Genomic DNA, 62,351 nt, shown 5'->3' on the forward strand with positions numbered 1-62,351 from the left:
GTCAATTTGGTATGGAGTAAATGAAGGTGATTTCCGGCGACTTCAACGACTTACCATTGACCGGTGCCCAAGGCTAACTGCTCTTCCGGTCGTGGAATGGATCAACTCTCTACCTTATTTTCAAATTCGCAAATCTGGCCGCCTGGAGGAATGGAAGGAAGAACAGTTAAGGCAGCACTCCAATTTGCTGGAAGAGAGTGGTCCAGAACACTCAGATTCAGAAGCGACTAATCACAGAACACAATACTCAGATTTCGAAGTTCGCGACCAAAACATTCTGCCAATTACCGTCACCGTAAGGAAGAAAATATTTGAAATGTTATTAGCGTTAACGTTCGGAATGATTGTGGCTGTTTATTTATGGGTGAGTTATGATAATTTTTCTTCCATGAATCACTTGCTTGTTGAATTTATAAGAAAGTATTAGTTGTTCAGATCTGGCTTGGCGTTTCTTCGTCCTAAAAGTTCCAATTTTCCCATGAATTTCAAAGAAATTATTGGGATCCGATCATTTTCCAATCATAATTGTTTGTATTAATTTATCGCTGCTTTAGGTTTTAGGTCATGATTTTATTTTATTTTTTTTTCGCTTTTGTTTCTTTGTGTGAATGGATTTTCAATAAACCTGCGCAAATATGCATTTGGTTTCACAGTTGCGTGAACGATTCTTTTTCCAGGTGTTTACAATAGACTGATTCGATCTTCCTTATTCAGGTTTCACAGTTGCAGAAGTAATATGGTGAGTAAGATACAGAAAGGGCTCGAAACGTTTGGTTAACCCAGAAAACTTGACCAACGACTGTCCATTCTGTTGGGGACGACGAAGAACATAGAGACCATCTAACGGCTTGCCGTCATCTTCGTTCAGGGAATCAAATCTTGCGGCCTGGAGTAGTTGGATAAATGTTGGAATCGACGTATGAATAGTTGAAGAAAACCCCACAAAGGAATAAGAGGTGCAAGGATGAATTTTAATTTGTTGAAATGGACTCTTATGATATAGAATTTTTTGCCTCTTTGTCTTCAGTCTTATGGACTTAAATGATGCAGCTGCATTTTATTCTTATGTATTTTTTATGTTATAAAATAAAGTGGCCAGACCCAAGAAAAAATTCTACATTGTGGGTAAGGAGGATGTAAATTCATTTCCTCTTTATTTTCCTTTTGTCCTCTTCTTGCTTTAGGTTGTTGGATACTAGTGCTTACGGAGGGAGGGAGAGAGAGAGAGAGAGAGCGCCAACTCAATTAACCAAGTAAGGTTCCATTTTGATTAGATTAAGAATTTGTTATTATTTCCTTTTACACGGATCGAGCATTTAGTCCTTTTAAATTCAGTCATTTTCTAGTTTAGCAATGATCCTTCTTGCTCCCACCAATGTCCTTTTTAAAATAAAATAACTTTTGCTCTCTCTCTCTCTCTCTAATTAGTTTCTTTTAGGAACTTGCTAGGCCATCCAAATCAATAGCTAATCAATCTCTTTTTATCACATGCATTAGGATTAGTTCAAATTAGATTGTTCGTTTCTTATTAATTTTAAATTAGTTTTTTGTAGTTTTCTACCTTAGGACTCGCTCATGCACCAAATTTGTGGTTTGAATTTCTTTAGCCAATTACCAATTTGTTCTTTCATTGTTTAGTATTTGTTAATTATTATTCACCTATTAATTGTTAAATTATAGTTAGCTTTTCTCTCTTGGTTAATTTATTGTGATGTAGTTATTTTTTCTTTCTTAGTTAATTTAGTGTGATATTCATGACTTTATTTTAAGCCTAATTATGAAAATTTATCCTTGGAATTTTGGTAAAGTAGAGACCGGTTTAACCGGGCATATGTGGGGTGCCTAACACCTTCCCACACCATACCTTTGTCCCCGTACCCTAAGAATCTCTAATTTCATTGAGCAATTAGTCACCAAAAAAAACTTAATTTTATTTTTTTTGAAAAATCTCAGAATTTCCTAAATTCTCAATTTCCAAAAATTTAGGTGACGACTCCACTCCATCAACTCTATTTCACTCCACACACCATATTTCACTGCCCCCTCCCCCGGTCGGGCAGCCACATGATGGGCAGGATTGGGACCAATGAAAAAAAGACAATCTCGACGGTTGAAACTTAATTTCAAATCAAAAGCAAAATAGGCATGATTCATTTACCTCTATTGCGATGCTAATGCAATGATTCAAATCAAATGCAAACAATAAAATGATTCTACGTATGCAACATAATTAATTAGAGATGTAAACACGATTTTGGATCGGCCAGCATGAAGACCCATTAACCATCACAGGCCCAACACGAAGGTCCATGCCATGCTGGGCTGGGGGTTCGAGGTCCACGGGCCGGCACAGCCATATCTTGTATGCCAGTACAGCCCGCAGCACGGCCCCTCATGGGTTGAGTGCAGCCCACTCAGAATGTAGCCATTGTACCACCCCCCCCCCCCCCCCCGCCCCTGAGAAGAGGCCCCAACAGCTACAAACAGCCATATTAGGGGGGTATTTGTGTATTTTGTTTATGTGGGGTTAAAAATAACATAAATGCCCTCCAACAGCTATATAACAACTAATTTAGGGGGGTGGGTAAAGTAATAAATTTTACAATAACCAAAATACCCCTCCCAACAACTAAACAGCAACTAGTTTTTTTGTGTATTTTGGGCAATTAAGTTATGTTCAATTCGACAATCGACTATTCCTATAAATAGCCCTATCCTCCACCATTCTCATCACACCAATCCAACAATCAGCATTCAACAATTCTTTTATTAAGTTATTCTCTTAATCTCTTCAACCTTTCCTCTTTCAGTCTCTCACTCTCTTTGTCTCTCAGACTCTCAATCTCTCATACATTCTTTACAATCTGAGTGAATTCTGATAGTCTCATAGTCTAATTGACTGATCTCTAAGTTAGCAATTTAGGAGGCTTGGAGCCTTAGATGTTGTCACGTTGAAAGGCTTTGACCATTGAAATCAATGTGGGATTCTGAATCAGCAATCCGAGGTAAGTCCAATTAAATTAATTTTATTTTTTTAGAATTTGAAAAAAAAATGGCCAGCTCTTCCCAAAACCCTAAGTTTAGTAGCCCTATTTGGAGAATATTTAAAATAGAGGATTTTAAGGGGACGGGGAAAAGAGTTGTTTGTCAAAAATGTAAAAAAGACTTTAGTTATTGTAGCAAGGGTAGTACTGGCCATTTAACTAGACATTTTCTCACACATGAGAAGGAAGAAGAAATAACCCATAATTTAAATGAATTTTTGAAATAATAGAAAATAAATTTTAAAAATACTAGGAAAAGTTGGAGTCTCGGAGAACATTTCTCGCCACCAATCCCGCCATGGCACGTGATCCGTGATCTATTAACCCCTCCGGTGTCTACAGGCTACAGTTCCATCGGAGTCTTGTTTAGTTGTTTAAGTGGAGGACCTGTAGGTACCACACTACCACTGTACCAGGGTTGGGTAAATGCAGTCATGAATCATGATGCAAAATATAGATTACAATTTTACAATTACAAGACAAAGGAAGGCATGATACTGTAGAGCGAAAATGAGATATCTACATTGATCAAATACAAAAAATAAATAAAGAATCTATATATAATCAAATCTCATCGTATTTCAATTTATACGACCCATACCTCCACCTTGCCTCATTTTTGTTGTAGGCAAACCATTTGAAGACCAATTGATCTTACTTCTTGGAGATTGTACAAACAATAAGATTTTACTACTTACTTGAGTAGAGGTAATTTGATGAATGTAAACACTTTTTGATTGGTTCATTTTTTCTCCAATTCTGAAGCAAAATTGACCCAAACATAAGGGTCGGTTTGGGTCAGTTTATCGGTTTAACCGGTTTTTATATATATATTTTAAACTAAAATATCTATTTTTATTTTTTATTTCCGTTTAGTTTTTATGAACAACAAACTATATATTTAAATCGATTAGTTTTTTTATGCAAAACTGATTTTTTGTTAACATATATTTAAATTTGTACAAAACTGAATTAAATATTGTACTATTGTATTATATTTGTATTGGTTTTACATTTTAAGTTTTTATCATAAATAACCAATTTTTTCAAAGTTCAAACAAAACATAAATAAAATATGTCAACATTTAACATGTATGGTAGGGACTAATTAATAATTACTTAAACATATAGGATTGGTTCAATTTGGTTTGGTTTCAGTTTTCACATATAAAAACCAAAACCGAACCGAGTTGTCGATTTATCTTCTAATACAAACTGAAACTGATCGGTGGCTTTGAAAAACTGACCAACTCGGGTTAAGTCAGGTCAGTTTGACATTTAATATGAACATCCCTAATAAACGGATCGAATTCGAATTGGATCAGGCAATATCCAAATTCGAATCCAATTAGAAAATTCGATTCAATATCTAACGAATATTGAAAATTAATATTCGAATTCGAATCCGATTAAATATTTGAATATTCGATTCGGTTCAAATTCAATTAATTATTTATTTTAGGTCATTAGTAAATATATAAAATAAATTTTTTATTTATATAAAGTATCTATATAATTAATTATTATATATTATATAAAATATCTATATATAAGAGTTAAATAATCAATCAAATCTAGATACTTATCTAATCGAATAAGGTTATATCCAAATGTGAAGTCAATTAACTATTCGATATAAATAAAATATCCGAATTCGACCAATTAAATATTTGAATTATCTAAATTTGAGTCCATTATATCGAATCTCGAATTCAAAATTCAAAATTGAAATTTCGAATAACATAGACACCCTAATCAAACGAATAAAAAAAAAGGAAAATAGTTAAATCTGATAACTATGTTTCATGTAAATAGAGAAAGCTCCCCTCATCTTTTTTAAATTGGACAAATACCTTATTTATTGGCTGATGTCATCAAGAAAGTCCAATCGTGGGTTAACAACCCGTCCAAATCTGTATGAATATGACATCAATTTTTTTTAAAAACTGACTTTGCCCATTCATGATTCTTTTTCTCTTGGCCACGACAAACGGTAGAGATATCTAAACAAACAACAGAGTGATGCAATAGCTCAATAATGGCTAATTTTCAAGATTTTTTATTGTTTGTTGGCAGGAGCCATCAAGATTTTCTTATTTCATTTTGGATACATTTTAGAGAAGTTAAATTTTGATGGATTCCCATTAAGGTTTTAGAAAGCCAGATAAGGTATAAGTGTCAAAATTCAAGAATAAAATTAATTAAAGTTTATAAATTGATAAATGTAAGTTAAAATTATATAAGGTACAAAAGATCAAGCATTAACTAAAATAATAAAAAATTAACTAATAATTATAAATATTTTGCATTTCAAAATTTAAAATGCAAAGTTTTCAAATAATTCAAATGATCAATTTAGAAGAAAGGAAACATATGAAAAATCACCCATATAATTAGATATATTATAATTGGACATCAGATTTATGGTCATTTAATAGTTTAGACAAAAGAAAATAACTTAGTTAATTTGATCTATGTAAAAAAAATAAAAGAAAATAAAAAGAAAATAAATCCATTATGAAAAATGAGAAAAATAATACACATAGATATTAGAATTAAAATAATAAAAAATATTACTTGATATATCCAAAAGAAACTAAAAATTTGATTGGCCCCTTCTATGCATTTGGTAAAAAAGCGTAATCATTATTGGTTCACTTTTGTACACGTTTAGTAAAAAAGTGTAATCATTATAGATATAAAACTACACTCCAGTTCAGTTTTGCGTGGATTGTAGTTTTACACCAATGATAGATGTAAAACCCCATCACATTTAGAGTTTTACATTGATAATCGATTTATAAACTACATCGATTTTCTTGATGTAAAACTTAAACAAATTTTTACATCGATTTCAAAATACAACGATTATATATATTTAAGGTTCGGTGTAAAACGTCATAATACAATGATAACATTTTACAGCTCTTCCAAATGTAACCTAAGCTCAGTTTGTAAGGAATACAAATATAAATATATACAGTAAATACATACAAAATAATACAAAATATACATATTTACATTTTTACTCCTTCCAAACTCAGCCTTATAGAAACTAATATAATTTGGTTTCTCCTTTCTGCTATACTTTTTATTTATTTGACTTATTATTAAATTACTTGTGCCTCAGCTAAGTGTTGGAGCAAGTGAGAGAGAGAGAGAGAGAGAGGAGGTTATCGTATTTACGGGAAATACCAAAAAACAGAGGAACTTCTGAGTTTGACTTCTCTTCCGAGTTCAACAAGAAACACAGAGGTCTGAACTGAGAAACACCACCACGACGGTACTCAGATCGCCCTCAAAACGTACCAATGGCAACCAGATACACTTACGATGATTCAGCAGCAACAGTAGCAGCTGCGCCTGGTATATCTACTGTACCAAGCTCAGACGCGTCAATAAACGACCAGGATCGTTGCCGGCCTACCCACCATGTCACATATTCAGACGATGAAGACTACCAATATGCGTATTCCGACAATTACGATACAGCATCTTCACATGGTGAGAAATACTATGAAGTGGCATATCCTGATGACCAAGATTATATGGATGCATATTCAGACGATGAAGATGATGAACATGAACATGAAAATTTCCAGGAATTATGCTCGGATGATAACGATTACGACACAGCAGATGATGAATATGATGAGGAAAATCCAGATGATGATTACCCAAAAACCAAGGTTTCCAGCTGCCTTCATCAACCTTCTCTCACAAGGGAATCTGAACCGTATGCACCCTTAACAGATAGCATGGAGGTACTCATTAGAAAACTGAACTCTCCTCTCTTTGGAAAGATCTCGAGTATGGCGACCGATTTGGGAGTTGAAGAAGGAAATATCACCAGGTGTTCTTATATTGAAACTCTAGTGAGATTGAAGAAAGCAGTTTTGGGTGTTCGGTTTGAGCTCAGTGATGCACAAAATAGGAATTTGGGGGAATTTGAATTCTGTGGAAAACTCGGAGATGTGGCTTGCAACATTGATAAGATACTGGACGACATTGCGTGCTCTGTTTCGCGCTCAAATCTGACAAAATTGGGGCCAGAGCAAGAATCCAGGATGGTGGAAATTCTCGATATTACCATTGATGCTTACAAGATGAAAATGAATGCAAGCATCTCCGAATTGGAAGACGCAGTAGAAAATTTGAAAGGGAAAGCTGAAAATGAATCACGAAGACGCCGGATATTTGAAGCTTTACCGGAAAAGTTGAAGAGGTGTGTTTTTTATGCTTGTCTGTTCCCCAAAAATTATATATTTGAGAAGGATACGTTGGTCCAGTTATGGGTGACAGCAGGGTTAATTGAGCCCGGAATAGAACGAATGGAGGATCCTGGTAACAAGTATTTAAGGGAATCATTGTACCCTTATTTCTTCGAGGAGTCATCACTTGATCATGGTTACAGAGTACACGATGATGTCTATGATCTACTACATCTACATCCTGGCCATGAATTTGCTAGAGTGGAGCATGACAGATTCGATTGTATCACTGAAAACACTCGATTTTCGTCTTTTCTTTGCGGGGATTTTGGTCCTGAAACTCTTGAATCCTTGTCGAAAGCCAAGATACTACAGACACTTCTGTTACTACATGACCAGAGAAGATGCATGGAGCAAATTCCATCTGAAACGTTTTCAAAATTGAGATTCCTCCGCGTTTTAGATTTAAGTGGGACTCACATCTTGAAGCTTCCAAGTTCTATCAAAGAATCAAAAGATCTGCGTTACCTCGATCTCTCCAATACTCCCATCAATAAACTCTCGAAATCAGTGGGTGACCTACAAAATCTACAAGTACTGAAACTCAGGCATTGTAAGAAGCTTGTCGAGTTACCCAATACCTTTAGAAAACTCACCAGCCTTCGGTATCTCGATTTCGATGTGATTCACCAGTTGACTTCTATGCCTCCAGGAATGAGGAGTCTGATAAATCTGGAAAAGATGAGCGGGTTTATTGTTGGAAGAGGGAACGAATTTCAAATCCAGGAATTGAAGAAAATGAAAAGGCTTCGAGGATCAATTTGCATTTCCAAGCTCGAGAATGTGAGAGGCCGCGGCGGAGCTCTGAAGGCAAACCTGAGGGGAAAGCGACAACTTCTAAACCTAGAGTTCCGATGGAGTAAGTTAGAGGATTCATCTGAGGAGGTCCTTGAAGGCCTCGAACCCAACGAAAACCTCAGAGTGTTGAAGATTATAAGCTACGGTGGAGTGAATTTCCCAACTTGGCTAGGGGATTCAAAATTCTCTAAACTTGAGAAAATCTCTCTGAGTAATTGTAGGAACTGTACCCGTCTCCCTCCTCTAGGACAACTCCCATCGCTGAAGTCGTTGTCCATGTCGGAAATGCATGCAGTTAAACAAATCGATCATCAGTTTTGTGGAGATGAATTGATGAAAGCATTCCCAAAATTACAGACATTAGAATTTGATGGCATGTCGTGTTTGGAGGAGTGGACAGTAATCAAAGCTGGTGAAGTGCCTCTTCTCAGTAAACTTACCGTTGTTGACTGCCCCAACCTGGTCACTCTTTCAGTGCTTTCATGCTTCAAATCCCTTGAACATTTAGAAATAATTTTTTGCCCTAAGCTTCAATCCTTACCAGAGGGAGGACTTCCAGAAATTAAAACATTGGTTATTATAGGGTGTCCAGTACTTGCAGAATGGTTTACCAAACAAGGCAAAGATAGGAGCAAAATAGCAGGCACCCCAGATATATGGATTGATTACAAACAGGTCTCCACAATAAACACTACCGAGGAGCCTACAGGTATGGCTGCTTCATTCTAGTCTTGTCATGCTGAGCAAATAACTAAGCTTTTCATTTTTTTTTTTTTTTTGATTGAGTATACCACCACCAGTCCTGCAAAACAGGAAAAGGTCCAAGTACGCTGCAATACCAGAACCTCATTATGGTGGGATGCAGTTTTTGGTTTAGAGTAAGTCCTAATAAAGTTCCCTCTTTCTGAGTGCTTGTATGGCACAACCAGACCAAATATCTACAATCTTCCAATTGCCATGTTGGCTGCAATGTTTTGAGTTTTGGTATGTCTATACTGCATCAAGTATTGGTTTAACAATGTGGTCTAAATGGTCAAAGAATTCAGATCAACTCAAACATCTCTAGTCATAGGAAAATGGAGCCCAGTAGACCTTTCCATAAAGGATGCTACGTTTAAAAAATGCACCTTTGCTCTAGCAGGGTTGAACAATAGATTCATCTTTCCACATTATAGATGGATACATGGGAGGCAATTAGAAATTGGGATAATATATTCTTTGCATACAGGGAATACCATCTATAGGAATGCTAAATCTGTTTGTCCATCTTTGGTGGACTATATGTTACTCCAGTTGTGAAGTAAATGAACTTGGAAACTGTAATTACAGTTGGAAATTAAAAGCATAGTTGAAGGGGAAATATATCTGAAAACACGGGTTTTTGTCATAGGCCTGCTAAATTACTAAAATGCCTTATCATAGTTGTCTCTTGTATCAAAATTTGTTGTTGTAAGGTTCATCTTGTATTAAGATTATCTCAGACAAGAAAAGTAAGGTACCGGAGGGCCAAACTTGGAATTCCTTGAACAAATAAAGTAAAACAATAGCATTTCAAAAAGTTTGATAGCACTACTGGCTTATTCATGGATCCATGGGACAAAATCCTATATATGCCATTCTCCATCTCTATTTTGCAGTGAGATCTTTGCATAAGGGGTTACTTGCTTAATGGGAATTAAAGGATGAATCCTTTTCTGCATGATTGATTTCCCTACCCTTCTATCCTGTTCAGTACAGAAGAATGTGGGATGTCAGTGTAACCCTATTTTGAAATCATTTTAGTTACAAATATTACTGTAATTAACCTCGACACTTTAATCCTTATAAGCATTATCATACTTCCATGGCATGGTATTGATCTTTCTCTTGAACCTATTTTTTGTGGATTTAGTAAAGCATACCTGAGGCCTAGGACCCAAGAATTCTTTTGATAATGATAAGAACAACAACAACAACAATAGTTATAATAATAGTAGTACTACTACCTGTAGTGCTAGTTTATTTTTTTCAGTTGGTTATTCTTCTGAATAGAGATATAATTATTGATGCTGCAGATGAAAGAACCAAAGCAGAAGATGTGGCAATTGGTCAGACTGAAGGGGATTTTCACAACTTGACATCTCTACTTTGTACGGAACAAAGGGACTTCCTCGTGCGGAACAACGGAAAGCAAGTTAGAGTTCAGGAATTTATGGGAAAATTTGTGGGGTTGTACTTTGCAGGCTGGTGGCACAGTGTAGTTCATTGGTTCACCCAAATTTTAGTAGAGACCTACAATGATCTCTACCATAAAAATGATTTTGAAGTCATCTTTGTCTCATCAGACAAAGACAATGAATCATTCATTCAGCATTTCTCCAAAATGCCATGGTTTGCTGTTCCATTTTCTGATGCCATGACCCGTGATCGACTCCATGAAGTGTTCAAAGTTAACAACATCCCAAGCCTTGTGATACTTGATAAGAAGGGAAGGGTTTCTAGTTATAATGGTGCTTGGATTGTCAGGGTACATGGAGTACAAGGCTATCCATTCACACCAGAATGGATAGAAAAGCTACAAGAGGATGAAAAGGTAGTGAAAAAGGACAAGTCCTTACTCTCTATCATGGCTTCCATTTCTGATCACTTGATTTCAAATGAGAGAAACAAGGTTCCCATCTCAGAGCTTCAACAGAAGGTGGTGGGCATGTATTTCACAACTACTTCTGAGGTGGAATGCCTTGATTTTACTACAAAACTCGTGGAAGTTTATAAGGAACTAAAGAATAAAGGAGAAAGTTTTGAGGTCATTTGGATCTCCCTAGGTAACAGTCAAGAATCCTATGAAAATGGCTTTAGAAATATGCCTTGGCTTGCCTTTCCCTTTGAAGACAAGATTTACAAGAAGTTGTATCCATATCTTGAACTTACAACCCTTCCAACTTTAGTTGTGCTAGGGCCTAATGGGGAAACACTCAATTCCAATGTTGTTGATCTGGTCAGAGAATATGGTGCTCTGGCCTACCCATTTTCACAGAAAAACTTAATTGAACTTGAAGAGATGGGGAACTCAAATCCCAATCAACAGTCACTTGAGTCAATTTTGGTTTCTGGAGAAAAAGATTTTGTGATCAGAAATGATGATGCTAGGATTCATATGTCTGAACTTGTTGGAAAAAGTATTCTGTTCTATTTTTCTGCACAGTGGTTCCCTCCTTGCCGTGTTTCCCTACAAAAGCTGATTAAGGCATACCACGAAATTAAGCACAAGGATGATGAATTTGAAGTGATATACATATCATATGATACTGATCTTGCATCATTCAAGGAATTCTTTTCTGGTATGCCATGGTTGGCACTCCCCTATGGTGATGACAGAGAGAAATTACTTAGTCGCAAATTCAAAATTGAATGCATCCCTACAGTTGTAGCAATAGGACAAACTGGAAGGACCATCACAAAAAATGCCTGGGATCATCTTATGGTTCATGGTGCTAATGCTTACCCCTTCACAAGTGAGCACTTGAAGGAGATGGAACAATAGGCACTTGGAACATTTGACATCTAAGTGTAGATGGTAAAGCACAGTCTTCATGTGGAGCAAAATTCATTCCTACTAAAGGATAGATCTGTCTTGGTTACAGGAGGGAGATTTATGATTCTACTACATCGAACCTTGAAAAAGCTCTCTGCTTACGAGTCACCCAAGGACCTGGAGTCGGTTGGAAATGCAAAACCAAGGGCTGGTTGATAATCTCAAGGATAGAAGAATCTGGACCAAGAAATTGAAAAAATTACAGAAAGTACGGACAGGCCTAATGCAGATTTCAGATTCCCACTGCAAAGCTATAAACATTCAGAAGGTCCAAAAACTACACTTTATGCACCCATACCTGCCCGTGAATTGGCATCAATTCCAAGCTGGCACCTACCCCAACCATAATTATATTTTAGCTGAAGTTAGGGTGGTTATTTGTAAGACAGCCCATTGGCTTGCTCAGTGTCATGCTTTTGAATGTGTTATGGATACCAATACGATCAATTAAACAATAAAAAATGTCCTTACACAGAGTCAAAATACCATTAGTGCACAACCAATTTCTCAAAATACTGGATCAACTTGTCATGGAGTATATAAGATTTATGAGGTACACATCATCTGTGTGAATTACTAAGCCCAATAAACATGTAAATGTGAATTGGAATCTCTTTTAAGAGTTATTAACGAATCCTTTCTGGCCAATCTGAACTTATTTTGGATTTGAAAAAGAGACACCCAATGTTCCCGGATAAACAATGTCTCATATTGGTGCATAATGAAACTCTCAAATTTTAAAACTCACCATGACTTTTCAAAACCTCTAGAGAATCTTTGTCAATGACTTCTCAAAACTCACCTTTCATCAAATCACCCTATACAAGGTTTGTAAAGGTTTTTCCACATTTTTCTTCCTTTCCTTATTTTTTCCTTCAAACTAAACACAGCCATCATTAATAGAAGTTGTCCAAACCACCCCGAATCAATCTTATTAATATATTTTTACAAAAAGAAAATAAAATATTTGATACAGAGATAAATTTAAAAAATATTTTGAGGCTTAAGCATAACTATGGAGATGTGCATGTGGGTCGTTTGTGGGGCACCGTTTGTGGGGTGCAGATCTGATCTCTAGAGCTGCTTACTTTGCAAGTGGAATGGGCCTCCTAAAGGCTAAAGCCCAAAGCCTCCTCTCACTATACAACCCAGTACTGAATGACCTTGAAACCATTGCAGCACAAGTTTCTCATTATCAATAATAATTTTCAGTTTTGTGCTTCTCATGGCATTTATTTCGTGAAAGACTTTCTTGTTCATGACCTCTACTTATTAGTTACTTCTAAAAATGTCTTCATCAAAAGAATTGAGGGAGGATTGATATGGTTTATGTTGAGGATCCTATGCTTAGTAGTTGACTACTATGTCCCGGTAATCAACTACTACCAATAAACTGCTCCTAGTAGTCCACTGCATCGCAAAGAGATTTTGAAATAGTTGACTACTACCCTAGCAAAACCCTGAATAACAACAAGATAATGCAAGAAATAACCTAAAAACAACAGCAATGAAACCAAGCAAAAGGCAAACAAATGAGCACCACCAAGAATACAAAGGATTTATCGCCTACATCCATAAGAGTGACAAAACTTATTCTCCACTGTGAAAGAAACAAGGAGAAACAATACAAGTACCTTGTGGCTTGCAACTCAAACCAATCCTTAACCCTTGTATACCCATTCTCCCTTCCTCTCTCAACTTGAAGAACAAAACAAGAGAAAAAAAAAATCCACTCTTGCACCAAGAGCACCTTCTTTTTCTCTACCCCTAACACACTCTCTCAAGTCTATATACACAAATAACCTTCTTTAACTTGAAGGGGGGCCAAACCAACCGTTACATTAAAATAATCTAATGGCTGTAAAATAAGACACAACCCCAAAAATCTCCACCTTTGCTTATTTTTCAACTACTTTGGAGATCTACCATTTGTGCCTCCACTTGCTTACAACTACTATAAACCTTCATTGGCCTTGTAAAACACCAACAGCTACACATAACCTGAATAACTTGGTCCTGACTCTACCTTATTCAAAATAAGATGGCCAATGCACCTCTGTAATTGTACTCGAGCTAAGAGTCCTAACTCCAGAGAGAGACATCGATCATTCCTTTCTCCTAGAGGAAATTTTTTTCTCAGCATCATCTGTACCTAGGAAACATATAGCATTTGTCTTTGTCCTATCTATGAAAGAGACTCTATGTGGCCACACTACCTTGCACACTCTATTTCAAACATCCCATTGAGGTCTTGGGAACCATTGTACTCTCAAACAAATGATACAAACATTTACATTTTTCTCCCTTCATCAGGACTACACCATTGTGTGTGATTTTCATGGCCCCACCTGCAACAAAGACCTTGCAACCCTTTGAATCCAATCAGCTTACTAATATTAAATTCTCCTACATCTTTGGAACATACGCCACACAACACAAAATGTGAACCACACTATAAAACATTTTGATTTTCATTGTCCGAACACCAGTGATGTTACGCACAAATCCATCACTCAAGGAGACAACACCCATCTTCTTCACTTAGAACGTATCAAAATATTCCTTCCTAGAGTATAAATGAATAAAAGACCTAGAATCTAAAACCTACTCATTTAGAGAAAAATTGCACATAGAACGTCTCTATCATCATGCTATGCAATTGCCATGCTTCCATATTCATCCCCACCAATTTTTCATGCAAGATAATCTCTCTTTATGTAACCAAATTCCTTTCAACCATAACACTGTACTTTGCCCTTTTTCCTATTCTTGGATCTAAACCTACTACTCTTAGATCTCCTGTTAGACGACCTTCCTTTCTGATCCGCTCCCTATGTAACCAATGCAAAATCCTACCCACTCTCATACTTGGCTTTCTCCTGACCTCATTGAACAGAACATATGTAGTGACTTCTTCCAACTTCATTGTATCCTTCTCATATAACAACACTATTACCAAGTTTTCAACAAATTAGGAAGTGAGGTAAAAAGTAAAAGGGCCTTGTCTTCTTCCTTCACCTTGACATCAACTTCCCTAGTTGATCCAAAATACTATTGAACACATCAAGGGGCCTCTTTGCTCTCTCCCTTTTATTATTCATTTCTGTGGTGGAATGAATAAAATGACTAGAAGAGATATGGCTACATGGGTCATTGAAGGCTTCTAAGTGTCTATTTGTGGAACTGAAGTCTCTTGCTTTAATATGCGAGTGACACATTGTATTTTGTTTAGGTAGAGAAGAAACAGTTGAGCAATCTTGAAAATATTCTAGTTTGGTTTGAAGTGGTTTCAAGGCTACGAGTCAATCTTCAAAATAAAAGAAAAAAAGTGAAATGTTCCTAGTAGGAGAGGTCCAAAAAATCCATAAGCTTGCACTGAAGCACAGATGTAAAGTTAGGAATCTTCCTTTTACTTTCTTAGGCTTACCAGTTGGTGCAAAATGCTACTCTAAAACCATTTGGGACTCAGTGGTTGAAAGGATAGAAAAGATACTAGGGGATTGGCAATCTAGGTACCTTTCAAAGGGAGCTAAAGTAACTCTTTTAAAGAACTCACTAGCAAACTTGCCCATCATTTTTTATCTTTGTTTCCAATCCCAACCAATGTGGCTAAGAGATTGGAGAAGTTAAAAAGGGATTTCCTTTGGTGTGGGAAAGAAGGGTGAGCAAAGGATTCATGAGGTAAAATAAGAAACTATATGTAAGCCTTTAAATGAAGGAGGCCTACGTCTAAGAAGGCTAAAATAGGTCAATATTGCCCTTTTAAAGAGGTGGTTCTGGTTATTCAACTCCTAGCCTCATAGCTTGTTGAGGCAGTTGATTGTGGAAAAATATGGTATAAAGAATAATGGTTGGGATCCAGGGGCCACTTCCTCCTTTGGTTGCTTAATCTAGAAGGGAATTGAGAAAGTGTATCCTAGTTTTATTCAAGGGGTGAGGCTAAAAGTAAGGGATGCTAAAAAGGTCTGCTTCCAACAAGACCCTTGGTGTAATGATTTTGTATTAAAGGAGGTCTTTCCCTCTCAGTTTCTTATAGTTGAGGACAAGAATGTGATGGTGGAAAATCAATTTGAATGTTTTGGGAGCTCAGGGACTTGGTGTCCAAAATTTAAGAGACAACTCGATGATTGGGAATTTACAAACTTTTTAACTCTATTTTAACAACTCCAATCAAAACATTTAGATCTAATCAACAAGACTCAAGAGCTTGGAGATGGACCAATGGTGAAAGTTTTTTGTGAAGTCTTTCCAAAGAAGTTGTCTACTGGTGGTACCATAGCAATTCCGGGGAAAGAGGTATGGCTCCCGCATGTTCCAACCAAGGTATCCTTGACTTGGACTAAAGTTCATGGTAAATGCCTTCCAAAGGCCCAACTAGGCAAAAGAGGATTGGCACTAGACTCTATGACTTTTGTGGTGTGTGACAAGGAAGCTGAATTTGCCAATCATATCTTCATACATTTCGTGGGTACATATAAATGATTCACTTAATTTTGATCCCTAATGAATGTTAAGTAGTGCTTGCCATGTTCGTTGCCTTTATTGCTTCATACCTAAAAAAGGTGAGCTTGAATAGAAGGGGTAAGGTGCTTTGGAGTGCCATTCTTCATGTTGTGTGTTATGGTGTTGGGTTCTTGGAAAGAAAAGAATGGGGAAATTGTTGAAGGAAAGATCATCCCCTTGAATGATGTGGCAGCTAGGATTGTAATTACTTCACACTCTTGGTTATCTGCCAACAATTTAATTGAAAACATCCCACATCATCAATTTTTTTAGTATAGTACCCGTTTTATTTGATTTTATAATCTGATTATCTTTTTCTATTTATTCTGAGAGCCTAATTGTTGGGTGGCTTCTCTTTATAGTTGCTAGTGTAAATGAAATATACTTGTCAAATACTTGTACCTTTCTATAACAAGTGGGGAAAGATGGACATATATAACCCAACTTGAGGGGGAATGTTGTAATATAATGTTAGTGTTTCGTGACACATGGGCACAAATGTCTTTTTACACCACCCTAAAGTTCTCTTATATAAATAGTATATGTGGTGCCACCACACTATTCTTTTTGGCGCCAAATTTGTTTACTTCTCTTCTTTCTGCTCTTGTTTTCTTCTAATAACTATTCTATCTAAGATCAAACAGAGAGAGAGAGAAAGAAAAAGAGGAATCTTACTAAAGATGAGATATCATTAGCGACAACCAGGTTTGAATATCTTTGATGAAGAAATGTGTTATCACAATAGAAAACTCCCTAAAAGAATGAGACTTGAAAATTTTGCTCATGGCACGAATATTTTTAGTGCCATAGGCTTGCCTTACTTTTTGTCAATGGCCCATTTATCATTCTAAAAGAATGAGGCCACAAAAAAAATGTAACCAAATACTTTGTATCAATTCATTCTTGCCCACAATGAGCAAGAAGTCAAAAATGAGGCCCACCAAAGTGAATCAAACATGTTATAAATACAATAAGAACCAGCAAAAGGTCATTGAAGCCAAACTATAAGGTTAATAACCTAAATATCAACAGGTCAAAATCAAAGAGAAAATCCATAAAATACAACAAGAGTATCCAATTTAAGAATTTGAGGTCACAAGGAATAAGATAGATGATGTCTAGCCATCCCTGGTTTCAAAATAAGATCAAGCATTGCTCTAGGTTAAGATCAAACACACTGAGACTCACATCAATCTTCATCAGAAAGAAACTAAAAGGAAACTTGGATTTCAAGTGAATGAGAATTTTATGTCGAATTGTAGAACTCAGATACTATCCTTACAAAGTGGTGGTCACACCATATTCACAGCTACTTGGAATCCTATATTGGGAAGAGTTTGCATCTTGTGAACTCGTGGATTCACGGGAAATGTGAACCCGCCAACAAGAGGTGACCACGTCGGCAATTCGAAAAAACACTAACTTTAACAAGAGTTCAGCCATTATTTGAACAAACCCGATTGAAACACCCACAAAAAGACAAAACTCAAAAAAAAAGGTTTCCTTCAAAGTTTAAGGTCATTCAAACTCCCCCCCCCCCCCCCCCTCACTTGTCCTCATCTCCTCTGAGCCCTAACTTGAACATTCCACCAGCAACTCACCACACATTGGCATCCTTGACTATGGAACGACAGCAAGAAATCCAACATTCTGGTATGTACTCTCCCTTCTTCTTTTTCTTCTTCTTCTTCTTCTTCTTCTTCTTCTTCTAATGTTATTTTTGCCCTTCTCTTTTCAACAAATCAAAGATCCCTCACACCAGCAACTAATAGTCACTAGAACAAAGGTAATCCCTATGACTATTTAATGCTCTCTATGTCAAATTTCAGTTCCCCCAAAATTGTGGGTTTCATTGAGGAAGAGAAAGACAAACATTTTTATGTCAAATTTTAGTTCCCCTGGAATTGTTGTCTTATGGCATTTAGTGGAAACTAGGGTTTTGAATTGATTATGCTTATGTGCAATATTACAGACATCCTACAATGAATTTGTAAAAAAGAATGCATGAAGTTTTTTCTGGTCAATCCTATTTTCCAATATTATATAAATCTACTAATGTGCATGGTATTTAAAAGGCTGCTAAATGATCTCCAACCACGTTGAAGAATCATATGACCAATCTGAATTGCCCATTAAATATGTAATACTGTAGACTTTTTTGAAGTCAGTAAATACTCTAAACTTGCCACTTGTTCAATTCCTTATGTACATACTATACCTTCTATTTGAGCTTCACTTATTATAGAAAAATGAGAAGAAAATATGCTCTCTATGTCCAAATTAGTCTCATAATGAGATGAGAAGGAAAAAAGATACATAGAAAGGAATAGATCAAAGAAAATATGATCCCTTGAATTTTAAGAAAGGAATAGATCAAAAAAAAATATGTAGTTTAGTGTAATCCTCCAAGCTTCAAACCAACTCTCAACTTGATATCCTCCATAAGAGAACTGCAATTTGTAAACCAACTATAATTTAATTTATAGATTGATTTTAAATCTTTTGTCATGTTGTCACCAATTGGGTCTACTTCTATAACACACTTTTTTCTAATGCAATTAACTTTTAGCCTTCTCATTCATCCACCTTAGCATTCCCAACTCAATTATTTTTTATTTGTTGTACTTGTTTGTTGGTGGCCCAGTACTTTTATGTATACAACATTATCATAGTCATCTTATAGAATTTTCCTTTTTTAATCTCACTATTGTATACCAATTTTCTTTTCTTATTGTATGCTTCTAATAATATAAAGTGAATTGCTACAAGAAGGTTATTGTTAGAATATAGAATTTTAAATGAATATATTATGAATAGGAAGATGAATTTCTCATAGCATGGGAAAAAAAGCTTTATCATTATGATTTAAAAGAAAATACATGGTTGAAATGGTTGTTTTAAGTAAAAGAGAAGTGGGCATTGGTTTATTTTATATCTGCTAACAAGAAAAGCACACAAAAGAGTGAAAACATGAATAGTTTCATAGGGGTTATTTGAAATCATCGTTGAATATATATTAATTTCTGAACCATTTTGAAAGGATTGTGAAAGATAGATGCCAAAAAGAATTGGAGATGGATTTCAAGATGACCCAAATCAAACCCTATCTGAGCATACAAATGTTGATTCTTGAATAAGTTGAAAAAGTGTATACTCCTATGGTTTTAAGAGAATTTGAGGAGTACCACAATTCCATGATCTATTCTGTAGAAAGTAAATTTGAGGTTGATGGAGGTTGATGAATAGATCAAAACTACTATAAGCATGTATGGAAAAAAATGTATATGTTTTATTATTCTTACTATTGGATTTGTTAGTCTCATGTAGTTGTAGAAGTTTTGAGTTCATTAGGCCGCTTCGTCATCATGCATTGAAAGTGCTTTATGAAAATAGGATAATTCAAATTCTATCCCAGTATATTTTAAAACAATGGACAAGGGATGCAAAAGATGTAAACACAATGCTACTATAATTGTGCAATTAAACTTGATCCTAACCATGGGTATACTATGAGGTTAACTAAACTAGTGAGAATTTCATGAAACATATCTAATTGGGTTGTAGAAAATAAATAAAAAAATAAACTTATCAATATGCATTGAATGGGTTTCAAAAGATTCATATTAGAGTTGAGAAAAATAACAAGAGCGGAGGTTTTAGATGATGCATAAATTGCTCATTCTCTTAATATTAAAGATGATCTGCATGCATATCTATAACATGGCAGTCAACTAGGATCTTGTCAATTTGCTTATGCTAATAATTTAAAAAGAAATGAGATAAAAACGGAGTCGGTAATGCAATATCATTTCATGATACCAAACAGGGGATGAGATTTGCAAAGAAGCACAAGAATGGCAAGACTAGTCGTGGTGGTGGTAGAATAAAACAATCATTTGAGAAAAAAAGAAAAGTTAACAAAATCCCAACTCCAGCCACATAATAAAGTTACTTCGGACAATGGAAGCTCAGCCTTCAACTCATCTTGCTTTAATATTATATCATATATGCATTATTTAGTTACTTTTACTAATACATCTTTAGTTGTAGATTTATTTAGGGTAAATTTCTTAAACTACCCTTATAATTTAGCTAATTGACTAAGCGTCCCTTCGCAAAAATTGACTAATGCTACCCTTATTGTTTTAACAATTGATTAATACTTCCCTTACCATTAGGAGCTATTAACAAAGACTAAAAAGACTATTTTACCCTTTACTATTTTTCAAATTTTTAAAATAATACCAAAAATATTTACTAAACCAAGCAATTTGTGCTGGTCCACTGGTTTACTTGAATCAAAATGAATTTGTGGGAAGGTGGTATGTGATTAAGGGACGAACACCTTGGTTGAGAAGGGTGCAGTTGTACGTGATGGGTGTGGATTAGGAATGGTATTGGTGAACATGGTAGTGTGTGGGGAGGAGATGGTGGCCGACAAACCAGAGAATTATACTAAAAGCAAGGTTTTTAAAATCAAACCAGAGAATGAAGCAATCAGGGGTCCGATTCTTGAGTTGAATGGTCCAACCATTTGAACTGAACAGACAGCTCGTTTTGACAAAAAATAAAATAAAAAAAAAAAACAGCCAAAATCATTGGATGGTTCGAACGGTTCGACCGCTCGAGTCAACAATTTACTAACCTAATCAACGGTTTTTGGCGAAATAACTGTTCTGGGGTAAAACGGAACCGATCACCTGACCAGTTCTCAGTTTTTTCGGTCCAACTGCCTGGGCCAGTCTAGTTTTGAAAACAATGTTAAAAAGAAATTTGTGCCACTATCACAATAATAGCCTATAATTTATTAGCATGGATCTAACTTAAATAGATCACCTATGTAAAATTTGTGCACCGATGCATGGATCTCACTTAAACAAATAATCTATATAAAATATTAGCATGAACTTGTCTTCAGCAACCATATGATCTATATGGGGCATAGAGTCAAAGATTTGCATAGTCCTAATAAAAGGCAAAAGTAGATAGTTATGCCCATAAGTTCTTGCTGATTCTTAATGGTATTTACAATTCTTGGATTATTTTCACAATCTGTCTTATGGAACAGTAAATTTCAGTTCATCTTATATTGGATTGTTTTCATTACTAATTTGCTTCTAAACTAAGTTTCTTGTAGGATCAAATACAAATATGTAGAGTGCAAAATATTGTATTTTGTATTATTTTGTATGTATTTGTATTTGTATTCCAGCGGCCACTTCCTCCTTTGGTTGCTTAATCTAGAAGGGAATTGAGAAAGTGTATCCTAGCTTTATTCGAGGGGTGAGGCTAAAAGTAGGGGATGTTAGAAAAGTCCACTTCCAACAAGACCCTTGGTGAAATGATTTTGTATTAAAGGATGTATTTCCCTCTCAGTTTTTTATAGTTGAAGACAAGAATGTGATGGTGGAAAATCAATTTCAATGTTCTGGGAGCTCAGGGACTTGGTGTCCAAAATTTAAGAGACAACTTGATGATTGGGAATTTATAGACTTGTTAGCTCTGTTTTAACAACTCTAATCAAAACTTTTAGATCTTATCAACAAGACTCAAGAGCTTGGAAATGGACCAATGATGGAAGTTTTTTTGTGAAGTCTTTCTAAAGAAGTTGTCTATTAGTAGTAACCTAGCAATTCCGTGGAAAGAGGTATGGCCCCCGCATATTCCAACCAAGGTATCCTTGACTTGGACTGAAGTTCATGGTAAATGCCTTCCAAAGGCTCAACTAGACAAGAGAGGATTGGCACTAGACTCTCCGACTTGTGTGGTGTGTGACAAGGAAGCTGAATTTGCTGATCATATCTTCATACATTTCATGGTTACATATAAACGATTCACTTAATTTTGGTCCCGGGTGAATTTTAAGTAGTACTTGCCATGTTCTATGCCTTTATTGCTTCATACCTAAAAGTAGGTGAGCTTGAATAGAAGGGGAAAGGTGCTTTGGAGTGCCATTCTTCATGTTGTGTGTTACGGTGTTAGGTTCTTGGAAAAAAAAAGAATGGAGAAATTTTTTAAGAAAATATCACCCCCTTAAATGATGTGGCAGCTAGGGTTGTAACTACTTCACACTCTTGGTTATCTGCCAACAACTTAATTGAAAACATCCCACATCATCAATTTTTTTAGTATAGTACCCGTTTTATTTGATTTTATAGTCTGATTATCTTTTTGTATTTATTCTGTGAGCCTAATTTTTGGGTGGCTTCTCTTTATAGTTGCTAGTGTAAATGAAAATACTTGACAAATACTTGTTCTTTTCTATAACAAGTGGGGAAAGATGGACATATATAACCCAACTTGAGGGGGAGTGTTGTAATGTAATGTTTGTGTTTCATGACACATGGGCACAATTGTCTTTTTACACCACCCTAAAGTTCTCTTATATAAATAGTATATGTGGTGCCACCACACTATTCTTTTTGGCTCCAAATTTGTTTTTTTCTCTTCTTTCGGCTCTTGTTTTCTTCTAATAACTATTTTACCTAATATGAAACAGAGAAAGAGAGAGAAAGAAAAAGAGGAATCTTACAAAAGATCAGAGGTCATTAGCAACAGTAAGGTTTGAATATCTTTGACGAAGAGATGTGTTGTCACGATAGAAAACTCCCTAAAAGAATGAGACTTGAAAATTTTGCTCATGACACGAATATTTTTAGTGCCATAGGCTTGCCTTACTTTTTGTCAATGGCCCATTTATCATTCTAAAAGAATGAGGCCACAAAAAAATGTAACCAAATACTTTGTATCAATTCATTCTTGCCCACAATGAGCAAGAAGTCAAAAAAGAGGCCCACAAAAGTGAATCAAACATGCTATCAATACAACAAGAACCAGCAAAAGGTCATTGAAGCCAAACTATAAGGTTAATAACCTAAATGTCAACAGGTCAAAATCAAAGAGAAAATCCATAAAATACAACAAGAGTATCAATTTTTAGAATTTGAGGCCACAAGGAATAAGTTTGATGATGTCTAGCCATCCCTGGTTTCAAAATAAGATCAAGCATTGCTCTAGGTTAAGATCAAACGCACTGAGACTCACATCAATCTTCATCAAAAAGAAATTAAAAGTAAACTTGGATTTCTAGAGTATGAGAATTTGATGTCGAATTGTAGAACTCAGATACTATCCTTACAAAGTGGTGCTCACACCATATTCACAGCTACTTGCAATTCTGTATTGGGAAGAGTTTGCATCTTGTAAACCCATGGATTCACAGGAAATGTGAACCGGCCAACAAGAGGCGACCACGTTGGCAATTCAAAAAAACACTAACTTTAACAAGAGTTCAGCCATTAGCTGAACAAACCCGATTGAAACACCCACAAAAAGACAAAACTCAAAAACAATGTTTCTTTCAAAGTTTAAGGTCATTCAAACTCTCCCCCCTCCCCCCCATTCTCTTGTCCTCATCTCCTCCGATCCCTAACCTGAGCATCCCACCAGGCACTCACCACACATTAGCATCCTTGATAGTGGAACGACAACAAAAATATCCAACATTTTGGCATGTACTCTCCCTTCTTCTTCTTCTTCTTCTTCTTCTTCTTCTTCTTCTTCTTCTTCTTCTAATGTTATTTTTGCCCTTCTCTTTTCAAAAAATCAAAGATCCCTCACACCAGCAACCAATAGTCACTAGAACAAAGGTAATCCTTATGACTATTTAATGCTCTCTATGTTAACTTTCAGTTCCCCCAAAATTGTGGGTTTCATTGAGGAAGAGAAAGACAAATATTTTTATGTCAAATTTCAGTTCCCCTGAAATTGTTGCCTTATGCATTTAGTGGAAGCTAGGGTTTTGAATTGATTATACTTATGTGCAATATTACAGACATCCTGAAATGAATTTGTAATAAAGAATGAATGAAGTTTTTTCTTGTCAATCCCATTTTCCAGTATTATATAGATCTACTAATGTGCATGGTGTTTAAAAGGCTGCTAGATGTTCTCCAACCACATTGAAGAATCATACGACCAATCTGAATTGCCCATTAAATATGTAATACTGTAGACTTTTTTGAAGTCAGAAAATACTCTAAACTGGCCACTTGTTCAATTCCCTATGTACATACTATACCTTCTATTTGAGCTTCACTTACTATAGAAAAATGAGAAGAAAATATGCTCTCTTTGTGCAAACTAGTCTCATGATGAGATGAGAAGGAAAATAGATACATAGAAAGGAATAGATCAAAGAATATGTGATCCCATGAATTTTAAGAAAGGAATAGATCATAAAAAAATATGTAGTTTAGTGTAATCCTCCAAATTTCAAACCAACTCTCAACTTGATATCCTCCATAAGAGAACTGCAATTTGTAAACCAACTATAATTTAATTTATAAATTGATTTTAAACCTTCTGTCATGTTGTCACCAATTGGGTCTACTTCTATAACACACTTTTTTTCTAATTCAATTAACTTTACGCCTTGTCATCCATCCACCTTAGCATTCCCATCTCAATTATTTTTTATTTGTTGTACTTTGTTGGTGGCCCAGTATTTTTATGTATACAACATTATCATAGTCATCTTGTAGAATTTTCCTTTTTTTAGTCTCATTATTGTACACCAATTTGCTTTTCTTATTGTATGCTTCTAATAATATAAAGTGAATTGCTACAAGAAGGTTATTGTTAGAATATAGAATTTTAAATGGAAATATTATGAATAGGAAGATGAATTTCTCATAGCATGGGAAGAAAATCTTTATCATTGTGATTTAAAAGAAAATACGTGGTTGTAGGGGTTGTTTGAAGTAAAAGAGAAGTGGGCATTGGTTTATTTTATATCTACTAACAAGAAAAGAACACAAAAGAGTGAAAACATGAATAGCTTGTTAAGGGGTTATTTGAAATTATCGTTGAATATATCTCAATTTCTGAAACATTTTGAAAGGATTATGAAAGATAGATGCCAAAAAGAATTGGAGATGGATTTCAAGATGATGCAAAGCAAACCCTATCTAAGCATACAAGTGTTAATACTTGAATAAGTTGAAAAGGTGTATACTCCTATGGTTTTAAGAGAATTTGAGGAGTACCACAATTCCATGATCTATTTTGTAGAAAGTAAATTTGAGGTTGATGACGAAATCAAAATTTGAGGTTGATGAAGAGATCAGGACCACTATAAGCATGTATGGAAAAAAAAAAAGTGTAATGTTGTATTATTCTCACTATTGGATTTGTTAGTCTCATGTAATTGTAGAAGTTTTGGATTCATTGGGTTGCTTCGTGGTCATGCATTGAAAGTGCTTTATGAAAATAGGATAATTCATATTCCATCCCAGTATATTTTAAAACAATGGACAATGATGCAAAAGATGTAATTGCAATGCTACTATAATTGTGCAACTAAGCTTGATCCTAACCATGGGTATACTATGAGGTTAATTGAACTAAGAATTTCATGAAACATATCTAATTGGGTTGTAGAAAATAAAAATAAATAAAAAAATAAACTTATCAATATGCATTGAATGGGTTTCAAAAGATTCATATTAGAGTTGAGAAAAATAACAAGAGCGGAGGTTTTAGATGATGCATAAATTGCTCATTCTCTTAATATTAAAGATGATCTGCATGCATATCTATAACATGGCAGTCAACTAGGATCTTGTCAATTTGCTTATGCTAATAATTTACAAAGGAATGAGATAAAACGGAGTCGGTAATGCAATATCATTTCATGATACCACATAGGGGATGGGATTTGCAAAGAAGCCCAAGAGTGGCAAGACTAGTCGTGGTGGTGGTAGAATAAAGCAATCATTTGAGAAAAAAAGAAAAGTTAAAAATATCCCAACTCCAGCCACAGAATCTAGTTATTTCGAACAATGGAAGCTCAGCCTTCAACTCATCTTGCTTTAATATTATATCATATATGCATTATTTAGTTACTTATACTAATACATCTTTAGTTGTAGATTTATTTAGGGTAAATTTCTTAAACTACCCTTATAATTTAGTTAATTGACTAACCGTACCCTTACTGTGTAAAAATTGACTAATGCTACCCCTATTGTTTCTAACAATTGATTAATACTTCCCTTACCATTAGGAGCTATTAACAAAGACTAAAAAGACTATTTTACCCTTTACTCTTTTTCAAATTTTCAAAATAATACCAAAAATATTTACTAAATCAAGCAATTTGTGTTGGTCCACTGGTTTACTTGAATCAAAATGAATCTGTGGGAAGGTGGTATGTGATTAAGGGACGAACACCTTGGTTGAGAAGGGTGCAGTTGTACGTGATGGGTGTGGATTAGGAATGGTATGGTGAACATGGTAGTGTGTGGGGAGGAGATGGTGGCCGACAACCATTTGCTCCTTGGTGGTGGCGGTGGTAGTGGGAAGGAAGATAGGAGATCTAATCAGGGAATACACCTGATCTAATCTGAATCCAACGACATAACTGAGTGAAACCATATCAACAAAGCATGCGATATGTGGCGTAGGTGGTGGAGGAGAGTTTCAGGTTTTTCGAAGGCAAATTCTTTACGTACAAAGGGACCTAAATGTTTGGCGTTGTAGATGGCAGAGGAGGTGAGGAGTTTATCAGTGGCATACTAAGATCTCTGACGGCGAGTACCTGGTCGGTGGCGATTTGGGTATGAATATTCCAAACCTACTTCTGAGAATGTTGTGGGGATGCCCATGTTCTGGTTCTATATACTAGGTAGAAATCAAAAGATATTGCTATCAAGATCTTCATCTCCATCAAGTGTGAGAGAGGTTTGGGAAACCTAAACCCAATCAACATTCCCAATGGTGCCAATTCGCAAGGATTGAACTTGAATTATCAAGACCATCCACTCAAGCCAATCAATGATGGCCTTTCAAAGAAATCTCTTGAAATGAACTCTTAAAGCAAATAAGAAGTTCTGGCATATCTTGCTCTATAGCAAGGGAGTTATAGCAAATAAAGTTCTTGAAAAGCAGAAGAAGTTTCTAGGGATTTCTCTATTTAATTACTATTAGAAGCGTGTAAGAAGTTTCGGCATATCTTGCACTGTAGCAAGGGACCTATAGCAGATAAAGTTTTTGAAAAGTGGAAGAAGTTTCTAGGGTCTTCTCTATTCTATATTACATTGGTTTATGCAATTTTCTGCAATTAACAAAGTCATCGGTGTTAGGCTTTCTAGATCATATTTTTATTTGGTTTAATGTTTTATATGCTTAGAAGTTGTTCATATTACGGTTTTTGATTGAAAAATGACAAGGTTGATTTGGTTTAATTAAAGGATGAACATTGTTCCACGCGCCGGACATGAAGATGTTAGTGCTGGAAATTGTGTTGCCAGACTTCTAAATGTGGGTTCCGGTTCTCTTGCTCACCGCATACTAACGAGTATGATTCTCTTCGTTGCAATGCCATTAATTTGTCCTGTTCCCAGTGCGGTGATCAATCCCAACAGAGTTTCTACGTCTTTTTTCTAGACAAGTATTCTTCTCTGAAGCAAGTCGATCTCGGTCACCACATACTAATCAGCGATCTCGGTCTTTCAATCTTTAAGGTTAAATCTTTTGTTGAAAGAGGTGGAGGGTAAAATTGGATTTTAAAAGAAAATCATATATCACATGCAAATGAATTTTGACAAAATATTAACGGACCTTAACGGTAAGGGTAGAGTTAGTCAATTGTCATAAACAGTAAGGGGAGGGTTAGTCAATTTTCAAACAGTAAGGGTACACTTAGTCAATTAATTAAATCATAAGGGTAGTTTAAGGAATTTACCCATTTATTTATTTGTGTCTATTGCATTTCTTGCTTGATTGAAATCACATGGTGTTGGTTCAAGAATGACAAATATTCTTAATCTTAATTAGTTAGATACCACATGTCAACCACATACAATAAATTATGGGACCAATGAGTTACTAAATACCCAAGATCTTAATCAGTTTGCTACTCAGAGTCCCATTAGCATGGCATAATTGTTGCAAGTTTTGATAGATTCAGGTACATTTGGAAATCAAACAAGTCAAATATGGAGTTCAACATAAAAAGACAATAAAATAAAACGAGTGATTTGATTTTTTAATGCACCCCAATGGTATTTCGATATAAATTTGGATCACAAATGCCATCCAACATCTCAAGATAGACAATAAGACCATGACATCTCAAGATAGACAATAAGACCATGTTGGTGAGTAATTCTTCAACAATACGTTATTTGTTTCATTATAGCATCTTTGTTCTGGAAATTATACTAAAAGCAAGGTTTTTAAAATCGAACAAGAGAATGAACCAATCAGGGGTCCGATTCTTGAGTTGAATGGTCAAACCGTTTGAACTGAATGGGTAGCTCGTTTTGACAATAAAATAAAATAAAAAAAAAAACAGCCAAAATCATTGGATGGTTCGAATAGTTCGACCGCTCGAGTCAACAATTTACTAACCTAATCAACGGTTTTTGGCAAAATAACGATTCTGGGGTAAAACAGAACTGGTCACCTGACCGGTTCTCGGTTTTTTTGGTCCAACTGCCCGAGCCAGTCTGGTTTTGAAAACAATGTTGAAAAGAAATTTGTGCCACTATCACAATAATAGCCTATAATTTATTAGCATGGATCTAACTTAAATAGATCACCTATGTAAAATTTGTGCACCAATGCATGGACCTCACTTAAACAAATCATCTATATAAAATATTAGCACGAACTTACCTTCAGCAACCATATGATCTATATGGTGCATAGAGTCAAAGCTTTGCATAGTCCAAATAAAAGGCAAAAGTAGACAGTTATGCCCATAAGTTCTTGCTGATTCCTAATGGTATTTACAATTCTTGGATTATTTTCACAATCTGTCTTATGGAACAGTAAATTTCAGTTCATCTTATATTGGATTATTTTCATTACTAATTTGCTTCTAAACTAGATTTCTTGTAGGCTCAAATACAAATATGTAGAGTGCAAAATCTTGTATTTTATATTATTTTGTATGTATTTGTATTTGTACTCTTTCCAAACTAAGCCTTGGCATATTCCCCCATTTACTACAAAGAATGCTTACCACCTATTGAATTTGTGGATGGAAATAGGAAATGGGTATGGAGCTTATAGAGAGAACTACTGCAATTGGAGCTTATAGGAAAAACCAAGAAACTAAGGTAGGCTTGTTTCAAAGCCAACTACAAGAAGAGAAGGTCCTTGGCCGCTACTGCCGCTGCAACAACTCAACTTTCTTGAAGAAACAATACAAAGTTTTGAGTAATACATGTAGCATGAATATGTAATGAGAACCGTTTGGCTTGAATAATTCCTGATTTTTACTCATTTTTCTCCAACGTTTTCATGATTACGAATAAAAACTGTCAACCTATGTAGATTCTTGAACGGTTTGGCTTGCCAAGGTTTTTACAGGGGATTCTTGAACCGTTTGGCTTGCCAACGTTTTCATGATTACAAATAAAAACTCCTCTTTGATTGCTTGATACGTTACAGGGAACATTGCTTGATCCGTCCCAGATTATTCCAATTTTGAAACTCCTCTAACAACACCCAGCAAAAGACAACTAATTATTAATATCAAGCATGCAATCAGCCATTATTTATGGCTGATATAAGCTATATTATCAATATACATTTCACCAACATATCATCGATCAATACCATTTGAGCTCACATACTAAACCACGCAAAGAAGGATATCTAATGTGTATGGATGATAAATGGTGCAAAGCCAAAAAAGAAGACTAATTAATGGAACCAGCTAAATTTCTGAAGTTTAAACCCACAAAGGCAAATGGCATCAAGGTTAATATCACTAAAACAATACAGAGAGTGTTGGATGTTGATGGAGGAAGTAGTGTCCCTTTAAACCTTAAAGTAGTGAGTGGTGAGTGATTTCGACATGGTCTGCAATACAGGGAGGAGACCTACCAGCATAAAAAGACTGTTCTACCAGTATAAAAATTGTAATGTGCATTGCCATGATTTTGCTATTATATTTTATCTACAGTTTTAGAGGAGCAAAACAAACATATTTCCAAGATTCAATTTCAAGCTTTTGTTTATAAAAATAAATGGCCAAACAAGATTCAATTTCAAGGATTACAGGCTTACAACTCAACAAAATGAGTTCCCCATCATCTATACCAACCCAAATCAAATGAGTTCCCCATTACAGCACTACTGACCGCCTGTGACAAGAAACTGGCTCCACACAACACTCATATAAACCAACCCAAACCCAGATCAAATGAGTTCCCCATTACAGCACTACTGACCGCCAGTCACAAGCATCTGGCTCCACACACCACTCGTGTAAATCAACCCAGATCAAATCCTGTACGGAAAATCAAAAATAGGGTAATATGAGTTAGGGATTGGGGAGATTACATTAGACAGAATGCTGGATTTCTTGCTATCGTTCCACAGTCAAGAACGCCAGTGTGGTCAGTAGCCGGCGGAATGCTCGGGTTAGGGCTCGGAGGAGATGACAGGAGATGGGGAGGGGAGATTTTGAATGAACTTAAACCTTGAAAGAAGCCTTGTTTTTAAGTTTCGTCTTTTTGCAGGTGGTTCAACCAGGTTTGTTCATCTAGTGGCTTAACACCCATTAAAATTAGTGTTTTTTCGAATTATCAACGTGATCGCCTCTCATTGGCGGGTTCACAGGATGCAATCTCTATTATGAATATCTTCGTACTAGTAAGCTTATAGTCATGGAGAGATATTCCTAATGCACAGCTGCAAGTAGCTGTGAGTACGGTGTGATCACTGTTTTGTGAGGACTGAACCTGATCTCCAAATAGCATACCTAAGAAAGTAGTAGTCCATGGATTCATCTAATATCTGATCTGATCTAGGAAAAATATCTCGAAAGGATCCTGATTGAAAGCGACTAGAAAATGTGTATCAATACCAATTTATGCTAAAAGTAATATTGACTTTCAAATCAGGTTAACAATACCACAATAAAAAACGTTTGTTCCTGTGATAGACAGAAAATAAGGGGATGTTTGGAACCGTGGCCGTTTTTCAAAAAAAACGGTGCCACATCAGATCCACATAGGCGTTTCAGCAAACGCCCATGTATCTCATTGTTTGGTTCAGCCGATTATTAAAAAATCGGGCATGCTTCGAAAATCGGGAACCCACTGATGCATCGGTGAACCATTTCTTCTAACGGTTGATTGATGTGTATCCTATGTGGTGTTTACCTGTCAGCACATACATAAAAAACAGTGATGAAAATCACCTTACCAAACAGCATAGCGTTGCTCACTGCTTACATGGCAGAAGCGTTTTCTTTTCTTTTTTTTTTTTGTAAAAAACGGGTCTTAGAAGCATGGGCGTTTTTTCTTAAAAATCGATTCCAAAAAGCACCATGCTTCCAAACACCATACACCATGCAAGTAATTTTGTATGAAACAACCATTTACAGATGCTAACTTACCAAGTACTTGTTGCCGGTTGTGGAAGAATGAAGAATTGAGGAAACCTCAAACTAGTTGCACGGTTGTAACATTTAAAATAAGTTTTACTACCCTTCCAATCTCATTGTTGTGAAGCTAGTAAAAACTGGGTCCAACTCAAAAAATTATGAATTTACAGTTTGTACAAACTCTGGAGTATGGAGTGAGAAACAATTCCAGCCTCATATAGCAAAAATTCAAATATCCATTAAATAGATTTGTTCCTGTGGCTTAGTCCAAGGTCCTCTTACCAGCATCTTCCCAGAACCAGGTGGTCAACATCTTTCATTACATGGCAGATACTCGAGTTCATCAAAAGTCAGAGAAGACCATCAGACCCTCCACTCAGTAATTTTGTTCCCAATTCTCTCCTCGGCTTACACGAGAGCCCTCTTTCCATCATCTCTTCATCATACTTCCTAGCCATCTCAATCATACCCTTCTCCACCAATGCATCAATCAGAGCATTGTAAGCACAAGCATCTGGGGTGCATCCATGTTCCTTCATCTTGTCCCAAACAAGGAAGACAGGCCGTAGAAAGCCCCATCTTCCAAATTTTGACATAAGCATCACGTAAGTGTCCATTCTAGGGCGGACCCCACCCTTAATCATGATGTCAAACAGTGTAAGAATCTCCTTAGGCCTATTAAGGCTCCCAAAGAAACAGTGATATGTAATAACATTAGGGACACAACCCTTCTTAGGCATTTGGTCGAGTAGTTTATAGGCTTCCCTTATTCTTCCAGATTGGCACAGAAGCTTTATGATTGTATTGTATGTCACAACATTTGGATTGCATCCCAAATCCAACATCTCACGGTAGAGCCGCATTGCAACATCAACACCATCAGAGAGACCCATGGCATGAATCACTGTGTTATACGCCACCACATCCAATTCAATCCCCCTCTTCTTCATCTCCTTATACAATTTAACTGCCTTCCATGGTTTCCCTGACTTGCAAAGAATATCCATGTAAATAGAATACGAATGAAGATCACGATCAATACCCTTTCGATCCATCTCTTCCCAGAACTCTCTGCACTTACTCCACCAACCCATTTTAAACCACCCTCGTAGAATCATGTTATACACTTTTGTGTTGGCTGTGAAAGGTGAATTATTTCCCATACACAACTCCTCAGCTTCAATTACGTGCTTGTACTCACAAAGTGCATCAATAAGATTCAGAAATGCAGTTTCATCCTTCAAATTGAACTCTTGCATCCGATTATAAGTATTAATTGATTCTTCAACCATGTGCGCCGAGACATACCGCTTGAACATTATCCGAAACGTAGAATGATCAGGTGAAGAAAATCCATTTCCAATTCCATCACCAGCCATTCTTTTAATTAAGTTCCAAGCAAGCTCAAACTCGAAGAATTTCCCCAGAATGTCTATCATTCGGTTACAGGTATCAGTGTTGTGTTGGAACCGGCACTCATTTTCAACCCAATTGAAAAATTCCAGAGCGCGTTTCCAATCATTTCCATAGCTGGAAATGGTTTCTCCAACTGTTTTGTGATCGAACTCGACTGAATCATGGGCAACGGAGGGCTTGTTTTTTGAACTCTTCCTGGAAACCTTAGTAGAACCCGGTCTCGCCGACCTCGAAACATCAGAATCATAAACAGATCTCCATTTTTTTACCTGGGTTTCGTCTGAACTGGAGAACTGGCCAACTGAAGGAGCTGTGTGGAAGTTGAGGAAAACTTGAATGCGATAAAAAAGAGATTGAGGGATACGGAAAGAACATCGGCATCCGTTTAAAGGTCTAAAGATCATTTCAGAGTCAAAAGACAAAGTGCATAAAACAAAAGCAAAAAAAAAAAAGAGAAACTGAAGAAAAAGAGGCAAAGGAAGAAGAACTTGAGAATCGATCTTCTGCAGATCAATGGAATATACAGAAACACAGTCTAAGAATGGGTTAGCTAAGGTTAGGTGTGTTTACTCTCGGTAGTCTCGCATGATGGAACTGATTTCTCGACTCAATTGTTTTTCTTTGGCAAGAATCAAGAACTTTTTCTTCTAAAGCGGCTTTCCTGCAGGCTCACATCAGTATTCTGGAAGAGAAACCTTGGAAGCTTGGACGATGAGTTGAGGGTTCAGTTTAGAGAAGCTAACTGCCTCTCTGCCATGGAGCTTCCATTCCTTTCTCCACCCTTCTAGAGATTGGAGCGCAGATGCCAATTCTTGGAAAAATAAACACTCAAGTTTTCTCTGTTCATTCTCTCTCCTACTGATATGGGTTTTTCTCCCCGCTGCTCTTCTTCTCCCGTACCCTTTTGCTTCTCTCGCCAATAGCGCATAATAATGTGGGCAGGGGTAGGGATGTGGTGACAACTTGTGGGTAGCAGATCCGGAGTGGGGATGAATTCACATCAGCGCCCCACAATACAGAACAACCGTGCATTGAAAACGAGATCGGCTTCAATCAGTGCAAGGCCCGTTCGAACATCCTTTACGACCTTGCATGAGGAATATTTTCGTATTTCCGTGCTTTATTTCATGGAGAGATATTCCTAATATATGATTGGGATGTGTTGTGGGGTGTCTTGGGGTGTGTGACCTCCACAGGGTAGTCTATCCCCCAACCTAATACATGTGGAATTGGATCCCAAATCTCCATTATGACCAACAAAGAGACCTTACCAACCAATTGATTGGCACCTTGCAAGATCAATGACCCTGTACAAGGGGAATAGGGACCTGGATGCATGTCTCATCCATTGCTCCAATACAGTCCTGTCATTCATTGAAAAGTTTTATATCAACCTTTATTTGTATACCACCTAATATATCAAACAAAACATTAATAATGGTGATTGTTACCCTAAAATAAGGCCAACAATATGCTACATTCCTAATCTCTGGTGTAACTTCATATGTTGTTTGGATTAGATACTCATCCTCTAGACTTGACACTGTATTAAGAACTTGATTGAAGTGGCTGTTCACAATCTCCCTAAATCAACTAAAATGGAATCTTATGGTTCGGTTTCTCACATTATGGACAATATGCTCTTCAACAATACTCCACGTAACTTACAAGACTCATTAAGTATCTTTACTAGCGTTACAAATGACTCTCTCTCCCCATTCTAAGCTAATTATAGCAATCTCCGTTAATAAATTTTTATACATCTCCGTTAATGGATGGTTCTCTATCAATATAATTCAAAATATTCATCTATTAAGGCAATGTATATTGCAATAGCAACAGAAGCAACACCAACAATTGCAATCAACTTGAGATCATCCAAGTTATCCATCTAAATCAAATTCAATAAGAAAAAAATTCCATATTTCCAACAAAAACAATATAAAGACTAACTTACATCCAATAAAACATTACTTTTTAACAAACTCAATAAGTATCTAAAGAAAGAAGAAGCAGTTTTCTTGCTCACATTCAACCATTCTTGTATGAGGTAATGAGATTTCGACACAATTTTTTTTATCACTAACAAAAATTTTAATTATTTATGAAAAAAGAGTGTTAAATACAATATCATGGTTTTAAAAAGTGACCTGAAAATGGAAACGTTCTGGCCACCGGTTTTTAGGTTGATGATCCGACCATCTGGTTCAAATGGGCAACCCATTTAGACAAAAAATTAAAAAATAATTAAAAATAAAAAATGGCCAAAACTGTTAAGCAAGTTGATAGATCGATTGTTCGACCACCTAGATCAACATGTTATTGACTTTTTCAATGACGATTCGAATAAAACCATGTACAATACGATCTAATTGTATCCCTGGTTTTGGCCTAGCCATATGCTACCCAACCAGTGGACACAACCAAGTTTATATGTAAATAGATGTTGCTTCCTCACAAATTGATGACTATAAACTTCCGGTTGGTAGAGAATAATTTAGTGGGCTTTAATGGAAGTGTTAAAAGTGAGATTAATATTATTTTTGCATTTTTAAACTCGAAAGTCTGGATACAACTAGAATATGAAACTTCAATAATTATTTCTATCCATGTGTCATTGTTACAAATAAATGATGAATTCTCATTCTATATCTCTACCTATCTAATACAATTATCTTTCTAACGATCTCCATTTCCTTTCCCTTCCTTTCTCTTTCTTTTCTTCAAACCAAACATAGCCTTATCGTTAAGATAATCTTTATGATTATACATAGTGACCTTCTATTTTCAGCCACTCTAACTTCCCTGAAGTAATAAACCCATAACCACTATTATGGGCCAAACCATGGCCCATAATCCCAAATCTTGACCCACACACAGCAACTACTTGAGGTGCGCCGGTTCAACAATCTGGACTATCCATCATAATGTTGTCAGAGTCCTACTTGACTTAGAATGGTTTTGGTTGGGCCACTGGTTGAAAGATCAACCATATGGTTTGACCATTCGGGTTAGGAATAAAAAATACAAAAAATTCAAAATTAAAAAAAAAAGTTTCATGTTGTCTTCTAAATAGGCCCATTTTACAACAAAATAAGCATGAAAAATAAATATTAAAGGTAATAAAATATTTAAACATGTATTTGGGATATAATTGACCCAATGAACATTTCTAAAAAATTAAGGGCTTGTTTGTTTGCTCTATATTCTGAAGTCTGGATGCCTTTAAAACTGTAATAATTACTTTAAGAGGTGTATTGGAGTTAGTGAACTTTTCTTGGTTCTGAAGTTTAAATGCAGATAATGTTGTTCTGAACTTTGAATGCTAAATTATGAAAAGTATCAAATAACCATTTTAACATTCAATATGAAAAGTTTGTTTAATTATTTAACAAATTAATTAATAATCAATTAAATGAATATAATATCATTAACAATAGTGGAATTGACAAAATTTGTAAATTATTAAATACCTTTAAAAAATTGAGCATTTGTTAATTAATTAATAAGTAATAAATTCTTACATATTTATTAATTAAGGTAACTAATTAATGATTAATAATTTATAATTATTATTCCATTAATTAAGTAATTAGTACTAACTATTTAAATGATAATTTTTAAAAACTACGTCATTATTATTATTTTGTAGGGCAATCATAGCATCCATAAAAAGAGCAACCTTTTGGGGGCACTCTTGGAAAACAAAATTAAGCATTAGGGTTATTATACATGATGTACAGAACATTAAGTGTGAAATAAAATGAGAACCAACACTCTTAATACCTCTTTAAGTAATTAAGAGATAAGAGATATTAAGAACAAATGTACAGGCCCTAAGAACCATGCAACCAAAAAAACATTGGGACTATTGGTTCCCAATTTGAATGGTTTGACCGCCTGGTCCAATCTAATCCTAACAAGTAACAACACTGATCCATCTAACTGATACCTGTTGAGATACCCTTGGTAAAATTTCAACATTCATGACCAATGGACCAATGGAAATTGAAAATTGTGAGAGGATAGAAAGTGATTATTGGGCTATCTGTTTTATATATAGTTAAGCTGAAGGGGTTCTAATTGATGGTAAAATGAGATAAAGCAAATTGAGATGGTTTGATCATGTACATAGAAAACCAACTATAATAACTGGTAGAAAAAAAGTGATCTTTTACAAGGTAGAAGAGCTAAGGGTGGATGTAAAAAGAAACTATTTAAGTGCCCGATTCTTTAACAATGGACATGGCATTGAACAAAATGGAATGGCAAAACAAGATTCATGTAGTCAACTCCATATAGTTGGTACTGATGATATCTATATTTAGCATTTCTTCCTCGGAGTAGAGGTGTCAACTGGACTAGATTTGGTTCAACCCGATCTAGTCCAATGTGAGTCCACTTACAAATGGACTAGACCCAATCCAGTCCAAATCCAATCCAATCCATGAAAATGTAAACGGATTGGATTGGGTCCAATATAAACCAAATGAAATATCAAAAATTATATATAAAAAAAATACAAAACATACAAAAAATACAAAAATATATTAAAATGAAGAAAATCTGAAAATTACAAAAATATACCCTTTTGGCATTGAAAAACACTTTCTCAAAAGTGATTTCATAAAAGCACTTTTATAAAAGTACTTTCGTAGAAGTGTTTTTATAGAAGTACTTTCATATAAGTGCTTTTGTAAAAGTACTTTCATAGAAGTGCTTTTGTAAAAGTGCTTTCGTAGTGTTTTTGCAAAGATGCTTTCATAAAAATACTTTTATAAAAGTACTTTCATATAAGTGCTTTCGTAAAAGTTATTTCATAAAAGTGTTTTTAAAAAGGTGCTTTCGTAAAAGTACTTTTATAAAAGTACTTCCATAAGTGATTTCATAAAAGTGCTTGTGCAAAAGTACTTTTATAAAAGTGTCTTCGTAAAAGTACCTTTGTAAAAGTACTTTTATTAAAGTGCTTTCGTAAAAGTACTTTTATAAAATTATTTTTATAAAAGTATTTTTCATAAAATTACTTTTATAAAAGTATTTTCGTAAAAATACTTTCATAAAATGATTTTATGTTGGCTTCAGTTTTGATCGATTTCAAATTGGACAAGAATTTGGCCTCATGATCAGATTATTGGAAAGTTGGTTTGGGTCCAATTCAGACCAATAAGAATATGGACCAATTTATTTTGGATTAGCCCAATCCAATAATTATAATGGACCATTCATATCCAATTTGATAAGGTTTGGATCAAATTGGGTCCAATCCAAAACCAATCGATTACATCACTATTGATTTATTTCCCTCCCTTCTACATCACTATTGATTTATTTCTACTTAAATAGGTACATAGTCTATATTACAGTGTATACATTTTTAAAACAAAAAGATCATCTTCTGTAAATACATAGTACATAGTTGTAGCTATATTATAAAGGTCAAACAGGCATGGATTGGGTTCGAACAAGATCTAGCTACTGAATGGTTGAATAAGGTCAAACCAAAATCAGATCCAATTCAAGGTCTGTTTGTTTCACAGTTGGAATCAGATTTAGAATTAAATTCCATTGAAATCAGAATTAGAATGGTATATTCCCCCCACCTATTTGGTTCAGAGGGGAATCGGGGATGGCTGGAATTGAATTCTCATTCCCAAGGGGGAGGGAATGGTCATTCCCTTAAATGAGAGAATGTCATTGTGAAATGATAATCAGATTCCAATTCTGCCCAACCAAACAGTTGAATCAGAATGGCCCATTACAATTCCAATTCCAGAACACTGTTATGAATCAAACAGACCCGACCCTCAGTTCAATAAAACAGACCAGTTCTTGAAGTCTAGATATTCAAGCATTAGAAAAGGTTCCAATCCAGTTTGATGAAAACTGGTCAATTCTGGCCGTTTTAATGTGGATATCTGTAGTTGAAGTGTTAAAACTGAGAAATTTAACCAAACCCCTTTTTAGATGCCCTGTCCGGGTTTCAAAAACATTGTCGTTTTACAGTTTAAGAGATCGAATTCCTCCTAAGCAAACCACGTTTTCCCAAACAGTCAACCTCCTTGCATGCCTAAAACTAATAAAATTTCAAAGGCTCAATAAGTGACTGATAAAGCGGCCATTTACTTCTCTCAAATATATCAGTTCTAGTGAATCAGCACTTATGTAAAAAACTGCATCACCACTTAAGAGATGTAATGGGGAGTTCCAACTCTGATACTGGTCAACTAGGAGATGAAAACATGTCGATCCACTCCTTGAATACCCCGAAATGATCGAGATCGATGTGTTTTCATCTCTCGTGTGATATCACACATCAGAGAGTGATCATCTAATTCTATCACAAATCTAATTCCATGGATAGAAAATCCTCTGGTTGTCGAATATTTGATCATCTAGTCCACATCATCACATTACCCCACCCTGTTTGGCATTCTTTTGTGTACCCCACATAGCCTCCCTAAGTTTCTAACTTTCGATTTTAAATCCTTATACTCTCATAGTGCAAGGCTTATTCTGATTTTGGGTTGAAATTTTCCGCTTAGCCTTTTAGCACAGAGGTGGCAGGAGGAACAAAGGGCTGATACATGTCGAGTAGAGAGAGAGAGAGAGAGAGGAATTAGTAATATCTATTATTTCAAAACGGCAATGTCCAACATTCTCTGTAGAAACAAAATAAAGCAAGACATTTTCATGGAAATTCAGGCTCAAGCATCTCTTTAGCCAATGTTGGAAGGAAGTTATGGTTCATCTAAAATTTTAAGAGAAGAAAAAACAAAGGGTGAAAGATCTTAAGCCGTATATCACATTCACAGATGTATTCCTATAGAGGATTTGAACTCCAGTATTCAATGATAAAACCATTAATCACAAACTAGGACCTGCACTTTGGTGCCTTCTCAGATCCTACATGGTGAATAGCCATAAAATGCACTTTCATCAGTCAGTTTCCATGCACAATTAGACAGTCCTGACCAACAAAACTTTCATTCATATGTCCGCTTCCTCTTCAGGATGGTTGGTAATATAGAGACGGTTCCTATCAGGAAGAGCACTGCCAGAGTCTTAAAATCATATAGATCCCTGACTGACTTCAGATCCCCCAGAGCAAGGCCAGCCTGATGGAAGAAACCAAGAAAAAAATGCAGGTTATTTCCCTAGTTTCATAGAAGTTAAAATCTATTGTTTTGAATATTTCAAAAAAAATATAAGTGGAGCCCCTTTTGGCCTGTTATTTTTAATGTGAGAGAAAGTAATTGCAGATAAAAGAAGAAACCTCTTCCATGCTTCTTTCTCCTTTCTCGACTTTCTGGACCTTTTATGTCATACATACATACATATATTAACAAATTAATATAATATTGCAATGAAGCACCTGCCTTGCATGGTTGCACCTCACCAAGGTGACGCCATGACAAATTTGAGATTTAACCATGCAATTTGTTCAACAATCAAATTAGCTGATTTGAGAACCCAAAAAAAAAAAAAAATGATGCATTAGGTTTCCATATCATTCAGCTTCATGATATGGATATGATTCAGATGGTAGGAAATGAAATGTTTCGTACTCCTTTCCTTGAGAGAGGACCAATGTAGATTTTGGAAAAAAGAACAAGGAGCAGGGAGGAGCAAGGGGATTGGGAACAGGTAATTTTGGGGAAAAAAAGAATATAGCTTTGCTGCATAAGTGGTTGTGGAGGTGGCCACTGGAGAGGGAGAGACTCTAGCATGAGGTGGTGAAAGTATTCATGGGCAAGCTGGCAATGGTTGGGATTATGGCATCTCAGCAGGTTATCTGGCTTCTCCTTGGAAAGCCCCCATGGTATTCTCCAGTTCTTCAGCCTCATAAGATATGATGCATGTACAGGAAACAAGGTTTTGTTCTGGGAAGATCCAGAACCTCTCTCTCTCTCTCTCTCTCTCTCTCCAAGAACAAACCTATCTAATGTTTCCCTTCCTTCTCCCCTTAAACTAGTGTTAGTTGGGATTTAGGCTTGAAAAAAGGACTGAGGGACCATGAGTTTGATCACGTTGCCTTGCTCCTAAAAAATCTTTTTGACTCTTTTTTTTTTTGGATCCTTATCAAATAGTCAGGTTTGGACTCCGCACCCTAAGGACCTCTTCTCTTGTGCTTCTTTTCTCTCCTTCTTGTACTCAAATTCTTCTGCCCGTCTTGCCGTCTAAAGAAGTTTGGTCCAAGCCTATCCCACCCAAGGAGCTGTGTAAGGAAGTCTTTCATTGAAAGTTAAACACTTTGGACAACCTACAAAAAAGAAGACTTTTCCTTTGTATTTCCCTGAGTTGGTGTACTATTTTCAAAGCTAATAGTGAGAGTTGTTACCATCTAATAATCTCTTGCCCATAGTTGTCAAGGCGACGCCTAGGTGCCCACCTAGGCAACAAGATGCCCTTTGAAGCTCGCCTCGCCTAATTGCCAAGCAGTTTTCTACTTCCTTCTATAAAATACTTTTTTATTCATTCTTTTTTGAGATTATAATTATAAAATATACATTATTAAACTAAAATAATCATTTTGTGTGTTTATATACTAATTTCTTTTTATTATTTTCTTATTTATAAGGGTTTAATCAACACAAACATTGCTGAATACTGTACTGAACCCTCAAAGACTTAAAAACCTTAACCAATAAGGAAGAACTTAATATTTTATCTAATCAGCACATTTTCCTCTTCGATATACTCTTCTTCTTCTTCTACTACTACTACTACCAATACATTTTGTTTTCTTCTTTTCCTATAAAAGAAATAAGGGTTCACCCCTATATTTTTTTAATTTTATTTTTCTTCTTCCTTTTCTTCTCATGAATATGTTGATTTTCTATACTTTAATATGAAATTTATACTTTTCTTATGAAAATCATGAATAATTATTAAAGAAATATGGTTATGGTACCTAGGGAACTACCCTAGGATCTATGTTTTTAACATAAAAAAATCCATCACCTAGGCGACAAGGCGCCCCCCCCCCAATCGCCTAGCCTCGCCCTGGCGCCTTGAAAACTATGCTCTTGCCCTGTTGTTGCAGGCTTTTGGGAAAGGTTATTTGCACTATTTGGATGCAGGTCGACTATGCCCTTGCAGATCAGCAGTGTATTCAATTCAACCCTGTAACCTTCAGATAGCTAAGAGAATGGATAGGATCCTGCGGAGATGTGCTAGGATGCTTTGGTATGGACAGTTTGGAAAGAGAAATACTAGAATATATTGATCAAAAAAAAAGAAATACTACAATATTTAATGACAAGGAAAGGAATGAAGAGGCTATTTGGGACTACATTGTAAGTAGGGCTATCCACTGGGTTAAAACTCTGGATCTTTTTCCTTTTTCTCCTTTGATGATATTTGAAGGAATTGGGGAGCTGTAGCAAGAAGCTCAGAAATAAGGATAAAGCCTTTTGTAGTTTAGGTACCTCCTGAAGAAGGTTTCGTTAAGCTTAATTATGGTTCTAGCAGCCTGGGAAATCCAGGGCCCTCAAGAATAGGGGGTGTTCTCGGAAATGCAGGTGGCTGTAGAGTTTCTTTATTCTCAGGTCCTGTAGGTGAGGGAGACCGTATCCAAGCTGAGTTTCAAACTGTTTTGCAGGGGAGACACTTTGCTAGAGATATGAACATTGATAGATTAATAATTGAGGGAGATTTGAAGCTGATAATTGAGTGGCTAAGGAATCCAGACACTGTTGTTTAGACCTACAAGGAAGCTATGAAAAGGTTTAAATGGTTGATCTCCAATATGACAATAAGAATTAAGTGGGAAAGGAGATCGACTAATGGGATAGCTGACTATTTAGCTAAGCAAGGGGTGCATAGGGATCATCTGTTTTGGGCTCATTTGTAATATGTTGTTGTATTTGAGGCAGCACATCATGCCTCTCTATGGGAAGCTCATTGTATAAGTTGTTTTTACTGATTTCTTAATAAAACTTTCTATTACTTAAAGAAAAAAACCACAATGCTGCAAAAACTAAAAATGGATTTCTTTTATCAGTACCTAAATCTATAAAGTTTAGAGGTTATCAATCTTTTTATGTATCGAAGTCTATATTTTATTTTTAAAGTAATGAAGTATAAAATAACAATTTTTGTAATAAAATTACCAAAAAAAGGTTTGGATACATTTCTACCTATCAAAAAAAAGGTATGTATACATTTATTTTTTTCAAAAAAAAAATACAAATTGTCATTGTACATTTCATTATTTTAGAAATAAATCTGCTTAATTCCATAGCTTCTTGATTCATACAAAACATGAGTGAATCATTATACCCTTCAATAGTTGGTTCTTTCTTTTGTGCTCCAGAATTTCCAAGCCTAATTTTTGCTTTCACTTATGTATACTCCTGGTTTAATTCTAATATAGTCTTTTTTGCTTTTTCTTTTCTGTATGTTTGCACAAATAAGAACTTCATGCATTCATAATTGTTGTGTTATATGTTTAACAGTGCCACAACTTGATTTGCTACATCAACCATGCTCTGAAAATTCAAGTACTCTAATGTGCAATGACTAGTCTAGTCAAATGACAGATGTAGAATGAATAGTAAAACTTACTTTTACAGTGATATATGATGCTGGAATAAGACCAATCAGTGTTGCAAGGAAGAAAATATGAAAAGGTATATCGACTATCGGGGATGCCAAATTAATAAATGTGTTGGGCAAGGTTGGAGTTATCCTCAAAAAAAGCATGTAATTCAGCAGCTTTTCTCTACGTTTTGCAATCTGTCCAAGAAAAACGAAGTAGGTATAAATGGTATCCAACATACAGTCAGAGGGACACATTTTAAGGAGAAAAATAAGTACAGAAGCAATTTAAAATAGTAAACAACATTTACTGGTGCTGAAGAAATCCCAAAGGAATACCTCTGCCTGGAAAAATCTCAACTTTTCAGGCCACAACCAGGTAACCAAAGGCCTCCCAAATAACTTAGATAGGAAATAGCAGGATGATGCCCCTGCTGTGGCATTGAAAACAACCAAGACCAGGCCTCTGGCAACACCAAAAAGAGCTCCAGCTAGCAATGACATGAATATCGTGCCAGGAATCATAAATGTTTGCATGAAGATGTAAGTTGAGCAGTAACCTAGAATAAATTGTGCTTGGTATTCGTGCGCATATGTTGCAATATTATCTCTGTGACAATAATCAGAAACAAATATCAGGAAAAGCAATGCAATTAAACATTCATCGAAAGAAAGTATACATGGTTTATAGTTAAAAAGAGTAACTTAATAAATCACAAATGTAGTTTTAGGAGACTATAAAAGACAAGTACATTACCAATCACCAATGAGTTGGATCCTCTAGAAGCACTATGAATAAAAGTAGATTATTTCCAGAAGCATTTTTATTTGTTAAATGACAAAAATACCCCTACTGTGCAAAAAAATAGAAATACATAAAAATTAAAAAAAAATCTAACTTTGACTCTTCAGCTCCTACATCTGGTAGATTTCACTTAATTAAATGCACCAATCTTGAAATGATCCATGAACCATTGATCAGGGAACATGGTGAACTAGGGAAGCTTGAGTATCTCCATCAACTAAGAATAACAGCCATCACAGAACAATCAATTTTCTAGGTTGTGACAAAGATCAGACAATGGCATAGATGATAGAAATGAAAACCTACAACAACTATAGATTGTTAAATTCAGCAAGTTCTTATTGGTTTGACAAGAGACATAATGTGTCTCTAAGACACAATGATATTATAACGGTATACTTCAGTCCGACTGGAGAGGGTGACCTTATGAGCAGCAAAAATCTTGGTCTTACTACAGGGTCTCAGATACAAGCATCACTATGCATAAAAAAATAAAAAATAAAATAAAATAAAAACAGAAAAAGATAACAGTGCCATATAAAAGACCAATTTGGCTTATAGAGCCAGTATAAGGTATAAACTTCAAATGTGTGATTGGACTTTGTGATGCATTTTCTAATGGATAATAACAGTTTATTTTTATCATCTTCAAGCCAAGGGTAAAATATTAATTAGGGTTCTTGGCTCCAATAGCATCAAATTGGAGAAGTTAAGGAGCTCATTTATAGGTTGAACAGATCATTCAGATACTTGCCTAGATCAGCCAATTATCATTGTTTATTCTCTGGCTAGAAAGGATGAGATTAGAGATTGGGGGTGCTGAGCCAGGGCCAGAGAAATAAAAGGCTCTGTTTTTCTGTTTTTGTTGGTGTCATCCATCCTTGGCACCCACTTTTTCAGCAGTAGAGGATTTCTATCAGGCCTGAGAATAAGGATATGATGTTGCCATTTTCATTCCTCAATACTCCTCCAATGCCAGACGGTCCTGGGTTACCCTGGCTGCTTCCGTCAAAATTCAGTTTAAAAAAACCTTCTGGGGGAGTTACCCAAACTGTATTGGCTCTGGTTTTTCTAAACAAAGTGTGTGCAACTGTAGCCCAATTACCTGGGGTCAGCTAACAGGAATTCTCTCATTAATAAATAACGATATCCTCTTGTATTGTTGTTACTGATAAAAGAAAAAGATGAAAGAACCTTATTATTGAGACACAAATTTTCTCACAAACCCACTTAATTTTCATTCAAATATCAAATGAAAAATAAATATGTAATAACTAAAATTTTAATAAGACTGCTTCCTACTGCCAATTTACAAAGTTCCTGCTCTTTGGACAAGACCTTTCCCCCTTCCCAATCCCCAGTAAGGTGCATAAACCATCATAAGTACCCATTTTTCCACACAAGAAAAAAAGAACCAATCAATAACTATAAAACAATGGGCTTCAGCATATGAGCATGTCCAGTGGAGTTATCTTGACTATTTATTGCAGAGAATGGGCTTTGGCATTAGATGGACAAGTCGGACTCACACTTTCCTCTAAACAGCTAGATTTTCGATATTAGTGAAGGGCAATCCCAGAGGCATCTTTGAAGAAGGGAGACCCGGAGAATGCTACAGCAGTGTAACCTCTGACCATTCTTATAAATCATTGTCACAGAAACTTTAAACATGATGATTTTTCAAGCATTTAAGCTTTGCTACAGTTTGCAAATGATACAGTCATCTTTTCCCGTGCAATGCTTTCTGATTTGCTGTTCTTGAGATGCTTATGAATATGCTTTGAAGAAGTCTCATGATTAAATTTAAAAAAAAAAAAAACATTCAAAAGAAAGAGCTGCTAGCTGTAGCCCATAGGTTTGGAGACGAATGATTCATGGATCATTACAAGATTGTAGCATTTAATTTAGTGGTGAACAATCAATTAATTCTTTTACATTGGAAATGAATGTAAAAGAATTAATGTTTTGGGTTGTCACTACCTAAAACAATCAATGTTCAGAATAGGAAAAAAAGCAGTGGAAATGAATGTAAAAGAATTAATAATTGAAGGAGACTCAAAGAATGTAATAAGTTGGTTGCAGGATAAGAAGAAAGTGCCATGGAGTTGCAGATATGAAATCAAGAAATTCAAATGGCTGTCAAAAGATATGGAATTAAAGATTTTTTGATGATAAGAAGCTCCATTTGGTCTCATGGTCCCAAGTCTGTCTCCCCAAACATATGGGTGGATTGGGCTTAGATCTTTAAGGCCAAGTTTGGGAGTGCTTATGTTAAAAATAAGTGCTTAAAAAACAAGTGCTAATTCGAATAAGCACTTATTTGCATTTGGCACCCAGCTTTTTCAAGTGTTTATTTTAAAAAATAAGCCCCCCACCCTCTGTTTTGTTTTAATTTAATTTCACTTTTTTTCTTTTCCTTGCTTCTCACTTCTCAGATAATATAATTAGGTCCATAGGTTTGGAGACAAAATCAAATGTGCAAAAATGGGGCCTATCTGGAAATTTTGCATTTCTGCTAAAGCAAAGCTTTAGGCTTCCTTGGAAGGGGGTGTTTTTTATGCTTTTAATGGAATGTAAGTTAGGTTTGGAGAACAAAAGCAACAGCTTTCCAGAGCTGTAACGCAAGAAATCTGAAGAAATTGAAGCTCTATTGCCACCATTTTTCTGAGAAAAATGGGTCTTTGAACGAAGGTTTCTGGAACTCTGTGTTTGAATTCGGTGAACAAGGTCAAGAAAACTGAGTTTGGGTTCGTGTTCCACAGTTTGTTTCATCACTCTTGTCTGAGAAGTTCTCCTTGTAGGTCCATTTTGGGGTTTGGATTAGGTGTCCTGGAATCATGTGAACAATGGTAATGCCTTCCACCACTGCCTGTAGCTCGCTGGAAGAAATGCTGCATTCCATCCGACGAAAGTGCCAGTTTTGGGAGCAAAAAGATGAAAGTCGACTCACTGGTGAAAGTGGCAGTCTCTTCTTCTTATCTCTGCCAAACACAAAAATTTAGGTTTCTGCACTTGCTGGAATCAGAATTTAATTCCACAATCACAGAAGAACAGGGTCACTGGACAATTTGTCAAGCAGCATGTCGCTGTTCCGGTCTAGGAAGTCATCGGCGGTGCCACCAGCTGTGCCATCTGTAGCCAAGAGAGGTGGCAGGCCGACTACTCGTTCCTCATCTTGGCCTCCACCAAAGCTGTCGGTCTCACCTGCTACCTCGATCGGTCATGCCCAACGTTTTTCACATTGAAAGGGTATAACTGGTTTTCTAAAAATTGACCAGGGACAATTCTGGGAGAAAAATTGAATAAGTGTTTACTGTACAAGCACTTAAAAAAAGCTGGAATTTTGGGCTTATTCAATAAGCACTTATTTCGGGCTTATTTCCCAAACGTCAATAAGTGCTTAATGGTGTGGTGATGTCCCGGCCCAAAATAAGTGCTTATTCGAATAAGCACTCCCAAACTTGGCCCAAGTCTTATGAATAAAGCACTTATGGTAAAGTGGCTATGGAGGTATGACAATGAAAGAGAGACCCTTTGGAGGACTTCAATACATGATAATTATGGTGAAACTGTCCTAGGCTGGGAAACTGCCACTGTTCAAACCTCTTATGGCTTGAATGCATGGAAAGGTGTTATGGAAAATCAGAAGGAATTCTCTCAGGTCATCATCTTCAAGCCTGGTCATGAGGATCAGGTGAGGTTTTGGCAATGATATATGGTGTGGATCAAGGCCTGTGCCAGGCCTATCCTCAAACACTAAATGTAGCTTTGGGCATAAATGCCTTAATCAAAGATTATATTGAGATGATGGGTGATCAAGTTGTTTGGTCACCAAAACTCAGAAGAATTATCCATGACCGGGAGATGGAAGAATCGCTGACCTTCATGGGAGAATTAAACCAGGTGCATGTACAAATAAACTCACAGGAATAGAATGGTTGAATGTTGAACACTCAGGTAATTTCACAGTTCAATCTTTCTATATGGTGCTTGCAGCTCATCACGTTGAAGACATCGCTTGGAAATGGATTTGGATAGTGGATATCTTATCCATTTTTCTGTGGACAGTTATTCTGGACAGAATCCCAACCATAGATCACTTGGTGTTCAAAGAAATGGCATTGGACAACTGTTATTGCTTGTGTGGAATGACGAAAGAATCTGTACACCACCTTTTCATACACTGAAAGGAGTCTGGAGTCCTACTCCTACAGCAATATGGATTCATTCGGGTATAAATGGACCTCCCCAAAGGAACTGGTGGCTTTGTTTTTCCTCCTGCATATTAAAAGGCTTGAGCATAAAAGGCAAGGTATGGCAATTGACTCCTGCAGCAATTTGTTGGTCTCCGTGGCTAGAGCATAATAACAGAATATTTGAAGGAAAGAAGCTGGAGACTAATGCGTTAATTGCTAAGATTGAAAAGTTTACTATTGATTGGGCCTGCAACAGCAATGAATTTATTGGACACTGGCATAGAATCATATGGGATAATGACTTTGTAGTATAATGCTTTCTTATAGCTTACACAATTCATACTGGTGTATGCATCTTGTAATCGCTTTGACTGAGGGAAGCTCCCCCTCTTTCAATACAAATTCATTTTACTTCTCAAAAAAGGAAAAGAAAAAATTGAAAGAAGTACAACTAAACATTGTCCACTTGTCCCATACTCAGCAAGTGGTTTCAGATTGGAAGTAGGCAAAACCATCACTCAACCTTGTTGAGTCTACTCAGATAAAACATTGGAATAAAAAAAACAAAATAAACATGCATGTATAATATGACCAAGTTACAATTATTTTTTATGAGTACTATGTTACTACTATCTTACATTGCACCTATGGTGGAACACCTCAATACCCAGTGTAATATGGACAACTTGGCCAATTACACTGAAGGAGAAACCATAATAATCCAAAAGATGGTTTGACAAACTAAACCAATCATATTAGAAGTCCAAAAGGAAGTGATGTAAGTTGCAACACTACAAATATTCATGCTTTACTTTTTTTTATTTCTGATGTAGCTAGAGTAATTTGGTTTGGTAGTCTCTTTCACTTAAAATCTGATAGAGTGAGTAGAAATCTTAACATAGTGGACTGGCTTGCTGAATCTATTGATTTCTTAAAGAATAACTCTTTGGATCCTTCCTTTGATTGTGTTTGGATATTATTTGTGGTTTCACAGTGCATTGAGGAATTATCTAGGTAGAATTGCACTTGTTTTTTTCTAGCTAGTAAATATTGTCTGAGCTAGTTGTGGATCTTCTGTCTGGTAACTTCTTCCTTTTTTTTTGGTCAGTATTGGTAACTTCTTCCTATTGATCCAGAAATGGCAACAAAAAGTAATTTTCAACCTCTTCTTATGGTTTATATGGAAATTCCTCCTAGGGTTGGTAGTTTTTGTTGGGAAGCCTATCTGGAAAAATTCAACACTAGTGATCTGCTCCAAAAGAAGAGACCCAATACTTGCTTATCACCTCATTGGTGGGTTCTCTGCAAAGCTGATGGGGAGCCTGGTTTTCACTTACTAGTGTCTTGTAATTTTGCAAAATCTATTTGGGAGTGGGCTTTATCCCTCTTTGGGTGTAGTTGGAACCCTCCATCAGGCTTGCAAAGTCTTTTTTTTTTTATGAGTAATAATAAGTTTATTGATTCAAAAGCAAATTAGAGTGAGTTCATACATCATCCCAACGAGAGGCGCGAGTTGCAGCCCCTCCTTGAAACTTACAAGTAAACTAGGAAAGAAAAACAAGAATCACAACTGAGCCCAAAATAATTCTTCCCTATTTACCCCTTGCTTAGCTAACACATCTGACAAAGTATTTGCTGATCTCCCCACCCACTGTACAGTGACCAACATATTCCTTGTCAACCAACTAAATTTCTTCATTTCATTCTTGTATCGCCACATAGCCTCTTCAGAATTTTTCAACCAACCCACCACCACTTTGGAATCCCCCTCGATTATTAGGTGGTGTACCCCCAGCTGGTTTGCAAATTGGACCCCTTGTATAGCAGCTAAAAGTTCTGCCCTGATGGAATTCCCAATTCCCAAAGGACCTGAGTAGAGCAATAAAATCTCTCCCTTCTCATTTCTCAAAGCACCCCCCACTCCGGATAATCCTGGATTACCCATGCTGCTTCCATCAAAGTTCAACTTAACTGAGCCTTCGGGTGGAAGAGACCAGCTTGTAATTGATTTGGCCTTTAAAGATGAACACCTTGCTACTGCTGACCAATTTCTCCAAATGTCATTAAAGGAGAATTGATGAAAGATTTCCAAGGTCTTCAGCCAATGTATTGCCCTGTTTAACACACAGTCTTTCAAATCTTGGTTATTCCTTTCCTTATCTTGAAAAATTCTGAGATTCCTTTCTTCCCAAAGAGTCCAAGTCAAGGCAGCACGAGCACATCTCCACATAATTCTCCCTATTTTTGTAGGCCAATAAAAGGTAGAATGGTTGAAGAGCATGTGAACTTCTACTGGTAGACTCCAACTACCCCCCAAACAATGAAAGTAGCCAAGCCCAAAGGTCTGCAAAAAAGGGACAAGATACTAATAGATGGTAACAATCCTCACCATGAACTCTACAGAGGATACACCAATTAGGAGAAATACAGAGAAAAGGTCTTCTCTTTTGTAGGTTGTCTAAAGTGTTTACTTTCCCATGGAAAACTTCCCAACAAAAAACCATAATTTTTGGGGGAACTGGCCTACACCAAATTTCTTTTGACGAAAAGGGTTGGTGAGTAAAAAGTTGAGAGATGGACTTGAAAAAAGAAGCACAAGTGAAGGTTCCATTGGGTCTAGGAGTCCAAACCCTCTTATCTGGCTTGGAGGGGTCCAAACAAACCTGATTAAGACACCCAAGCAAAAAAGAAAGAGACTCAATTTCAGCATCCCTAAGTCCTCTATGAAACCCAAAATCCCAAGTAGGATCTAAGGGTGTTCCCAAAGGTGAAACAAATTTTGAGACCACCTCTTTTTTGTACAAAGAAATAGAAAAAAAGCGAAGGGAACAAATCCTTTAATGGTGAGTCTCCTACCCAAATATCCTCCCAAAAAAGGATAGAGTTGCCAGAACAAACATCATACCTGATAAAATTGAGGAATTGAGGAAGGATGTTGTGAATAGCCTTCCAAGGTGCTGTTAGGTTAGCTTGCCTCGATACACCAGCATCCCATCCATTCTCTGACCTCCCATGAATGCTTCCCACCACCTCATGCCACAATCTCTCTCTTTCCAAAGGCCATCTCCACAACCATTTCCCTAACAGAGCTTGATTCTTTCTAATAACCCTCCCAATTCCCAAATCCCCCTCTTCTTTACTTTGCACACAATTTCCCTAACTGGTATCCTAAAGACAGACAAATAATAGGTAGGTAATTTAGCCAAGGTAGCTCTTATTAGGGTAATTCTTCCTCCTAAAGAGATATAGTTCTTCTTCCATGAGACTAATCTCTTCTTAAACTTTTCTAACACTGGGTCTAAAATCTACTCTCCCTAGGATTTGCCCCTAAAGGAAGCCCTAAATATGACATAGGCCAAGCAGAGGTGGAACACTCAAGACACTCAAGACTCTCCCCCTCTTTTTTTAGGTGGCATATGAAAAGGGGAAGGACTATGTGGAGAGGACTGAGGGCTGTAGTATGCTAGTCATTATGGGAAGAAAGAAACTCCAGGATCTTCTCAGAAGTTGAGAGAGGGGTTGAAAAACTGAGGACTGTAATCCATATAAGGGTCGTACAATGGCTGAAATCCCTTGAGCTATTCACAGATTACACAGTGGATGACATGTTGAGGAAGTGGGGTGAGATTGCAAACTGTACCCAGATCAAACTAGTATTGAGTTGTCTTGGATCCCCCCACCTGCTGGATTCTTAAAACTAAACTTTGATGGGAGTAGTAGGGTGAATCCCGGCCACTCGAGGACTAGGGGTGTTTTCAGGGATGAGGATGGGGTTATTTCCACCTTGTTCTCAGGCCCAATTGGAGTGGGCGACTCCCTTAGAGGTAAGATCTAGGCAGTTATGGAAGGTGTCCAAAGAGCTAAGGAGATGAACATCAGAAAACTTAGAATTGAAGGGGACTCGGAGGTGGTGATAGGGTGGCTGAATAAAGATAACAGTGGCTTATGGAATTACAGCAATGAGAGGAGGAAATTTAAGTGGTTGGTGCGAGAAATGGAAGTTAAGATGAGTTGGATCAAAAGATCAGCTAACTCTTTTGCTTATTGATTAGCTGAACAAGGGGTGGAAAGGGAATCAATGTTTTGGGCCCGGTTGTAATTTTAATGTTTCTTTTTCCCCTTTCTTTTCTTTTCTTGGGGGCTCAGTTTGTAATTGGAAGATAAGAAAGTTTGTCTTCCTTTCTGTAATTATTCTATATTGATTTAATGAAAGTGTTATTTATCAAAAAAAAAATGAAATGAAATTTGCTTTGCTGATTCTAACATGGATTTGAGGAAGGTTTTGTACACCATTCACAGGGAAATACAGAACCAAGCAATGGCTTTATAGCAAGATTGGAGTGGATTTCAGCCAAAGACTTCAGGAAAATTGAGTCCAAGGCCTGTCTAATTGGTGGTCTCCAGATCCAGGATGGCTGAAGGTTAACTCTGATGCAGGTTTTAGGAATGGCTCTTCTCCTTTTGGAGTGGTGATTCATGATTCAGAAGTTCTCCAGGTAGAGACTTGTTTTGGAGGAAGGTCGGCATCTTCGGTGTTCCAAGCGGAGGCTATTGCTTTGTTGAAAGGTTTCTTTTAAATAAAATTGGCTGTAGAAAAGCTGCTTTGGAATCAGACTGTCAACCATTGATGTTAGGATTAGAAAAGAATGGAAAGGATTGGCCAAAGGACTCATTTTTTTCATGAAAGCCATTCAGAATTTATGTGGTGTCTTGAAGGTTAAGTTCTCATTTATCCAGATGAATGGAAATGAAGTAGCTCATGAAGAGGTAGTGCATGATTTTCCCCAGGATGTGAAGTGTTGATCTGCCAGATTGGTATAAGATTAATAGTAGTATGTGTCCAGTTTGTTCTAGTTAAGGTGATATAGGTTAGTGTGGTCCTGTGTGTTCATGTTGTTTGTTTTTTTTTTTTTTTTTTTTTTTGATCAGCAAAAAACTTTCATTAATAACAGAGAAATTAAGTTACAATAGATAAAGATTGCAGAGGGACAAACAGCAATCTCCAGCAATTAGTTACAATTCTGCCCAGTACAATGAAGATCTATTTGCCCCTTGTTTTGCTAGGGAATCCGCCATCCCGTTTAAACTCTGTTTGTTTGGTTTTAAACTTTTAATTAAAAGCAGTTTTCTATCACGTCTGCTGGCTGCTCAGTTTGGAAAGGGATTGAGAAGGTTTATCCTCATTTTATCCAAGGGATTAGGCTAAAATTAGGGGATGGCAATAGGATTAGTTTCTGGCGAGACACCTGGTGCAATGGTGCTTCTCTAATGGAGACTGTCCCGTCGCTATTCTTATTAGCAGAAGACAGGGATGTAATGGTGGCAGATCAGTTTGAGTGGCGGGGAAATTCAGGATACTGGTGTCCAAAGTTTAGGAGGCATCCCAATGATTGGGAAATCTCTGATCTGTTAGAGCTGCTCCAAGCAATTCAAGACTATCAACTGAATCCAAATCAGCAAGATTTCAGAATTTGGAAATGGACTAAGGATGGGATTTTCTCAGTGAAGTTTTTTTATTTAAAACTGGCTGCTGGTTCAGCTCAGGCTTTTCCTTGGAAAGAGATTTGGCTTCCTCACATTCCTACTAAAGTCTCCTTCTTGATCTGGACTGCAGTGCATGGTAAATGTCTCTCCAAGGAGCAGTTAATCAGGAGGGGTCTGGTGCTGCCCTCCACAAGTTGTGTGATGTGTAGTGGAGAAGATGAATCTGTGGATCACTTATTTATTCATTGTGAGGTTGCCCATCTGCTGTTCTGTCATTTCTGCTCCCTGTTAAATGTTAGGTGGTGCTGCCCCAAGTCTTTATCTGACCTGCTTTTCTCTTGGAAGTTGACGGGCTTAAGTAACAGGGGTAAGGTGCTATGGTGTACGATCCCTCATGTAGTGTGTTGGGTCCTGTGGAAGGAAAGAAATAGTAGGATTTTTGAAGGTCAAAGGTGCTCCTTAGATGAGTTGGTTGTTCGGGCATTGGCTACTTTACATTCCTGGCTGTCAGCCAAGGACTCTTTTAAGCATATTCCACACCATCAATATTTTGATATGGATTTTTTGTTTACTTGATTTAGTTGGGGGTCTCTTGTATGTATTCTGGAGAGACCAGTTTTTGTTGACTTTTTGTATAGTTGCTGGCTGTACATGGAGTTTTTGTGGACCGAGTGTTGTTATGTTTCACAGTTATACTCATTAATACAATTACCTTACTTTTTCTCAAAAAAAAAAGCAGTTTTCTACCAAAAAAAAAAAAAAGTTGCAACACTACTGAGAAAGAAGTGGCCGCATTAGGACTGAAGATTATCTTACAAGTAAGTTGATACCAGCAAGGTTCAAAATGAAGTAGCTCATGAAGAGGCAGTGCATGGTTTTCCCCAGGATGTGAAGTGTTATCCGCCAGATTGGTATAGTAGCATGTATCCAGTTTGCTCTAGTTAAAGTGATATAGGTTAGTGTGGTTCTGTGTGTTCATGTTGTTTGTTTCTTTTTCATTGCATTGTGTTTAAACTCTGTTTGTTTGGTTTTAACTTTTAATTAAAGCAGTTTTCTACCAAAAAAAGTTGCAACACTACTGAGAAGGAAGTGGCCACATTAGGACTGAAGATTATCTTACTAGTAAGTTGATACCAGCAAGGTTCAAAATTTCATCATGTATCGGCCCCTATTGGCCCATATGTATCGTATTGGTGGGTCACTGATATGCCAAATATGCAAGATTTGGTGTTTGCTTTGGTGTTTTGACATGTTTCAGGGAGTAAAGAAGCCTTGAACCAACCCCTCTGAACAGGTAACAGGTTTTGAAAAAAAAAATTAAAAAAAGGGGGTCCATGGGGTTGAACCAAAACACCCGATATGCCCCATCCAGCATATCAGTGTGTATCGATATTTGGAACCTTGGATACCAGTAGGAGAGGTGTCCAATGTTGTTGAATTAACTGCTACATTGGGTTGTAGATGTGGTTTAACAATTTGTTTTGATCATTGAATGTTAAAATTTTCATTAACTGAGAGGCAAAATAAAACATTTGCAAATCAGATTCCATCTAGGTTATTTTTTTCTTTTAGTAATAAATTCTATTGTTACTATCAAAAACGGTTCCATCAAGGCAGGTAGCCTCAGCTAACCACCATTTATATTGTCAATTACAAGCACCCCCCACCCTCCTAAATACTGTAGCGGATTGCTTAAAATATCATATCACCCCCTGGCCATTGACCTATCTGGGGCTTCCTCTAGGGGCTAACCCTAAGGAAAGCAAAATTTGGAACCCAATTGTAGAAAGATGTGAAAAGAGATTGTCACCTAGAAGAGGAATTACATCTCTTTAGGAGGGAGGATTACCCTAATAAGATCAACTTTGGCTAACCTACCTATCTATTTCCTCTCTGTTTTTAGGATTCTTGGAAGGGAAGAAAAGAAATTAGAAAAAATTATGAGGGGTTTCTTTTAGAAGCCGGGAGAGACTAGAAAAGACCACTTAATCAACTGGGAGATTGTGTGTAAAGTAAGGAAGAGGGTGGGTTAGGTCTTGGGAATGTGAGAAAGAAAAATACAGCTCTCTTAGGAAGATGGTTATAGAGATGACCTTTAAAAAAGGAAAACTTGTGGTTTGAGGTAGTGGATAGCATTCATGGGAGAATGGAGAGTGGTTGGGATGTTGGTGTATCACGTTGGGCTACCTTGGTAGCACCTGCCACCTTGGAAAGCAATCCACAATTTTCTTCCTCAATTCCTCAGGTTTATCAGGTATGATATTTGCTCAGGGAACTTAATTTGTTTTTGGGAAGACACTTGGTTTGGTGATTGACCTTTAAAGGACTTGTTTCCCTCCTTCTATTCCATTTCCTTGTACAAAACTGAGGTGACCTCGAGTTTTCTAGTCCGCCCTATTTTACCTATGAGTCACAATTGGGATTTTGGGTTTCAAAGGGGTTGAGGGATGAAGAAGATACTTGTTTGTCAGAGCTTCTTCTTCTTCTTGATTAAGTCTTACTAGAACCTTCTAAATCAGATAAAAGAGTTTGGTGCCCAAATCCTAAAGGCTTCTTTTCTTGTGCCTCTCTTTTTAAAGCTCTTTGCTAATCCCCTTCCTCTCAATCTTTTCCTTAGAAGGAAGTTTGGTTTCGATTGGTTCCCCCTTAATTAAGGTTTTTTTTTCCTGGGAAGATATACATGGGAAAATTAACACTTTTGATTACTTTTTTTGATAGATAACACTTTGGATTACTTGCAAAAGAAGAGGTCTTTTTTGTGTATTTCCCCAAATTGGTGTACTCTTTGTAAACCAAATGGTGAATCTTGTTACCACTTACCAGCTTCCTGTTCATTTGTTGCAGAAATTTCGGATTGGTCATTGGTTTTTCTCTTTGTTTAGGCGCAAGTTGAATATGTCAATGGAGATTAAGATGTTGTTTGATCCATCTACCTTTGCTTGGCCGAAGAGAAGGGGAAGAATAATGTGGAGGTGCACTAGAGCAGTAGTGGTTTGGACATTATGGGAAGAAAAAAAGCCAAAATCTTCCAAGAGAAGGAGAGAAGAAAACAACAAATTATGGATTGTGTAATGACCACGATTATACACTAGCTATAAACTATGGAATTGTTCAGACATTTCTCCTCTGATGATATTTGTAGGAATTGGTTTTCAGTGGCTTCTAGTTCAGTGCAGAAGACTAAAACATTGTTGGTTTGGATACCTCCCATTGAAGGCTTTATGAAACTAAACTTTGATTGGAGAAGTCAGGTCAACTCAGGCCTTTCTGGAATTGGAGGAGCCATAAGAGACAAGGATGAAAATTTAAGAGCACTCTAATGAGGACTGATGGGGAATGGAGGCTCCTTAAGGGCTGAACTGTATGCAGCCCTACAAAGTGTACAGATTGCAAGAGAAATTGGTTTGGAAAAGTTGGTGATAAAAGGGGACTCCAAGGTGGTGGTGGGCTGGCTTAGAGATCCAGACTCAATGATATGGTATTATAGAAATGAAATGAAGAAATTCAAATGGGTAACACAACATATGAATTTGACTATATAATGGGTGGGAAGGGAGGCTAATGTATTTGATGACCATTTAGCTAAGTAAGGAGTAACTAGGGATCAGTTGTATTGGGCCCATTTGTAATTTTTATGCTGCTTTTTTTTCTTTTAAAGAGTGAGGCTGCACCTTGCGCCTCCCCTTGGGATGCTTGTAACAGACAATTAACTTTTTTGCTTCTAATGAAATATTAATGAACTTTTACCTATCAAAAAAATACCCCAAAACATCTGATCGCTTGCAACCCCTGCTTTTCCGTCTCATCTGCTATGCCATTAACAGATGGAGGTACCGGCTTGATACCTGTTCTCAGCTCTTCAATAAAACTTTGACCTCCCTCGCTTAACATATGTAATATACTTCGAAGAGCCCTCCTTCCTAACCACCCTGTTACTTCCTTCAAAATAGTTTCCTTAACATATGTAATATACTCCCTTAACATATGTAAATAGTTTCCTTGGGAGAGATTCTGTAATTTTTTCAGTGGAAGGTGGAGGATAGTCAATGTAGATGGATGTAGAGGATGGGGGAGGGTGAATGGTATTGTAAAAATTAAAAATGTTATTGGGAAGGAGGGATCCGTAGGATATTTAGATAGGTGAGAGTGTGGGTTTGCAGTATTTTCTGTGTTTTTTGAGTTTAGGTTCTTTGTTGACAAGTGGAGTTTGTCTTTGTTATATCAAGTTAAATGGATCATATACTTCTTGTATACTTTCTCTTCTCTAATTTTCCCTTTTTAATAAATTTCTTCAATTTGCTATTAAGAAAAGGGAGTTCTAGGATCCTGTAATTGCAAGATTTGTGCAGAAGCTGGCAGACCAGAAGAAGGCATATTTTACATATGGAGGCAAACTCTCTCTAGTCAAGATTTTTTTTATATTTTGATAGATAACTTTAAGATTTTATTAATAGTGTAAAAAGAAGTATGCAAAGTATGCCCAGAACTCCATTTACAACTAGGCCAGCCTCAGCCCCTTAACCTTAACCCCAAATCTTGGCTTTTACATTCATTCAACATTAGTCCTCCCAAGAATAATTGTTATCTATTTAGTATTTACTTTTTGTTTTGTTAGAGTGCCATCCAACCCATTGGCTGATTTTTGCACCCAAGTATATGTGATATTTATCTCCCTCATGAAACATTTGATTTCCCTTAACATCTCCCTGTACTGCCAATGTTCTTGTCCTTTCCTGGTAGCCAGCTCACTACCACTCCAGAGTCTCCTTCCACTTGCATACAGCTGTAATTCAATGATCTGACTGCAAGTAGTTCAGCCTATACCTTTTTTTATTGGAAGTTCAGCCTTAATACATTTTCTATAATTGTACCATATTTGTCCCTAAAATCTCACCCAATACCTGACAAACCTGGACCGCTCAATGTGCACCCATCAAAATTTAACTTGTTTTGGTTGTTTCAGGGTGGGTGCCATGGAATCATAGTTATGGTCCTAGCTGTATAGTCAAGGACTCAAGTGCAATATCAAATATGTCTATTTATTATTTTCCATCCATCTCTACTTTCCATCCATTTTAGTCATAGTAGCAACTAAGCTCGAAATGGAAAGCAATTTCCTAAGGATGGTTGCAATGATGAAAAGAAGTGCCATTTGGTAGCTTGCCTCAAGTATGCACATCAAAGGAGAATGGTGGGGTGGGATCATGATTTTTTCACCTCATGGACAGAGAACTACAAGGCAAATGGTTGTGGCAATTTGGAAAAGAGAAAACCAATATTTCAAGAACCATAATTAGAAGCAAATATGAGAGGATTGCACATGACTGGGAATTTTAACCATTCCGCTCATCATTGGCAGGACTGAGAGAATGCTGATGAGATGGCTTCTAATCTTAATGACTTTAAAAGGCTTCTTGCACATTTGCTTTAGCAACAATTGAGAAGATATTCTCTTCAACTCCTTTCCTTTCTAATATAGAGGGAAAGGGTATACAATATAGAGATATTTGCATCTGTGACGTCCTTTTTTCTATGTTGGGGCTTGCCTCTTTCCCTACAGTTACATAATATACTATCTCACCATTCATCACAGAGAAAAAATAACAAAAATAAGGAAAGAATACCGACCCCAATAACCAAACTTTATGGTGCTAATTGGCACAGGAAAATCTACAATTCATAGCATAGATGTCTGTTAATTTTCACCTTACGTCTCAATCAGAATTAGCTACAGATTATCCACATTAGCTCATGTTTAGTACTAAAGAATGACCAGCATTATATACAAACCAACGCGGTCTTCAAAGATTAAAGGAATATAGGCTGGAACTTCTTTTCAAACATCTAACACCAAAAGTACAGAAAGAAATCTGTCGAGAATCAAACTTACTTGAGAATTCGAAGATCTGCAATGGAGCGGGGCAATTTAATCTTGCCATAATCGGCTGCCGGCATGGTCAAATAGACACAAAACAGACCGGTAGAGAAAAGCAAAAACACACTCGCTGCCGCAGCCAGCTCCCAACGCGACAACGGAAACCTCTCCAATTTCGCGCCGATCGGTTTCTTACTCGTCGGAGAATCCTCTTTCGCATTCTCCACATCCCTCAGCCTTCCAACATCGACAACCAAACTCCTCGGAGCTGCCATCGTAAGAATATTTAGACTGTAACAGGAGGTCCACGACGTGTCACCCTTCATTATACGCATTGACCACCATCAATGGCATGGAGTCAACTGAAACCACCCCTCCACCGACTAACCCAGATCCCCAAACCCAAACCCCTGTCTGGCTATATAGTCCTATCGAAACAACTGGCACGACGCACATCAGAGCTTAGCTCCAAAAGAAGAAAAAAGAAAACCCTAATCAAATTCAAGTCACTAGATCCGATCCAGACCGCCAAAACTCGAAAGGTGAACAATCTTCCTCGAAGAAATATCTCCCAATTGCATATAACAAAATAAAGAAACTAATTTTTGATCGTGAAACCTTTTTTTTCCCTTCAGAAAGGCTTCAATCCCTGTGGGCAAAGCAGAATTTGATTGGAGTTGAATAGAAATGAAACTTCTAAGAGACCAAGCGAATAAGAGAGAGAGAAAGGGGCGGGAAGGATGAACGTGTGGAGAGTCAAGACCCAAGACCCAAATATTATACACGTTATGTCCAGAGGCTGACATAAAAACGGCCTGAATTTCTGCCACGGCGGATTATTAATTTATTTCCACTTTATTTACAAATAAATTCGCACCAGTCCCAACTATTTTCTTTTGCATTGACCTGGCTTGTTTGGAATGTAATTCCATTTGTATTGGGGCAAAAATATGAAAGTGCAAATGTCCTTTTTGTTTTTTTAGTGGAAAAGAGTTGAATTATTTATTTTGACCTAGTACAATAATTTGTTTGATTATATTCCTTGGGTTTGTAGTTTCTACACTCTTATAAGCCTAGTGTCCTGACTTTTGAACCTCACAAAAACCTTCTTTATAAATAGGTGCAAATATCTCCCTTTCTTAGCTTTTCAACAATGAAGATGTTAAAATCACCAAAATGCCCTTATTAACAATAAAAGTAGTATTGTATACAATTTGAAATTTCAATTTTAGCCTCGGCTACTTTACTTTGTTGGACAACTTTTAAAAAAGTAATTCTCTCTACTCTTTACAAATAGAGTAAGCCTTAGTTTATAAAGAGTACAAATACAAATATGTACGGTATAAGTACATACAAAATACAAAATATGAGGTTTTGCATATTTGTACTCCTTCCAAACTGAGCCTAAGATAAAAATGCTGAAATGAATAAAGAGAAGAGAAGTGAATCTGTTTCTAGGGTCTTTTAGTAAATGCACATATGAATGAATTTGGTCATCAATCTAGTATTTTAAAAAATTTAAATGCATTACATTTGCATTTTCCATTTATAAAGTATATGGAAGAGAGATATTTGCACCTTGTTTTTTCAAAACCATAGGTGAGGTTTAAGTTAGAGTCAAAACACAGGAGAGGTTTATAGGATTGTCAAAAATAGGAAAAGAAAAAACAATAGGGAGGATTTTAGAATTTTTTTCAATAAAATAAAGTAAAATCCAAGTAAAAATAAACTAAATTTTGTATTCTTTTGATTAGTACTAAAGTTTAGTTTGGAAATAGTACAAATATAAATTTGTAGAGTGCAAAACCTTATACTTTGTATTCTTTTGTATATATTTGTATTTGCACCCATTCCCAATTGAGCCTAGGCTGCGTTTGGTTGCAATGCAGACGCAAATATGTACATTACATATTTACCCTTTTTTCGGTTCATGAATGCAAACACAGTTTACATTTTAAACCGTTTTTGCACTCATCTTATTTGTTTGAAATCAGTGCAAAGTATGGGCCCTTCATTAAATGCTCAAACTATCTTATGCTCCAACACCTTAACTTTGGTCAAAAAAGTTAATTATCAAAAGAATACAAAATTATATCCAAAAAATATATACAATGATACTTTCTTCTAAGAGTACGAAAGTGTCAAAAAATATATTTTTAATCTAATAATCATTACTTTTTTACATATCAAACAAACACGAACCAGGGTACATAAATACCCCTACTTGACATTTTGTATCGCAAACAAAGGGAGCCTAATATAAATTAAATTACACTACAAAAACTAATAACAAAAAAAAACAATATAAAAGAGTGAACCGGTGCAAATTAAATTGGGCTGGGTAGGTATAGTGCAATTTTGCACTGTATCAAATAGGATGATTCATCCTCACTGCATCAAGATCAAATCCCATGTTTTCACCAAACCCTCTCTCGTACCA

The 62,351-nt window shown here is 36.4% G+C and overlaps 4 protein-coding genes across 4 annotated transcripts in view; 2 read left to right on the forward strand and 2 right to left on the reverse strand.

Moving 5' to 3' along the window:
• The window catches only part of LOC148852525 (putative disease resistance protein RGA3), a 3,865-nt gene extending 2,700 nt beyond the window's left edge, over positions 1-1,165 (forward strand). The window contains exons 1-2 of the mRNA XM_088943710.1: positions 1-364; positions 715-1,165. The exon at positions 1-364 is cut by the window's left edge and continues 2,700 nt beyond it. Of these exons, the coding sequence (XP_088799836.1) occupies positions 1-364; positions 715-735 (385 nt within the window). The 3' untranslated portion in view covers positions 736-1,165. The remainder of the gene's footprint in view (positions 365-714) is intronic.
• Positions 1,166-6,165: 5,000 nt separating this feature from the next.
• Positions 6,166-12,186, forward strand: LOC148852526 (uncharacterized). Its single transcript, XM_088943265.1, has 2 exons — positions 6,166-8,822; positions 10,168-12,186. Exons 1-2 carry the CDS (start codon positions 6,356-6,358, stop codon positions 11,634-11,636), a joined length of 3,936 nt encoding a protein of 1,311 aa, XP_088799391.1. The 5' UTR covers positions 6,166-6,355; the 3' UTR covers positions 11,637-12,186.
• A 19,439-nt stretch (positions 12,187-31,625) lies between these two features.
• On the reverse strand, positions 31,626-33,930 carry LOC148852527 (Pentatricopeptide repeat (PPR) superfamily protein). Its single transcript, XM_088943401.1, has one exon. The coding sequence runs from the start codon at positions 33,414-33,416 to the stop codon at positions 31,947-31,949; it is 1,470 nt and encodes a 489-aa protein (XP_088799527.1). The 5' UTR covers positions 33,417-33,930; the 3' UTR covers positions 31,626-31,946.
• A 5,688-nt stretch (positions 33,931-39,618) lies between these two features.
• Positions 39,619-60,694, reverse strand: LOC148852528 (SNARE associated Golgi protein family). The gene is made up of 4 exons (XM_088943060.1): positions 59,927-60,694; positions 43,891-44,161; positions 43,579-43,749; positions 39,619-40,127 (listed from the first exon to the last, which is right to left on the reverse strand). The coding sequence occupies exons 1-4, from the start codon at positions 60,244-60,246 to the stop codon at positions 39,996-39,998; spliced, it is 894 nt and encodes a 297-aa protein (XP_088799186.1). The 5' UTR covers positions 60,247-60,694; the 3' UTR covers positions 39,619-39,995.
• Between the last annotated feature and the right edge of the window lie 1,657 nt (positions 60,695-62,351).

This window comes from Nelumbo lutea, chromosome 5 (genome assembly GCF_056320005.1).
Source record: "Nelumbo lutea isolate HS-2025 chromosome 5, American lotus-T2T, whole genome shotgun sequence".
Taxonomy (NCBI): Eukaryota; Viridiplantae; Streptophyta; class Magnoliopsida; order Proteales; family Nelumbonaceae; genus Nelumbo; species Nelumbo lutea.

What these genes read in the sequence shown, in the direction of transcription:
- LOC148852526 (XM_088943265.1), top strand. Translation starts at nt 6,356, where the DNA reads ATGGCAACCAGATACACTTACGATGATTCAGCAGCAACAGTAGCAGCT. An exon ending in CACTACCGAGGAGCCTACAG is followed by an intron (nt 8,823 to 10,167) that starts GTATGGCTGCTT and finishes TTGATGCTGCAG; the next exon opens with ATGAAAGAACCAAAGCAGAA.
- LOC148852527 (XM_088943401.1), bottom strand. Translation starts at nt 33,416, where the DNA reads ATGATCTTTAGACCTTTAAACGGATGCCGATGTTCTTTCCGTATCCCT.
- LOC148852528 (XM_088943060.1), bottom strand. Translation starts at nt 60,246, where the DNA reads ATGCGTATAATGAAGGGTGACACGTCGTGGACCTCCTGTTACAGTCTA. An exon ending in TGAGATTTTTCCAGGCAGAG is followed by an intron (nt 43,750 to 43,890) that starts GTATTCCTTTGG and finishes TTTCTTGGACAG; the next exon opens with ATTGCAAAACGTAGAGAAAA. An exon ending in CATCATATATCACTGTAAAA is followed by an intron (nt 40,128 to 43,578) that starts GTAAGTTTTACT and finishes TTCTTCCATCAG; the next exon opens with GCTGGCCTTGCTCTGGGGGA.